General features: G+C 37.9%; 3 protein-coding genes across 4 annotated transcripts in view; 2 read left to right on the top strand and 1 right to left on the bottom strand.

Annotated features, from left to right (window-relative positions):
• Positions 1-4,595, top strand: part of MYOZ2 (myozenin 2) — a 17,980-nt gene extending 13,385 nt beyond the window's left edge. The window contains 1 exon segment of the mRNA XM_010225942.2: positions 4,335-4,595. Coding sequence (XP_010224244.1) covers positions 4,335-4,566 — 232 coding nt within the window. The 3' untranslated portion in view covers positions 4,567-4,595.
• A 22,917-nt stretch (positions 4,596-27,512) lies between these two features.
• USP53 (ubiquitin specific peptidase 53) lies at positions 27,513-51,804 on the top strand. 2 transcript variants are annotated; one of them, XM_088527685.1, is made up of 15 exons: positions 27,513-27,870; positions 29,827-29,919; positions 32,592-32,726; positions 33,917-34,030; positions 34,117-34,199; positions 34,531-34,636; positions 35,370-35,516; positions 35,969-36,118; positions 36,593-36,764; positions 37,545-37,694; positions 38,726-38,869; positions 39,129-39,861; positions 41,864-41,937; positions 48,922-49,027; positions 49,811-51,804. In XM_088527685.1, the coding sequence occupies exons 1-15, from the start codon at positions 27,727-27,729 to the stop codon at positions 50,793-50,795; spliced, it is 3,336 nt and encodes a 1,111-aa protein (XP_088383811.1). In that variant the 5' UTR covers positions 27,513-27,726; the 3' UTR covers positions 50,796-51,804. The 2 variants fall into 2 exon arrangements, with proteins under 2 accessions (XP_088383811.1, XP_088383810.1); XM_088527684.1 differs by having other exon boundaries at positions 37,530-37,694.
• An 8,165-nt stretch (positions 51,805-59,969) lies between these two features.
• On the bottom strand, positions 59,970-62,168 carry FABP2 (fatty acid binding protein 2). The gene is made up of 4 exons (XM_010225940.2): positions 62,013-62,168; positions 61,065-61,237; positions 60,412-60,519; positions 59,970-60,020 (listed from the first exon to the last, which is right to left on the bottom strand). Exons 1-4 carry the CDS (start codon positions 62,077-62,079, stop codon positions 59,970-59,972), a joined length of 399 nt encoding a protein of 132 aa, XP_010224242.1. The 5' UTR covers positions 62,080-62,168.
• Between the last annotated feature and the right edge of the window lie 2,858 nt (positions 62,169-65,026).

Raw genomic sequence — 65,026 nt, 5'->3', positions numbered from 1 at the left:
GCTCCAATAGCATACTGTGCATGCTCTCACATGCGCAAGGTTAGGCAAAAGATACATAATAACACCTAAGCTTTGGCATAAGATAGATGCCGATACTCTTATAGATAAGATAATGGCGAATTTGAGCTTTAGCACAAGGAAAACATTGTCATCTCAGGAATTCAGCAGCCTCTGGGCTTTATGTGAACGATAAGGTACCTCTGGAACTTATGTGCCTAGATGCCATTAAGTCATTCTGTGCATCTAGGTCACAGCATCATTGATTTCTTTAATTGTAGTCTTGAAGTGAGAGAAAATGATAGTGCAACCACTAAAGTATGATATAATTACAACGTTTTGTTATCAGAGCTCATATTAATCAAGGCTATCATCCTTTGTCATTCAGTAAAGCATCATTATGTTTATACTTTGCAAAACACTAGTGCAGTCACCATTAATTGGTGAAGGGGGAGTTAACAGTAAATGAGGCACACTGGACTCGCAAAGGAAACAGCTTGAAATTCTTTCAGTAGTACCTGTTAAGATGGAAGTCAAATTCAGGTTTCTTTCAGCTTCCCTTGCTCCTAGTCAAGCTGTAAATACACCAGGACTTCAGCAGCTGGGAAGCCTGATGTGTTGGAACACACTGACAAAAGGATGATTTGTAAGTGTATTCAAAACCAAAGAGAATGCAGATTTTTTCTTCTACTGCCAACAGTAAAGAGCTCACTCAAGACCATGTATCACCACAAGTTTCATCATTAACTTCAGTGGGAGCAGAATCAGATATAATGCATTCAGAGGCACTAGTCTGAGTGTGGTAGGGACCCAGACTAGTTGCAGGGATCTGGCAATGCTGGCAGGTTTATGGAAAAAGAAGTAGTGACAGCAAATATCAAGAGCACTTTCCTCCGGAGGCAGAGCTTTCTGTGAGAAAACCAGTAAGTAATGCTTAAACAGCAGAGAGCACTAAGCAGAGTGCACAATCAGAGAAACTGGGTTCTGAGGATCTCTGTAATAGGCTCTTCAGACAAAGCTATTATTTTCCTCCTCATCCATGAAAATGAGCTTGTGCTACAGGGGAAATGCTGCAAGACAGGGCCAAGCAATCTCATTTCCCTTGGAAGCTAATTTCCATTAAGATTGAAGAGCCTTTTACCAGCAGAAAATTTTCTTGTCTCCTTTCCAGCGTGGAAACATCTAGTCAATGTCTGTAAGAAACACCAGGAATCTGTATTTGTTGAGTAGTTTGTAATATAAATTATTTTAGGATCTTTATTCCATCTGATTTGCTGGAGCTGGAGAAAATGCCAAAGGTACAAGGGGTGACATACAAAGCACCACATCTTGCTCACCTAAGACAAACAAGTCTGACTGGTTCTACCTCTCTGGATAAATTCTTGCTCAGCTTTCTCACTTTGCAAAGACTACTGTCTCAACAACACTGAAGGAATCCAGTGCATCTGGACTGGGCTCTGCTTTACTGATTAATGAATTCTGAATCCTACTGTAAAAATCCTTAGACATCCAGACCCTCAAAGCAATTTTGGGTGCCTAATTTCAACTCATGGGATCCAGGTGCTTAGACAGTTCTTTAGCACCTAAATACCTTAGAGAAATTGGTAGTAGTTCTTGTATTAAGGGACCAATAAGCTCCGGCATTTTGCATATGGTTCCCTGCTCTTAAATTTTTGTTTTTACAGAGAACTAGCAATATGCAGGGTTTTGGGGGACTGACAGTCACATTTTGGGAAATGCATTTCTAGCATTTCTTCAAACATCACCAAACATTCAATCACAAGCATCCATCAAGTATCCACAAGTATCCATCCATCATCCATCTTGAGGCAATATAGTGCTCAATAAGAACGACCAAGAAATGCAAGAACCCCTATTAAAATAGCAACTAAAAAGAAACATAGTTGTGTTTATATCTACTTTTTAGGAATATGCAAAGTAAATACACTAAATAAATAAATAAATCTTACACCTCCTCTGGCTCTGAACCAGGATTTCCGCCCTTACTGTGAGCAATGTCTAGCGCAATTTTTGAGACATGAGTTTTAGGCTTCTATACAATGAATCAGCACTCAAGTGATCTGCCCACAATATAGGTCATTTCAACATCACGTCATCAGACAAATCATCGCTCTCAGAAACATACTGCTGTTCTGAAGGAAAATTAACATTTGTTACCCAATTATTGTACTCTCATTTGTGTTGATTATCATGCAGGAATGCATAATTTTCTGAGGCTAGACTTTGTAAAAGACCTACATAGTTTTGTTCACATAAAGGCTGTTTGAATCTTCATAAAACACCATCCTATTTGTTTTACTTGCAGAAAATTTCTGTGTTTAAATGCAAAAAAATACTCCAAACAAAGTTTTAAACTATAACATTGTTTTGTCTTTTTTTTTAAATACAGCTATTTTTATTCTATTCATACGGATCACCCCTTTAATTTACCTGTTGATGAGAACTAAATATGACAACAACGTGAGAATGCATACCTGAATTGGAGCAGCAATTAAAATGATCTTTATCATCCTGTAAGATGTAGATCACTACACTCACTCTCTACACCAATTACCAAGCAATTATTTTTAATCAGTATCAAATAGTATCCAATCTGACACCCTGACCTAGAAGACAGTTTCACAAGAATCATTTGATACTACAGGAACTTTGTATACAGAATTCCCTTTGACCACAACAGTTTAATGCATGGACTGACCGCTGCAGCAAAATCTAGTCTTATATTCCTTTGACAAAGAGTTATAGAGCTTATTCCAAATTCCTCTTTTCTGCTCATGTGCATGCCCAGAACTTCTAAGATTTTTTTCATCTTGCATAGATTGACCTATGAAGTTAACACTATCCCTTTTATCAAAAGCTGCTCGTTATTAAAATTCAGTGAATTGCCTGTGCAGAGTAGTGTAATTTATTTTTTTAAGACGACAGTTCCATTTTTCTGAAGTCATTTATCTATAGATTTTATCTATTTATCTGTTTTATCCAGGTGAAAAGCCTAGTCAAATCTTCAATTTTAGTTTATGTTGGTGTTCATTTTTCTGTTTTCTGCTAAAATACCTGGAACCACCAGAAATCTACTCCAGCAGATCTGTTCCATGTTAAGCTAATAAAGCCTACAAAGGCTGATGAAAATCATTTTCACTACATATGCAGATTTGCATAAATCAGACATTCTTGTGTGGTTTAAAAATCATACCATATTTACTGGCCAGAATATATTTTACCGAAGTTATGCAGCTGAGCAAAATGCAGAAAACAAGCAGTATTCAGTTTCGTCCAAACCAAAACTTTGCTTATACAAAGGATTCTGAGAACAAAGTGAGAGGAAAAAATGCACTTTGTTTTCTCTACTTAGAAGCCAACAAAAGAACCATGAAAAATACATGCAAATACTGTTGTTTTAAAGTATTTGCAGATGGATGTAACAGTCACTTCATGCTTAATATTTCATACCTTTTCATTTCTAAGGCTTATTATCTGAAGGAACATTTACATTTAAATAAATGAAAAACATTGGCTGCAGACAATGGGCCAATTTCAGCCTGTATTTCAAGGTTTAGTTACATAAACATTTTCTGCAGCAACAAAGCTGCGCAAGCCCTCACCAATTCTCTTCCTTTCCAAAGGCTGCTGTCTTTGGCCATTCCTTTCTGCTCCACATTACATGTTATTGCTTCCACACTTTTATTATTACAGTTTGAGGCTAACGATATAAACCAGATTGCTGAAATAATTTGGATTTAAAAATGCTCCTTTGACTTGTAAGACTTTTTTTTCTTTTTAATCCAGACCACTTAAGCAATCACGTTTATTATTGCATATCCCACATATATTTTTCCTGTGCAACAGTATGGTGCTGAAATATAGCATAGTGGGAGGAACAAGCAGCTGGAGGAGACAGCAGAAAATAGGGTGAGAAAATCTTAAACTAGTTACGTGCTACAGAGAATGTGTTGCTAAACTATGTTTTCCGCTTATCAGCTTAGCGCCTACGATTAAGTTCAGTGACTGTAAAACAGCAATGACAAGTTTTTTTTTTTTTTTTTGCAACACCTTTTTTTCTCCCTGGCTTCTCTATCATAGGTGATTTTGAAGATGGATGAAAATGAGCATGCATCTACAGGAAAATAAACAGGATCTTAAAGAGATTTTTTTCAGAAAAAAAGCTTGAAAAAGTCAACCATAAATTTTAGTAAATTTTCATAATTAAAGTACCTTCTATTCTTTTCAGGTCCTGAGAGAAAAACAAAATAGGTATTTTTAAGAAAACTGGTATTTTTTAAAATCACCTTTTACTTTTGTTTCTCCAATATCTGCAGAGTTGCTACTCCCTTTGGTGGTTTTGAGAGAGCATCAAAGCTGGTCAAATTCAAGGTACCAGATTTTAATCTACTGATGCTAAATGATCCCAGATTCATGATCCTCGCAAACCCTCTTGCTGCCAGGAGATCCTTCAATAGGACTCCTAAGGGATGGACATCCGAGAATATTCCTGTAGTGTTCATTCAGCCTATGGATTCCAACACTGTTCCAGAAACAGATGACCTGTGACAGGAGCTGCTCTCAGTATCACACGAATTGCTGAGCTGAACAACCATGTATCATTGTTTCAAATATTGCTAGAGGCTACTGACAACATCTTTCCTTGGTAGTTCAAGTGTAAGTAATAACTTCTGATTATCTCTTTTCTGGCATCTAATCTCATCCATTGACATAATAAAGTAATTTGGCAAGTACTGACGGAGGTTTTTTTACTTGTGCTTGTATGTTCTTCTTCTACTTCTGTAATATCTATAATTTGTTTAAAATACTTGCTTGTCATTTAAGAATAGGTGCAGTAAGAAGAATGACACTAACATCAAGGGATTTGATAGGTATGTTGATTCCGATAAAACAACTGAGCAATATGACAGTTACTCTGCACTCCAAGTACTGCCTGCTCAAGACAAGCTCTAAGAACTATTTTTTTTTCCCCCCTCAGCCCTGCTTTAGCCAAAGTTGAGTAGAGTTTTGTCATTACTGTAGTGACAGCAAGCTTTGGCTCTTCTTTTTTGACTCTTACTCAGCTTTAATTATGGACATCAATATTCATGTCACATGGATACGCTTACAGAAAATGCAGTAAATCAGGCTATGACAAAGGTAGTACACTGGTATGAAGAAGTACAAAGGTATTTCCTGGATGATCTCAGAACATTTCTGTTAATCACAACTAAAAATCCCACCAATGATTGGTTACATCAAACAAGTATCACTGAGTTTTATTACCACAAATATTTTTGTTACTAGGAAAAAAAAAAAAAATCATAGGCCATTTTTCCTATAACCATTACATAGATTTAGGACTTAAAGGATGCCCTCATTATACACTTGAATGCACTAATGTTTTAGCAATGAAAGCATCAGGCTCCTGTTATGCATCCATAACTACACAGGAAGAAAATTCTGTAAGAAGATACTATTTTTGGTGTCATTTTTCAAGTCACAACTGTTTGTTTCTAAACACATTTTTGTTTGAGAAGTATGCAATATCTGCATGTTAGATATTCTAGTATACAGTTTGGTTTGTATGTGTTTTGAAATAGAAAACAGTTTTACTCAATAAGTTGCTTTACTTTCATATATTCTAGATGCTTCTTCAGGTCACAGTTTTCTCTAAGTATGCATACAACATCCAAAGACTTTTTCATCTGAGATAACCTTTTTTATTAAATCAGAATATTTATAAAATTGTCCAAGCTTCATGGTGACAGATTAATCAAGTTTTAGCTCAGAACTAAATCCATAGAACATGATGCTAAAGACAAGTAAAACACTGTTCTCCTTATTAATAGTTTCAGTGGTGTTTAGCTACAAAAATATATGTTTTTGAAAGACTATGTCTGAGAAAAGTCACAAAATGGGATTTAAATTGGGGGAAAAAAAAAAAAAAACAGGAAATTTAGCCTGTATTTTTGCGGCTGATATTTGTGTCTGTAAAATCGGTTCCCATATTTCAAATCTGTTTTTAAGACAAGTGTTTGGCAAAGAAAATGCTAACATCTATTATTTTTAATTTACTTTGGAGAATAAATTGCAGAGATAAATGTACAATCCTAAACACATTTATTAAGGAGAAAGATCAGTCTTTATAAGATTAATGTCCTTGGCTGCACTTTCCTAGAGAAGAATTATACTAGTGTTTGGAGGACCTTACTTATTCACACTGTATAGCGATTATATGGACAATGATAAAAATACGATTGCTTCAAATCTTAAAGTGCAAAGGTCAAAGGAAAAAAAAATAGTGAGGAGCAGTCCAAACAAATTCAGCAGAAAGTTACTTTTTACCAGCCTGCATAACCTTCTGTGAGACTGTCTGAACAAAAATATGAGAGAATTGGTGCACAGCATATGCACAGTGTTCTGCGCAGAATGCACAGAAGGGATGCATCATATTTACTGTACATCCTTTAAGGATAACCTATACACACAGGGAATGATATATCTCTTCTTACTCAAACCATATGATGGTAACTTCATTTTCCTGTACAGACAAGGGCAGAAAGGGATCAGGAAGTTTAAGATATTTAAGAAGTTTGGAGCCTGTTGCATATGTGCTCAGTTGGTCTGAACAGCAGCATTAGATTTGGCTGAAAACTACCCACAGTCCTTAAATCCTTAAATTCCCTCTAAATGAGATTTCCGAATCCTCTGTATCTCAGTAGCCTTGGCAGCTCTAACCCAACACACAGTTACAGTTAACTGCAGCAGAAGAATAAGACCCCTGTTCCTCCTGCCTTCCTAGATCTTCTACTACAGAGCTATGTATATACTAGTAAATCAAGTGTGCCCAGAATGTTCTTTAAAGCTGAGACCAACTGTGAGCAAAGGCTTGCAACCTGACTGTTAGCTCTCTTGCCCTACAGGGCATGGCATCTTTAGCCAAGCTGCCTATGGAGAATAGCCCCTGGACCACACTAACTACTGAATGATGCTTAGGAATTGTTCAGAACAGTGTTAATTGGAAGAAGCCAATACTGTGCAATGTGTTAAATATTCAACAGCCCACAAGATCGAGTGCCAGTGTCCAGGAATGTTCCCCCGCCGCATTGGTCTAGATGGGGCCTTATTGTGCAAGCTCCACAGCAATAAACAAACTTCTCTGCCAAAATCCAGTTCCTTTGCCTTAGAAAATTGCAGACTGGGAATTCAGAGATTTTCTATCGACTCCAATAGGTTTTAGTATGGACATTTCTTCTGTAAGACAGTTGTATGATACTTGAAATGTATCATAATGAGCAGAAAGACTGCAATTGGGTAAAAAAAAAAAATCACAAGAATTCCAGATATTAATATTTGGATACATTTTTGTAGATGAAGAAACGATGCTGAAGTTAGAGAATAAAGGTTTCTATAGTTATAAAGCGGGAAAGATCAAATGCATATTTTAAAATAATATTCAATAGAATACACCTAAAGATGAATGAAATGGTATAATACATAAAGGATAACTTTACACAAAGCTGTGTTCTGTTGTACCTTTACACAAAGGTAAATAATCACAAGTATATAAATACTTAGCAAGTGATTAAAATAACACTGCATCATAAGACACCCATATTTGCTTCAAAAAGAGAAGGGGACAGAAAGGTATGATGACAAAGCAGGAATGTAGTGGGAATAAATATATTGTTTAAAAAGTCCAGAAGACTCTGATCCCAAAGACTCTTTTCTCCTCATTCTTATTTCCATTAGGGCTCCCCATGGACAGTATAAGAGGTACTTAAAAATCCATTTAAATGTGTTTAGTGACAACGTGGTAAACTGGGCCCACCTCCCACTTCAAGACAGAATAGAAAATAACCTAAAAAAAGTGTTGTTTTGTGTAGCGAAGGTTATAATAACTAGAACCAGGAAATGGAACAATTTAGGGTAAGTTACTTTATCACTGTCTGACTCCAGAAACAATCTTACACTTTTGATGTATAATTTCCTATTGCATATATATTTCTTAGATGTCTTAAACATATCAGCATGTCTTGGCTGCTTTTTTTCCCCATAATCCACATAACTGACAATCGCGGAAATAAATCAATATTCTTTTGGACTCAGAGTATCTCTGTGTTTTAATTCATTTAATAGGCTTCACATGGAGCAAAAACAAGAAAAATACACCAGAGGTGGAATTCCAGCCCCATGAAATCAGCGTTCTGTCACTGACTTCTAGGAAGGAGGGTATTAGCTGGGGCTAACCACATAGGCAGTTTGCTTTTGCATGGTACATAGGATAATCACCTTAGTACTACCTCAGAAATGCTCTGGGAAACTGCAGGAAACTGAAGACTAAATAATAATAATAATTCTACTACAAATTTTTAATTTTACTCTCAAATCAACCATGAAAGCTTGACACTCCTCTGCTTCAGTTTTTAGCTTTCCTTATTAACTAGAAAAAAATAATCTAGGGTATATCTAAGATAATTGGACAGAGTGCCCCTCAAATACAGTAAGAATGTGGAGCATAAAGCCTACATATGTTAGAGTTTCTCAATGTGTGGTCCATAAATTACTAGCAGTCTAGACAGAAACATCAGAAGATCCCCATAGGGTGGACAGTCATGTAACGCTCATATTTCCAGGGAATACATACTGTTGAAAAACAAATACTCTAAATTATTTACAAATAACATGTTTGCCATCGAGCTGTTATATAATTGGATATGAGAACACAGAAGATAAACTATACGAAAATGTTGGCTATATGAAAATGTTGACTATTTTATAACAATTTCTTTTTTTAAGAAACCAAAACCGAATATAAAATATTTACTAAAAGAAAATAAAGGAACTACTGAAAAGATAAAATGCTTTCAAGGAAATACAAACAATCTGCAGTCTAAGTGATCAGAAGAGTTATAAACTATTAGAGGACTCTACCACTTCTCCTTCAAAAAGGTCGCCACGTTTAAACAGCAGAATAGAGGCGCCTCAGAAAAGAAAAAGACAAGTTTCTCTGCAAGGAAATTGGAGTTAGACTATCCAAACACAACTAAAGGAAGGTATGACCAAGTTCTCCATAAATGTTCCCGAGAAGATGAGGAGGGAACAATAACACAGGAACAAACAGACTCTCAGTAAAATAATAAGGCACTGGCTGTAAAATCAGCAAATGAAATACTTTAAGAAATATCTAACTGGAACTTGGGACTCTGGGAAGATTGGATCAAAAAGCATTAACAAATTCAAAACAGGATTAAACAAATCCACAGTGCTAACTACAGCTATTATGAAGAATGGCTCTGATGTGACCTGCACCAGAGGTCATTCCTACACTGCTTACTACTGAAAACTGCAAAACTGTGTGAGAATAAAGCTCATCCCATGTTCAGCCAATTTCTTTCTACAAGGCTACTGCCAGAAATCAACAACAGACTAAGCTGGCAGTCCTATGAAATACAGTCTAGTGGTCTTATGAAAGCCATGTGTTAAAGCACTATGAGAATTCTAGCAAGGACTGTTAGCACAGATGATTTCTAACTTACATCACTATATCCATTATGTGTCCAGTTAGAGCAAAGCTAAATCTCACATGTGAACGAAGACACTTAGGACACAAGTGAGAAGCAGAGAGTGCCAGGGTTAATGTCAACATGCCCACACAGAGTGCAGGCGCCGCAGGGAACACAAGAGCTCAACCTCAGATATGCCTTGGGCAACACTCCCAAATCCATACAACAAGATCCTCGCTCACCACATATTTCATACATGTTAAGTATGGAGCAGCTCACAGTATATCAAAGGCATTTTTAGTAAGTTATGATCACTGCACAAAGTTTAAGGAAAAGTAATACAACAAACACAAAAGTTTCACCTCACTAATTAAAGCACAAGATGAGCCTCAGTCAAAAAAAATTCCAGGATTTATTCTTGGCTCCACCACAACCTATTTTGGACAAGACAGAAAATTTGTTTCACAGGTTGCCCATTAGCGAAACAGAAATACTAATGCATAAACTCCCTTCTCCCCCATTTCTGTAGTAAAAGATGAAGTTAAAGAAATTTGACTTGAAACAAAAGATTTATTTCTATAAAGGACAGATTGTAACTGATAAAAGTAAGTAAATTAGCATCTGGAATGTTTTAAACAGAAAGACCTAAGTTGAGATTTAAAACGCCCACATAACTTCCTATTTACCAGTATCTTTAGCCCAAACTATGAACTAAGTTAAGGACAAATTCACAAATACACTTTTTTCAGATGGAAAATGTATTTCCTGTAAACAGATTCTTCACCTAAAATACCTGGTCTGGCATTTACAATACTTCCCTACTTCACAGACATTGAAACAAAGTTCAATACTTGTAAAAGGCACAGGATATATAAGACATTGGAAGAGTAAAATTAAGCCCGCCGATTGTGAGCCAATTATTCTTTCAAAAGCAAATAGAGATTAAAATATTCGATGGCGCTTGTACAAAGAACAGCCTGAACTTTGTCACTTCAGAGCTGGCTGTACTCATTAATTCAAGAATGCCCTCAGGCTGCTTTGTGTGGAAGGTGAAATGTAGAACTGGATTTCACTGGAGTTTTGATGGACATTTAGACAGTTATCTTCAAAAGAAAGAAAGAAAAAAAAGCTACAAATCTTACTGCCTTTCTCATAAGACAACAGGCCTCTCACAGAAAAATAAATCCAGTTCCTCTGAGGTAGGAGTGGGCAAAGGAATAGAGAAAAAATTAAGGGGACAGCAGAAAGAGTAAGGAGATCTTACGTGGCATATAGAGCAGCAGGCTAAGAAATTCCAATAGTGGAAAGACAAGCAGCCACACAGTAGTCTAGAGTATCGTTTCACTTCCTTTTCCATTTCAAATTTCCTCTGCAGAGCCAAGTTACTCAAGCTAGGCAAAATATTAACTTTAAACAGTAGTTACTGTAGTCATTACACTCAAGATTACTGAAAGATGACTATGCAAGATAGCTACAAATGAATATAAACAAATGTTCAAGGCACATTAGGCTCTTCCTAGACTGGCCTGTTCTGGCAGCTGAATTCTACAAATATGTCATTCCTCAAGTTCTTAATGAGAGCATTATAAATATAGGCTGCAAGGGGAAAAAATAAAATAAAATAAAATAAAATAAATAAAATAAAATAAAATAAAATAAAATAAAATAAAATAAAATAAAATAAAATAAAATAAAATAAAATAGGCTCATCAGCTCCAGTAACCATTACTGAACTAAAATGCAATGCACTTATTTTCTGGTAGGGCTTTTGCAGGGATACAAACACATTTCAGTAACGCAAGGCGCCCCAGAGAACTGACGGTGAGGAATGAGAAATAACAGGGAGAAATCCCCAAAGGTGACCTGCAACACTACAGTTCCATGGCAGGAAAACATAGTGCATTTGCCCCAACACTGCGGTCCTGCCTACCATTAGGGAAAACAAGCCTAAAATACTCTCTCAGGGCCCTACAGCTCATATCCATCTCTTGCAGCATAGTGTAGAAATTCATCAATTCTTTCTATCTCTAACAGCATTTTGGGTTTAGACTATATCACTGTTTTGAGCTGGAGAGGAGTATGCTCCAACTACAGCTTAATGAAACCCTGGACAAAAATTCTCATGTTATCAAATGTATCGCAAATTCCAGATCATCATACCATATAATATTTTCTCTTAGTATTATTTTGAAAGGTTTGGATGGCAATTGCTAATTCGGTACCATGTTTCATTTTTGCCTACAAAGCTCCTCCCCTGTCACAGCACTTACTTCACCTAGTATATTCAAGGACATAACACCTTCTAGGCTTCACTTGGCTAAACTAAATAGATAAAGTTCTTTTCTCTCTGATCCATTCCTTTAGTTATTTTAGTTAGGCTTTCTTTACAACTGTTAAGTCCAATTTCTTGAATGTGTTTTCACAGATCTGCTCTCAAGATTTGAGACAAAGCTGCAGCAGTACAGGGGTGCTTATCTTTCTTTATTCCTATAAGTAAAACAAGGCTGAATTTACCTTTCCCACTGCAGCGTCAGATCAGTGGCTCCCAGACAGTCTTTCACTGGCTTACACATCTAGTTCTTTCAAATTCTTTCATCGTTCATCTGACAAGGCCCGAGTTTATATCAGAAAGTCTTTGCTGTCAGCCTCTACGTGACCTTGCGCTTTGTGTTATTATATTTCATCTTATCTTATTTCTTTACTCCTCAGCGTCATCAGTTATTCCTGTGGGACATCCACTGTGCAGGGAATGTTTTCCAAATTTCTGATATCAATATATTTCATCAGCAGTGTCTACTTTTGCACCAAGATTACTCATCAAATTATTAACAAAACAAAGTTCCAATATCATTCTTTTGACAAAGCCCTAATAATTCTACACCCTACCCAATTCCTCAAAACACATTACCACCTTTCCCCTTCAAGTATTTTTTTTAACTCACTTAGAGTTAATCTACTAATTCCTCTCTCTTCTAGTTCAGTAGTTTGACTTGTCTAGACAAAGCAGTTATCATATAACAAAAAGGAAGCAGCTGAGTCTGACAAAATCTACCTATGGAAAAAAAAAACAAAAAACAAACAAACAAAAAAACAACCACCCACTTTATCCTATTTGCTACTTCAATATTTTCCCCCATGGAATTTGTAGGAAAAAGGAGGAAAAAAAAAAAAAAAAGTATTAGCAAAACCTAAAAAATACCATCACATTTTAACTAAACAAGGTTCTGAAATGCAGTAAGCACTGAGAGCAATGAACAAATAAATCGCTATTTCTTTTTTAAATCAGCCTTTTCCATAGCACAATCCTTTTAAAGTTTGCCTCAGTATACACTGAGGTGTAGATTCATCTCATATTAAATCAAATAATGTTAGGTTTCTCATTTTCTCATGCAGTACAAAGACATGGCAAATTCATATTTTGAAATACTTCCTAATGGTCTTGTATTGCATCATCTGAAGTACTGCATGCGCTTTCAACTTTTAATGAGACAAGAGTATACGTAAAGTAACCTTTACCATTACATAATTCATAATTGATATTGACTAAATACTGACTTTTTGTCTTGTTTTTGCTTCATGCTGTTTTTCATGAAAACTGAATTAAGGTGATCCAAGTACAAATGAGGAATAGGCATTTTGAGAGAACGGTCACTCTCATCCTTTTCCTGCTGCAGGCATCCATTCCCATTGGCCTACATCCCAATAGGAAGCAACAAATCAGAATCGCAAATTTGAAAGGACTGTGCAAGACTGACGCAAAACAAAAATAAAAGAGACTACACTTTATGTTAGGTATAGTACCCAGATGAAGACAGTTGTTCAAAAAAGTACCTGATATACAACACATGCATAGAAGGTTCTCATACTTTTGTTGTTTCACGTTTCAAAAAACAATCTAAAATGAAAGGATTTTGGCTTCATTGTTCTTCCAGAGAAGTAGATTATTGGACTGAAAACTGGATTATTCAGGAGGAAAATTATTCACTTGCAAGATTTATGCAACCCCCACCTTTTCCTTCATGCCTAAATGACAAACACAGGCCTGCACACACAGATCTCATTCCAGGTCCATTATCATCAATAGGTTTGGACAAGAAAGAAAACCAATGTTTTTACTATCAGGGTGAAACTCTAGATGACTTCAGTGAAATTGCTTCTGGCACCCTGCTGAACATTTTAACATTAGAAAAAACACTGAGCAAGAATTTATAGCAGGGTAATGTACAATGAACAAGTAAGAGCAAAATATATTCTGTTTGCTCCTGTACCTAGAGAAGGCATAATTAAAAAAAAAAAAGTTTAATTTCTGTGAAAATGTATAATTCAGAGCAGGGAAAAGAAACTTGCCCAGAAATGCTTAGAAGTTTCCAGCCTTAGTCCACGAAAAAGGAGCACAGCAGGCTAACCCTGGGAAAGCCATCATATACCTTTATCTAAATTCCCTTGCAATCTCCCATGTTTTGCAAAGTTTTTTGCCTTTTTTTTTTCCCTCTGTCCCTAATTTAGCTAAAATAAATCAAGTGATCTTACCACTCTCATTGTTTCTGAGGCTTAACTCTGAGCTTTATGGACTAGAAGAAATAGACTTTTTCAGATGGCTTTAATTTTGTCGTTTTATTCATTACTTCCAGTGTCATCATTTTCCTTTTTCTTCCTTCTCATCTTAGCCGTGATACTAACACTTATGCCACTATGTTATTCTTCCTTTTCACCTTTACTTTTGTCACTGCTATTTCATATCCTCCTTCTCTAGTCTTTTCCTAAATTATTTTCTTCGTTTTTCCGTTCTTAGTGCGTTTTTTCTTTTCTTGCTTAGCATTTCCTCATAGCTCCAGTATTCAAAGTCAGATGCAGCACATCCATAAGAAGCAGCACAGCCAGAAAGGCTTCTAAGAGCAAAATACTCTTTAAATACAGAGCTCCAGATAGGATGCATGAAAGAGTGAAAAATTAGCTCACTGCACATCACGTGACTGCCTGAAAGAAGCTTTAGAAAAATGCTCCACTAGCCTATTTTGAAGAAGAAAATGGATAGGGATATGTGTATAAATTTTAGGCACTATACAGGATGTGGGAATAAGAACAATCAGATGACTAAGCGCCATGTGACTGTTTGCTAGAGGTTATATAAAGGAAAACATTGCTACAGTATTTTTTTTTTAAAGCCTAAGGGCATAGGCACTCATGGTACAGGAAGGTGGAGCAGTAGAACATAGCTAGGTAAGATTACCCATTAAAGAGCACATCCTTACTTAACCTACTGAAAGCTGAAGGGATTTTTCAGGATTTTTCCACTTTTCTTGTTTTGAATCCTTTTATAATAATATAGATGAGAGAGGAGGAGAAAGGAGAAAAAAAAAAAAGACTGGACTAAAATATTGCTAGGGCTTCACTGCAGTCTCCCTAGGAACACGTAGTTTTTATGTTGTAAATAAAAAAAAATATTTATCCTTTCTCTGGGTCTTTTACTCCATTATGGTCTTCCTTCTCACCACTCTATCTTTCTCATTAGCTAGAGAACATTTTCCTGTGTTCATTGAAAAATCACTGCTCCTGAAGACAAATGACTGCCTAAGAGCCTTCGATTTGTAGTTTTTTTTCTCCTTCCTTTCAGTGCAGAAAGATTCAAAAATATGTTTTGATAGTACACTAAAAAGCTAAGAATATGTCATATTCCTTGCTCCTTAAGTAGTTTAGAAAACAGCAACTTAGACAATCTTTTTCTTATTCAATCGAACTGGGTCCAGCTTCTGTCTGTACATAATAGTGCTCACGTCCCTAATCTCTTTCATATTGCTGGGTCTTCTAGAAGAATGACTTGCTGCCTTCTTTTTGTCGAGTTTTATGCCTGCCTCAGCATTTATATCATTAGCTAATTTATTTTTTCCCAAACCCTCCAGTGACTACAGGCATAGTTCCTGTTTGCCCAAAATAGAAAAAAAGTATGAAAAATATGTAAAATACAAAAAACAAGAATAGCAATATCAAAAACTAATTAGCTAATCAATATTATTTGGCTTATTTTATTAAATCAAGATTTAACTTTCTTCTGTTCTGAGGTTTACAATAGGTATAATTTCCTTATGAATCATTTGAACGTGTAATGAATGATAACTCTGCTAAAAAAAAAAAAATACTCAACACACTGTGAAGATACTGCAAGTGTTAGGGAACATCAAAGAGGTGTTCCAAGACAGGTGCAGGTATGGAAGTGTTCTTAGAAACTGAGTGTATATAAAAATACATGTCATTAAAAGCAATTTCTGAGTAACAAAATGGTATTTAATTAAAGAAAAGCCAGCTGCAGAACAGTACGAACAACGTTGGAACAAAAAAGAAAAAAGTTCTAATGTATTTTGCTTGCAGCTGCAAACAATTGAGCAGATTTCCAGCTCACTCATCCAAAAAAAATGCAGCTTTAAGAAAGATTATTTAATGCAGTTACTTTTCAATCTTCTATCTTTTTATTCTGGATTTGACACATGAAAAAAAAAAAAAGGATATACTGAAGGACACTGTTTTCCTCCCACTCCTTTCCAGATGTGTTTTAGCTGCCAGCTCCTCCACCCCTCTCCCCCACAAGCACTGTTACATCTTCTTTCCTTCTGAAAATATTAATACTGGCCTCTTAGCCTGCAGCCTAATTAACTGGTGGGCAGAAATGAAGTATCTTACTTTTCTCCAGACCCCCTGTCCCAAATTTAACACCTTTTCAATGTGAGCTCCAGGCTAGCCATGTTTTGTGTTATTAAGATTGCCAAATCTCACATACACTCCAGTTCTAAAACGATGTAAACAGTCTGTTGCACCCCTGCAGTCACACAAAATACCGACCATGTCCTGACAATAACTACCACAGGAAATCATTTACCCCTGTAGCATTGTTCTGAGCTTGCACCACTTATTCTAATTTTAAAATTCTGCTTTTCTCTCATTTAAGACTTCCTGTGCCACACCTGTGCCGATCCCTGTACAAACTGTGTGGAAGCCTCTTTGGTAGAGGATCTTAAAATATACCTTAAATAAGACTACACAGACTACACTTCCTCTGGAGTTAAAAAATAAAAATAAAACAAAAATTAAAAAAAAATAAAGTTGAAGAAACTGGTAAAAGTCCTAAGGGGCTTCTAAAAGATTAGTAGTGATAACATCTCTGTACTGAAGAAAGGGCAAAGGCAAGCAAGAAAGCAGAGTACATGCAGAAGGTAAGCAAAAATATCAAATTGAGGTCATGATCAGAATGAGGCCAGAATCCTGCTTCACGATTCACAAATGCTTTAACCTGCACCCAGCATTTTAAATGTTGAACCACAAAATAGAGAAAAAACTAGCATAAACTAGCAAAAAAGCTAGCATAAAGGCATAAACTAGCCTTCACTAGCGGACTTCTTAGCAATAACAGAAAAAAATATATTACCAAAAAGAATCTGATCCCATTGCAGTGACTTTTTTTTTATGAAAGCAGATAAAAAGAAGGAATGAACTTACTTGTCGTAGTGCCTTATTCTCTGCGCAGTACTTTCTAGAATGAAATTTTAGTTCCATCTTGATTATCTAAAGGAGATAAAGGAAGCAAGGGTTAAAGGAAATGAGTATTTTAACTCTTGTAGAAGATGTTATTGGTAATTGAAACAGCTTTCAGATGCACAAGCACTTCTCCACTATGAAAATGACTATTAGAAAAAAGACGATATAAAAAGTTGTGTTCAGACATTTATGCTAAGGACTGATTTTGGGTGCAGTATAGCATTACTAACATATAAGTGTAATGTGTTAATGAAATCTACAGGGTGATCCAGGAAGATGATGATAGAGAAAAAAAAAATCAAAGGTACTTGAGAAACTAGAAATATGAGAATACATTAACATAAAATTACATTTGGAAATTACAATACTCCTCTGTCTACAAAAAAATATGCCAGATAAAAGTTGTACAGAACAAGCCTACACTACAGTGACGCTAGAGCAGCTCTTTGGCTTACACAAAACATATTTCTGGGCAATAGGGCACTCAAATGCAAAGCCTTTTTGGAATACACATACTTATTTGGGGTTTAGCATAGAAAGGTGTCCCCATTCTAACAACACCTGCATGCCTTTGTTATTTCACGGGCACCTCAAGCAGAGCCAACGTGCTCTTACAGATATCCTGAAGCAAGAACTGGAAAACAATTGCTGGAAAAACAGCTGCTGCCCTGCTCATTTCAACAAGTTATTAACTCAAAAGTGCAGAGGCTTGGAAGAGCCCCAGCAGAAGTCTCCTGGGCTACAACCGGACGACTTTGTGATCTGCTTCCAAACCGCTGCCCAGGACGCAGGCCCTCAGGACAACACCGTCCTCAAGCCGTAGTCAAGGTGCTGAAAACCAGAGCTAAGGGGCAGGTGAAGGGGCAACAGCCGCTGCAGCCGCCATCCTGCCGGGGCTCACAACAGTCACGCACTAACGGTCCCTCGAGCGCGGACCGTTGGCCCCACCCCAACGGCCGCCTGGACCACGCGCGGCGCCGCCCTGCCGCCTCGTGCTCCCCGGCGAAGCGCGAGGGAAGCCAGAAGAGCCACGGCGCGCAGCGAGCCCGGCGACGCACCGCGCATGCGCGCCCCCACACCGTTCACCACCACCTACCGAGCGGGCTGTGCGGGCGGCGGCGCCGTCATTGGCCCAGCCAGGCCCTGCCCGTGGCCCCCCCGCCCCGCCCCGCCCCTCCCCGCTGCTCCCGGGCAGAGCCGGAGCCCGGGGCGCGTTCCCGGCGCCACCTCTCCCTGCCCTCGCCTCCCTCCCCCCCCCCCGCGCGCAGGCGCAATGCAGGGCCGGGGTGGGGGGGGAGAGGAGCGCGCGCGCGTTCGAGGCCGCCCTCCTTCGCCGTGTCCAGCGCGCGCACGCGCACAGGCGCGCGCGCACGCCCCGGAGCGCGAGACGCGGCGAGGGGAGGGGCGGGGAGGGAGGAGGGAGAGGCAAAAGTTGTTGTGAGGGCGGGGCCGCGCGCGGAGTCAGAGTCGCCACCGGGAGGGGCCGGGAGCGGAGCCGCGCGCGGGAGCGATCGGGACGGGACGGCGCGGGGTGAGGTGAGACGGGACGGGGGCACCTCTGTCTCCACGGGACGGCGCAAGGTGCCGGTGTGAGGGCGGCCGGGGGGGCAGCCGCCGCGAGGCAGCAGCCGCCGGTGGCGCCGCTCACCTGCTGCTGCCCCCGCCGCGGCCATTGGCGACGGAGGGGTGAGGGGGACTGCTGTCCCGCGCGCCATAACGACCGCCCCAGGGCTTGGGGACGGGGAGGCTGGGCCGTCGGGGCGCCCCCGCCGCTGCCGCCCCCGCCGCTGCCGCGGGAGCGCCGCGCGCCGCCGGGGCCGCCGCTGAGGCCAGGGCCCTGCGAGCGGCGGGGCCGGGCGGCCGCGGTGCTGCGGGGAGGCAGGAGCGCGAAGTTAATGCTTAACGCGGCAGTCACATGCGCAGCAGCGAGTGTTTTCCAAGGGTGCCGGACAGGAAATGCCGGCGCACGCAGGTAGGGGCGCGGGGCCGCCTCGAAGCCGAGCGGCACCCGGCTTCGGCTCCGTCCCTTGCTCGTGCAAGCTCTTTAAAACGGTGTTTTCGAGAGAAATAGGTCTTGTTCTCTCTGCAAGGCGTTTTCCCCCCTTCCCAAAAGGAGCGGTTTTTTTACATATCTTAATGCTCTATTTTGCGCATACAAAAAGTCCCCTTTTGCTCTACACTGACATTACTAGGATTATTTTTAAAAGCAAAAGAACTCATCATGTGAGTGGCATTTTCCGTAGTTGATGATGTGGTCTCTCCTTCCCCTGCCTCTGAACACATGTTGAAATTATCTTGACTCATATCTTTATTTTACTTTAATTTATTTTATTTTAATTAACATTCTGAGTGCTCATGTTATAATCTGAATATAAACTAGGCTAGTTAGCTAATAAATTATGCTTTTTTTTCCCTCTAACAAGTTGTTGCAACATAAGCTGTACTTGTTGTGTTTTACTATCAAATTACTTGTGCAAACAGTTATTATCCTAGACCGGGGAGATGCTGACAGCAAAAACATCTAAAATATGTACTTAATTTCCATGCCAAAAACTGATAGTGTAGAAACTTTTTCAGCTATAGAGTGTGCATGCTGTACTATGGGCAGATCCGTTTGGGTGTGCGGCCCGTGAAACTTCAGGGTATTAGCGCTGTCACATGTTTCAGTTACGCAGCTTTCCAAGAGCTCTGTAGCAATGTTCTTAGTCATTTTTCTCAGTTAATGGCTCTTGATCCAGTGAGAGAAATAGTGATGGGAAGTAAGGCCGTTCAGAGCCCTCATTTTTTTTCTTTTTTTTTTCTTTTTTTTTTTTAATAAAATCATCACCTTGGTTTAAGTGGAAACAAGTTGGAGCTTGTTGGGATGAGGATAAATTGTGATGTGTTGAGAATGCAAGTGATTAAGGTCTGGATCAGAATTTCTAGTTGTGTAGACTGTGAGGGAGGCTTGCAGATTTATAAATATGATGCATGTGAAGAAATATATAATGTTTAAAGATTTAGACAGTTCCTTTTCCAAATGGTCCATAAACCTGGGTGGAGTGAGAGATGATGCTCATACTGCTGTTCCTTTTCACTCAAATATCTATTTTTTCCATGGTGACTTAAATCAAAACACCTGTTGGAAAGCAACAAAACTTTGTGCTTTTGCTAATGTTTGAGCATCTGCAGAGATATCTGTAAGGCCCTTAAGGTTACAGTTTGGGCAGGCAGTTCATCTGGGGTAAAAAGGCAAGTGTCTAAATTATGGTGGTAAATATATGGCATGTCTTTTTTGAGGTGACAGAAAATACAGGGTAATCTTTGCACAAAAAAAAAAAAAGTTCATGAAGGAATAGGAAGGTGCAGAATAAAACGTCTTTTTGTCTGGGGTTTTATTTAATAATATCCTTTACGGTACTTGTGAGCCGACAGGGAGGAGGAAGGTCAGGAATAGTACTCTTGAGAGCTCATCCCATTTAGATTGTTTTGAGATCTTGTTGTCAAGGCCTTATACTAAATGTACACTGATACTTGAATTCAGCAGAAAGAAACTCTGGCATGACAAAATTCAAAGGTACCCCCTGCTTTGAGCATTGGGATTCCCAACTTTTTGTAGCTGAGACGTGTTGCTGACTTCCCTTTGCTGCTGCCTCTATCTCCCCTCTTCAGCAGAAGTTATTAGTCAAAACCTTTCTCGGCACAGTGACTCACCATGAATGTTGGCCCGTGTCATTGGCTGGGAATTTGTGCTCTTTAAAATCTTTGCTCAGAGTTCCCATTGTGGCTTTTCCAAAAGTCGACTCCCAGTTTTAACAGTCCAGGGACTACATGCTGAACTGTGAAGTTGTTGTTTTGCTTTTGAAGTAAACAGGGAAATTTAAACTTTTGAATAGCTTAAAGGTAAGAATGCATACTTCTGCAGAAGCTGCCACCTGGGATAACATCCACCTTTCTGGTTTGAAGGGTATTGGAAAGTTATAAAGTAGTATGACTTGCTGTGGTTTGGCTTATGAGGAACAGTTAAATGGATTGGGGCTGGAGAGGAGACAGCAGAGGTATTTAAACGAGCAGAAGACTGGTTTTAAGACTCCAGAAATGTGAAGAATTATTAGAAGAAATGGCCATCGGAGTCTGCTTTTTGTCTCTGGGGAACATCTCGAGTGAGTGAAACAAGGCAGTAAGAGCGTGTCAGAGCAGTGTCACTGGTTTGGTACATCAGGTGGCTCACGAGAGCAGGGTGAACGGTCATTCTGGGAGATGTGATTTTCTTGCTCTTGTACTACTCTTGTTGCATGCACTGCAAGTGCATGCTTAAGCATGGCTCTGGCTAGTGTTTCAGATGGTGAGAACTTGCATTCTTATAAACAAATTTCTTCGGGAGCTTTTGAAGTGAATAGTATTCTCAAAGACAAAGTAAGGCTGACATTTTAGTGCCTGTACTGAAAGCATGAGCTATATCTCACGGCAAATGAGATCTGTTGACATATACAATTCCATACAACAATAAAGGTGGAAGAGAATGGATTTGTGCAGTGACCAAAAAGTTATGGATCTGTCCATTTTCAATGGAAGCAAGAGTGTACTGACTTCAAATTCCAGTATTTTTCCACATTTTTAAGAAGCAGCATCACATTCTTCAAACGCAGGGAAAAAAGGTTGGGTCCTCCAGTGTTGTTGTGATGCAAACAAATATTTTTGTTCAGTTGACAAAATCTGGCAATTTTAAATGACAGCTAAAGTGCTGCAGGAAGCACCTTAATTCTTACAATTGTAAGTATTGGATTTTTGGTGATTTTTCTGGTGAAGAGGAAAAAGTGACTACAGCCCCACTGTTGTTGGTTCATCACAGAAAACTCTAGTGGTTGTTCACCATAGGCTTATTACCTTTCAGTGCATTTAGTCACCCTTCCTATATATATGCACTTCCTATTCTTTGTTGTCTTGTATTTAAATTCCTAAGTTAAGCTGTAAAACCATACGTCAATTTAGAAATTGCGTTCCCTGAGTTTTCAGACCATTGGGCAGGCTGCCAAGCTCAGTAACAGAGGTGTGAGCTGCCACCAGGAGCCCAAAACTGTGTTGCTTAAAAGCAAGCTTAGCGTGGGGCACCACAAAGTTTGCCATTACTCATCTGTGCAGCACAGGGAGCTTCCTTGGAGAGCGAGCCCGAGAGGAAGCAAATAATGATCCTTCAGCCGAATTTCAGCATACAGAGTCAACTAGTTTTGAACCCTTTGGCAGGTTTCCACCCAATTTGACAGAAGGAATAAAAATCTTAAAGATGATTATGTACTTACAAATTACATGAAAGTAGGCGGCTGGATAGAAGAGATTGACCTTGTCAGAAGCAGCAGAGCTGATGCACAGCTCAGCTAGGAAGAGAACTCAGCCAGGAGGCACAAATTCTATCAGGAGTCAGGCATTGCTCGTTCCAGTATTCACATAATTACTTGTCTTTCTCATCAGCTTAGCTACATTTGTGCAAAAGATGCCAAAACCGAAGTGTGCATGTGGATAGTAGTTGAGCTGAAATTGCAAGTGTACTGATTGTTAAGTCAATTTAGTAATAGTTTTCTATACATAAACAATTGTCCAAGCTGCAGTTACCTCCGTACTGGGGTGTTCCCAGTAAACAGGTGATAAGTTGGATCTGTATAGATTAATGCTTTTGTTGGTCTGGATGATATAAAAGCAAGTGTCAGAAATTTGTGACAGGGAGATGTTTTGTCCTGTGCGGCTGCACTACTAACGGTAGCCTGGTGCTTGATGAGATCTGTGATCACTGCAGAACACTTACTGAAGCTAAGTAAGGTATAACTGGGGCTGATAAATGTAAGCTGATTTGAAAGCTCATAGTTCCTGCTTAGTGACTTTGGTTGGGAGCAGCCTTTTGGCCTGAATGGCAGGGATCCTTTAATTCCCAGGTGCTAAAAATCTAATGTTACATGTCAGCACTGCTCAGTGGAATGGATCAAAGATTGTCCTTCTTCAAGAATCTGTATCATTCGCATGAGCTGTGATCCTCAGCCACCCGCACTTCCATCAAGACAGGGTTTACAAAGAACTGGCAAACCCCAGGGGCTGATGAACTCTACACTGCTCTTAGCAACACTGCCTTACTACAGAGATTTAGGAGTTGTCTTGAACTCCTCCTAATTATAGTCCTGCAAACTATTGAATTCAGATTAAGCAGCAGTTCAGCCAAACCTCGTGCGAGGTCAGAAGGATGAGAGGAGGTCTGTAGCATCACTTCTCTGGTGGGTGGAAGAGTGGAGCGGGCTCATCTGCAGAGAGGTAATGCTCCAGATGCAGCAATGTTCCCTGCAACTAAAAAGCACACATCCTTGCCAGCTTCTAAATCTTCAAGAGTTTTCTTTGATCCTACCTTTTTTTCAACAGACATTCTTGTATGATTCGAACTTCAAAACAAAACACTACTAGATTTTTTTTTTTTCCTCCCTTCAGAGAGATTGTGGCAACAGACGTGTGGCAGATTTGATTGTGTTGCTCATTACAACTGCTGGAAGTCTTCTACAATACACATCTTAATAGTAAATAAGAAACTAGGTAGCATGATGTTTGATATAGAGTATTAGTGGAGAAAGGGTAATAAAACTTGAGCTACTACAGCCTAGGAGGGATTGGTCACATTGGCCAGAGAACTGTGGAAACCTAAAGAAAAAAATATTTTTCAGGTACTTTCTATTTCTTAAGTGGTGGGTGTCACCATTTGGGGCATAGTGGATAAAAATCTGGTGCCAAACATGTGCATGTTTTGTGATTGGTGGACATATTCGAAGTGACTGCAGCGTCAGTTAGGTACAAAGTTTTGGTTGACTGGGTAGATTCATTTGTGCCCCCCACCCCGTATTCATGCATAAATCTGTTGTTCGGAAACATGGGGAAATTGTGCTTGAAGGTACAAAGAAGGAAACACTAAATGTGATAGCGACTTTTTTACCTTTATCTCTAAATATAAGCAAGTCCCAGAGCTGAATTTCATATTCAGAAAAAGAGAAATGTGGAAGAGCGGCTGGCTGATCGGGGACATCTTGGCATGCACAACCCATGCCTTGTGTACAGGGGGGCGGCAATGACCTGTCCTTGACCCGGGGACAAGAGGGAACTAGGCTGCCCAGAGGAGTAAACCGGGTGCCCAGGCAACCGCCGACTGGGAGGAGCCCTGTTGTAGTCCAGGGGGCGGAGACAGAACGCCAGCCAATGGTACGTGTGCACGAGGGTGGGCTGTAGCCAATAGGGAGCTGTGTGAGGCACGCGCGCACCACGTGGGCAAGGTTAGGCTGTGTAAAAGCGCTGTTGTTGCGTTAAATAAACGCAGCAAGATGGAAAACTCATGCTGAGTCTGTATCTTGTAATCCGGGTCGATCTCCTTCAGAGAAATACTCAAAAATATTTTTTTCCGTTGGTCTTAGTGGAGTGTTTAATGTTGGTCTTAAAGTGGACTTTAAGTGGACTGATGTGCTTTTAGGAGTATATCTCTTTTGCTTTAAAAATTGTTTCCCAAACTTAACATAATTCTGTGTTTATCATTATCTTAAGTTAAACTTCTGGAGCAAGTGTTTAACTTGTTTTGGCTGAAAATGAATCTTGTTGTTCTTCTCTGTCTTTAGTTTCCTTTAGGTAAACCAGTCTTACAGATCCTTCCTCAGCACATTTATAACTGAATATACATGAGCTGTTCCCAGATCAGGTTTAGAGACTGGAGTTGTTTTGCTGTAACTTATGCTTTTTAATGTTTTCATTCAATTTACCTTACTTTCCATCTATTTCCTTTCCCTATTTGGCTGCTGTAAGCTGAGCAATTCTTACATTGACAGACAGATAGTAGAGGGCAGGCTGGCTGAACCTCTAGGGCTGGAGAAGTACCACCGCAGTGTGAGCAGTTTGGGGAGATGGGAGGTATGGTAGTGTATTAAATAAAGAATTTAGATTTGGAGGCCTTGATGATTAGAATTGAATTGAGCCTGCATCACTATTCAGAGGTAGCATTACAAGCTATCTCCAACCCAGTATCTTCTATTTTTCCTTTTTTCTCCCTCCATTTCACTGAATACAGCTTGGTATGGTAGATTACCAAAATTCCTTATCCTAAATTTATTCTGCCTGCACCCATGGCCTCCACAGGACAGCAATGGGAGGGTGGGGAACATCATATAGAGGAACAGGAGAGTTATGTAAGGTGGAATTAAGGACACAGTGTTGCCAGGAGAATAGGTGTTCAGGAGGCTTGTCTGATGCATGAAGAAGCAAGTTCTTCTTGGGACAAAGAGATTTTGGGGCTTTTCTTGTGGTATGGATATAGAAGTATTAAGCTTGGAAATCAGGAGAAAGTATGTAATAGTCAATAGCTGAATGTGCACTATCCTTCTGGTAGTGTTTTTTAATTCATAGTTTTACAGAGCTATAAGATTTGTGGAGAGAGGAGATTGGAAGTGATGGTTCCCTTTGACAGCTGGAGACTTTAGTCCAAATGTCTCTAGTCCAAATTACTGGACTCTTGAGACTAGCTCCCTGTGTGTGTGTGTATATCAGATGTTTTTGTCTGGGTTCCTTTTCATTTGTCTTTACTGCAGTATGTCACTGTTTTCTATTCCTATGCTGTAATGAAACTTTGTTATGAAAACTTTTCTTAAAAGATATTTTCTTACCATTAGTTTCTTTGTGTATTTGTGTTATCAACTGTGCATGCCGATTACAGAGAAGCATTTTCAGGGTTAATCTTTGCGTACTGTTACCTTCACCTCTGTCCCCATTTTCTTAGCTCCTTTGGAATATAAGCTTTTATGTGTGGAACACTAGGTTTGTCTCTTTCGTAGACATAAAATTTAAATTTTGTACTTGCTTTTAATTGGCTTAAGGGTCTGATGTCCTGAGTTAATATGCCTTTACAGTTACGTTGCACATCTCCCTCCCACCCCGTGCCTTGGGTTTACTGATGAGAACATAAAGAAAATGAAATTACAAAATTAGCAGTTAATTTTCTGTTATTGAGATTGTCAAGGTCAGTTTTCAGTCAGATTTGAGATTCTTTGCTCAGTGCTGTCACAAATTGTACTTACTATTTCTAGTATTATTAGATCAAATCAGTTATGGGTGAGATACAGTAACATCAGTAAACAAACAAAAAATAATCTGATTATGCACTGGGCAAAAGGGACTTTTGGTTAGGTTCCAGTCATTGATTTTGTTAACACAAGTAAGTGTCAATGTTTCTTTTGATTAAAAGGGGATGATTTAGGGGTGCAAGACTTGCAGACAGCTTTGAAAGCCGTGTGCTCTGGTTCTGCGATGGCCCAGATCAGTGTCTGAGGGCTCTTGATTTGTTTGCCATGGATGTGGCATGGATTGTTCTGAGCTGGGCAAAGTTGTCTTTTGCTTTATACAGCAGTCCAGCTACAGAAAAGTAATAATTGTTTGTTCCTTTTTAATGCTGGGGGCAAATTTTAAAAGGCAGGCACAGCAGAAGGAATTGTAGTGAAGAAACTGCAAATTTTGAGGTGTATTTTTATATCTTTAGGATCTCATGTGCTGCTGAGGTTGAAGCCAATATCTTGTCTGTAAGATGAGGCCCACTTTTTCTTTTCCAGCCCTCAGATACTCAACTCTGATTATTTCGGTTTATTTAAGTTCGTTCTGTTTTGTGATTTAAATGTGTTTTTACTTTAAATGTTTTAAGTGAACACTTTGAACATTTATATGAATGGTAAGATAATGGCCAAATGATTGGATAATCCATTGCTTGGAGATTACAGTAAGGACTCTGTGGATGCCTATGATGGAATTCTGGGTGATGAGTCAACCTTAAATTGTACCTTACTCAATTAGAGAGTCAACTGTCATTGTTGGAATTGGAAGACATCTGTGTATTATGTGGTCTTTTTCCAAGCTGCTGAATATTTTGAATTACTTTAAAGTGATTTGTGGACTTCCATAGATGTATAATAAGTTGGAATATAATTACAATCCATTGTAGAAAGATTTTTTTTTTTTTTAAGTATTGTTACTTCTCCCCTTCTTGCTTAGTGCATTAGCCTTTTTGTGTGTGTGTGTGTGTGTGTTTTAACTAAGTTCTCTGATTTAGAAAGTCTTTAATTTTGGATAATGCCATATTTATTTTTTCTTTTTTTTTTTTTTATTACAGGTTCATTAGAAAAAAACATGAAATAAACCATGGAATCTTCTAAACTGGAATGTATTTCATGGGCCATAGTTAAAAGGAAAAAGAAGACAGAAGGAGATGAGAGAGCAGGAGTGTAATGCCCCTCAGGAATTTTCTATTTTTGTGCTCTATCTAAACTCATGACATAATACAACCCCTGATTTACAGTAATAACATACTGATATCCGTGGAAGAAGACAGTTACTACAGATCTTTCTTGGATTTTTTTTTTCTAATAACTTCAGCTCTAAAAATATATTAAGTTTAACTGGACTCCATATTTTATTCCCCCGCGGCCCACCCTTATTTATTCCCAGAATTATAAACTTTATGTGGCTTTGTTTTAACTGACAAGCTGTTTGTGATAGACGGCCATCAGCTGCATGTGGAATATTGATTTAACGCCCTGAAACGGTCACTGTGACAAGAGTTGAATGGAATGCCAAGAGCTCAGAGCAGTTCTTTGCCTTGCATCTGTCATATCCTTAAATATTTATGTGTAAATAGTGCAATTATAAATTCTAAAAAATAATGGCATGGGTGAAATTCTTAAGAAAACCTGGGGGTAACCTAGGAAAAGTTTATCAGCCTGGCAGTATATTGTCCCTGGCCCCCACAAAAGGCTTATTAAATGAACCAGGACAAAACAGCTGCTTTCTTAATAGTGCCGTTCAGGTAAGAACATATTTTTACGTGCCAGTTATTAAACAGCTCTAGTCCTGTAGCAGCTTAAGTGGTTGTAGTAAGAAAAGTGCTTGCTGAAAGCTGTTTTTTTTTCCATTTGTATTACAGTGTATGTATTCTACTGAAAAATACAGCATGATATTCAATAGTTTGAATTTGGTTCTCCATTCATTAAACTGTCGATTGATGCTAAATGAGCATCAATGCTGCAAATGGCTTTCCTGAAAAAAAAATTGTTTTACGTGCATGAATCAGCAGTAACAAGAAGACTTTAATATTTCGAAACCTGCTCTTAAGACTTTTAAAACTTACTGCAGTTTAAAGCTGATGTTTTTCTTAAGTATAGTAAACATTATTATTGTTTTGCAAAGTTCATAAAATGCTTTTTAAAGTGGGGCAGTTAGTGCCCCAGCTGATGGGGTGACTACTTATATTGAATAGCATATGTTTTTGGTTAAAATATATATTTTTTTAGAATTAGCACGCAGATCTGTGTTTTTGTGGTATATCAGAAGATGCAGATGTAGCTGAAAGCCTGTATTCCAATATTAGGAAAGTTTATGGAATGATTAGAATATGAAATACACTTGATACCAAAAGTAGTCTGAGTTAGGATTCTTTTTACTGTTTAAATGCATGTAAGTCCCAGAGTAACTTTTTGAACATATATCTGCTTATGCAGTTTTTTTTTACATGAACTGTAGATGAAAAAAATATTATCTCTTTAGTTCTGTAAAGTATATTTTAACAGTACGATGGTATTAGCACAAAAAAAGGAGCTTTTACAAGCCTTATTTATAACAGAGAATCTAAGCATTTCTGTGACAAAGAAATGTTAAATCACTTCAGTTTTGTCTGTCAGTCAGAATATCAGCTGCAGCTGAATTTATAGTATAGCTTTTTAATCTAAAAAGGTAAACGGTCAAATATTTTAAGATTTTTAATATGTGCAAAGAAGAGTGCAAAACAGTATATGGTTTGATAATGCTTTTTTGAATATGATTGAGAATTGTTCAGAATTATTTGTACAGAAGGCTTAATAGATGCATTGACTCTTTAAAAATTTAGAAATGGTATAGAGTTTTATATATATATATATATACACATATATACACACACCAGAGTGTATAACTATGCGTGTATATATATCATGTTTAAAGCAAAAATGAACAGTGGATTCTGTAGAGCGAATTTTCTGGTTTACATTGAATGGGAACAGCATGACCTATATTCTGTTTTGGTTTTACTGTTTTCCCTTAGGGTGCCCTAAAATTAACTGTAAGTCATTTTTAGTTATAGTTTTAGACAATCCTACTCCTTTGCAACCTACTGATTTTTATCAAATGATGGCTAATAGGTTTCCTCCTTACAAAAGGGCAGTCGCAATTTCTCCTTGTGTTCCTTTCTTTTCTGTCTTTTCCTCTGTCTAACCTTCAGAACTGAGGTTCTGACATTCATTTTCAAATGTATCCTAACTCATTTTAGCATTTATATTTATAGTAGGGTTTTTATTTTTCTGGATTTAACAGCTGCTGTACTACTGTGCCTTTTGAAAACTGATTTGGGGGTTAGTTATTTCTCTCCATCCCCTCTTTTACTCCATAAGAATATTAAAACCCTTGCACCTAATCACATAATTTACTTTGCTACTCGTTACATTAAGAATACTTCAAATTTCTCCACCCAAAACCCATTGTTTTGAGAAAATTAAAAATGAGATTCACATTTCAGTGGTAAATGCACAACTTACACTTCTGCCTCCACAGTTGGCCAGACTATTAGAAAAGGGCTGACATTTTTTTGTAGTAATCATGTTGCTAATGTTGCCCACTTTGTGTGAAAATATTTTTTTTTTAATCAAAATTCTACTGTAGAATTCTGCAGTGTTAGACTTGGAAGCCCTTCCAAACACAATCCTTATTTTTTTGTGCAACTTTACTTTTATAGGTGTTGTGGCAACTTGACATATTTCGGCGGAGTTTGAGAGGCTTAACTGGACATGTGTGTCAGGGAGACGCTTGCATATTTTGTGCTTTAAAGGTAAATATAATTTTCAGATAAGTCTTCGTGTATTTGTTCCTGTATACATCCTACAAAATAAAGAAAAAATAATTTTGCACTATTTGCAGAGTTTCACAGTTTTCAGTTTCAAAATTTTCAGAAAACTTTTTAGTAAGTGAGCATTTTGATTCAAGACCTATTTGCAGTGAAAATTACTTATTTTTTCAGGGTGTGAGTAATCTACACGTGCACTTTTTCAGCCATTCTTCTAGTGTGTCACAGTTGCAATATGGCAGAGCTGTTTTATTAGAGTGGGGAGGAAGATGCTGAAAGCTGAGTGCTGCAAATCAGTTGGTAATAATCATTCTTACAGATATGGAAGTATTTTCTACGAAGCATGTAGATAGCCTATGAGGAGAAGGGAGAGGGCAAAAGAAAGGTGTGAAATCAAAGGCAAGCAAGAACTCATATATACTCATGTATTCTTCCAAGCCAAGCATATCATGTGCTCTAACATCCTGTCCTCCTTCCTGTATTTACTGAAGATCTACTACAAAACTACAAAGTCAGATTGCATCATTTTGAGCCATCTCCTAAAGCAGCATGTGAACTTTAGCTGCTTCAAGGGCTGCTGTAATTGCTGCAATTTAGGAGTTGTAATTTTTTATATTCTTTCAAATACTTATTCTTGAGGGATGCAGTGTGTTTGAATGTCTCGCTGGTGTTTTGAATTGCCCTGGCTGTCAACTCTTTCTGTGCTGCTGCTGCTGCTGCTTGTCAGTATTCTTGCTAATGTGTTGCTGCCTGTTACACAATTGGCTGGATATAAACTGGCCCCTGAGTTAATAGTGTAGTTGTGAACGTTGTAACTGTGCTGGGTGGCAGTGTGTGCACCAAAACAGAGGAGAGCAGGTAACTTGCTTGGATCATCTGCCCTTAGCTGTTATGTGCACTACTGGTTTTGCTTTCTTGGCTTATTAGAGATGCTAGTGGCTCTGTGTTCAGAACCAGAGATATTTTGGTTTTCTTGCAGTGAAAATTCCAAATGAGGGTGCATTTCAGTAATTCGAGGGTGCTTTTGGACTACATTAACCCTTTGATTTTGTTTGCCAATAAAGGAGGAGGGCATTTTCTGTTGTATTTTTTTAACCTTTCCCAAGGTAGTTTGGCTTCTTTCGCTGTGTGAGTATCCTGGATTTTTCTTTGTCTCTACTATAAACTGAAATCACATCCAATGTGTTTTGTTTGACTTATGATCAATGCATTATCTTTCTTTTTTCTCTTTTCTCTCCCCCCTCCCCCATCTCTCTTCCCCCCTTCTTTCTTTCTCTCTCCCTCCCTCTCTCTCCCCCCTTCTTTCTTTCTCACCCTCTCTCTTTTCCCCTCCCTTCTTTCTTTCTTTCTCCTGGTGTGAGCTAAGTATTCTGTTCTCTGAATATCACTAGAGCAGGACTTTGAGAGGTGTAGATTGCTAAAATGAGTGTACATATCTGCATAACTCTGCTTATCTGTTTTTCTTTTTAGCTGAACATGTAATACTCTGTTGCATACAAAATAAAACAGCTAGCAGCCAGAGTAAGACTTGTTTAATATTTCAAAGCAGAGTTCACTTATATAAATAGATCTGTTAAAAACTTATTTTCTAATGTTTACATTGAGATATTTGCTTTACTTTTTATCAATAGTCCAAGCATGAGAAAAAAGTTCAAATATTTGACAAGTCACTTATACTGGCATGCCTCATGGTAAAACATTACCTTCTGTTAGCACTGAAATGTTGTATACCTTTTGTTTCTTTATTTCCTCTGTACAAAAGAATTTGTTACTCTAGTCCTATGTAAAGAATATCCTCATTTATATTTCATGTGATTTCTCTTGATGTGTTGTTTTTGTCTTTATTTCTCTTTATTTTTTTTTCTAGCATTTATGACTTCAGGAAATACTTGTCATTGGAACACATTCTTTAACCTCTTCAAATTTTCATCCATTTAATTGCTTTTAACTATTTGAGTTCTATTAAAACTGACTTCTACTTGCTAAATAATGTCACTTATGAACATGCCTGTCTGCCAAAATGAAGAGCAGTAGTATGTCTGTCTGTTCTAAGAAAGGAAGGAAAAATCAAATGCTGCAGATACTGACCTGTTCTCCTGTCTTTCTGCATATACTGATAAATTGAATAGCAGATACAATGACATTTTCAGCATTTTGTGTAGTTTATGGGAAGCTTATTTACATATCCATCATTTCAGTAAGGGTAACACTCTATTTGAAGTGGTAATGTAAGTGTCATATTATTTAATGAATGATAGATACAATACCTCTCAGATTAGCTTAACATGCCCTATGGAGCAGATACTATCTGTAAGGAGAAAACACTTATGCATGAGTGGCTATTCCAGTGGCTACATTTTAAAAGCTACATAATTACAAACTTGTATCGCTCTGTGAGCTTAAATCAATCATTTGCATGTTTATATACTTATGTGGTTTTTCCTGCTGGATTGAAGTTCAGTTTGGTAATATTTTAATAATGTAGAGAGTGACAATGACAGCAGAGACATTGAGTAGCTTTGGGAGAAACCGATGTATTTCTGCATGTTTTATGTGTTTGCTGTTAGGACATGCTACATAAGAACTGATGTATTTGAACATAACGGTGGTGTCTAGCAAAGTGGCTAATGAAACTAAGTAACCCTCTTTCTTCCTAGGCGATTTTTTCACAATTTCAGCACAGCCGAGAGAAAGCGCTGCCATCAGATAACATGAGACATGCTCTGGCAGAAAGTTTCAAGGATGAACAGCGCTTCCAGCTTGGATTCATGGATGATGCAGCAGAGTGCTTTGTGAGTGATCCTTGTGACAGCCCAGGAGAGCCATGTTAGCTTTGTGCTAACTGCTGTATAAGTTTGGGTATTTAGTATACCGCTCCTAAGTGTCCTCTCCTCATATACTGAAAGATGTTTTATTGCACGTAGTCACTTTGCTTCACTCTCTAGTAAGCCTCTAGCAAGAATTCCATTTTCTTATCTGAGAATGAACGAGCACTGGATTTTGAGGCTCTTGAGTCTAGCTACAATGGCTTTCTGCTTTTCCAGGAATCTTACTGAAAAACGTGAACTGTCAATATGAACATAAAAATATTCAAGGTAAAATAGAACTCAGTTAACCCTCTAGATTTAGACAACAAAATCTCTCCCTCCAGAGACAGTTCTGAGGGCCAAAACGTGGTGGTTACTTTGATTACTTTCAGCTTTGGACATCCTCTGGAAAGACCCACAAATGAATAGTTGCCTGAGACATTTTTGAGTAGGTGGGTAAATCAGAAATGGCTTCCTGCAATCTCACAGGCAGATTAATGAACTGCAGTCACCAAAGAGCATCAGGGGATCAGTGTTCCATCTTAGCAGAATATATTTGGACCTCTGAAGAAATAAGCTTCCTAAATTACCTACCTTAGTAGACCACTTTGTCCAACTCCCTCTGATATTTTTGATAAAAGATAAAAATCGGCCATGCTGATTAAGGTAGACAGACTGATCACAATCATAGTGCTATTTAGGGGAAAAAAAAAGTTTAAATGAGACTTGGGATGGGATTAAGTACATGCTATTTCTGAACTCTTTCCAGTCCTCTGTCAGCTGTACTCATTTTGCTGCAGATAGCCTAACTCTAAGGATTTGATCCAAATATTTTTTCAGGAACTGTGTGAAATGTGATAAATATCCTGTCTTACTAAAACAACTCTATTTCTTTTTTCTTTGAAAACTCACTTTCTTTGAAGGATAACAAACTCAGGAAGAAAACTTGGATAACTTTGTTTAGTGCTATTTTGCTAATGTTTGGAAACCTTTAGGTGAAGAGAATTCACACTTCATTGTGAACAGGGACAGAGTTAAATAGGATTTTAGCTTATAAGTGGTCATTTGGAGCAAAGGTAAACAGTTGCACAGTTGCTACAATGAATGATACAGTTTAATACTGTAGATTTTGTCTTAATCAGTTCTCTCAAATTTGCATTATTGTTTCCATCTAGGAAAATATTCTTGAGAGAATTCATTTTCACCTAGTGCCAAATAGTGAAACAGATATGTGCACTTCAAAGTCCTGTATTGCTCATCAGAAGTTTGCTATGACACTTTATGAACAGGTCAGACCTTTTTTTCATTGCTTTAATAGATAAATCATTTTCATTGTCACAAGTAAATAAAAACTAACGGAGTTTTACTTCCACAGTGTGTATGTCGCAGCTGCGGAGCATCGTCAGACCCGTTGCCTTTTACGGAGTTTGTGCGTTACATTTCTACCACAGCCCTATGGTAATTAGCCCTTTTAATCTCCCTTCTACCTCATTTTTGTGCTCATACCCTCCCGGTAGTAATCAAGATAGGCCAGGTAAATCCTGCAAGTATTAAAATGAATCACTTAAAAAACACTTCTAAACAAGCAAAAATTGAGATTCTGTGCAAAAGTAACATTTCAATTTCAAAAGCAAGTTAGAGTTTGACAAAAAGAATGTGCATTTCTGCTGTTTCATATTGTCTCTGAATCTTTTAGTCATAAGATATAGTTGAGAGTTAACTGAAGTCTGTTTACTCTTAAAAATGATCGACAGTGGAATGAACTTACTTTTTTTATTATTATTTTTAGTAATGAAGTAGATAGAATGATGGAAAGGCATGAACGTCTCAAGCCAGAAATGTTTGCCGAATTGCTGCAAGCAGCAAATACTTCTGATGACTACAGAAAGTGTCCTGTAAGTAAACAAAGATTAAAGATTTTGCATTCCTTTGGTTAAGATGCAAGGAAGAATCTTTCAGGATAATAAATCAGGCTTAAACTATTCCCCTAAAAGAAGGATTGCCTGTGGATACTTCAGTGCCGTCAAGCTCTAGGGTAAAAAAAGCCTTTAAACTCCTATCTCCTTGCTCCCAGTAGGGATAAACTCTGTATTGTAGATGCATGGGACCTGTTAGAGAAGCAGGGTGTTAGATCCTTGCTTTATTCTTCATGCCATGTCAAACATATAGCGAGGTGTCTTTGATTAATCTGAATGGGTATATTGTCTGAGTGAAGCTGCTTTCGTTCATATATACACTGTAGGAGAGACAGCTGCACAAAATAGTCTTTCATTGGTTTAATATTGTACTTATATTCACAAAAACAGTTTCTTTCAAATAGCTGTTACGCTTCATCCCCTTTTTCCTTTAACGATTCCTCTTTGTTTTAAAAGTACCCGAGAAAGTACAGAAATAATGATTAGACATAGAAGTCTAGTTGTCATATTCAACAGTGATTTTCTGATATTTATGTTTAAAAAAAAAGTGATGAGGAATATTATCTTCAAATTGTTAGCAGCTAACAAATTTCAGAACTGTAAGAAGTTGTGGAGTTATTTTATTACTGTATTTTTTTCTAGTAACTCCACTTTGATTTTCTTGGGGCTTTTTTTTTTTTTTAAACCCTCTACCTTTTTTTCTTTCTTCTAGAGTAATTGTGGTCAAAAAATAAAAATTCGTCGTGTTCTTATGAATTGCCCTGAGATTGTCACAATTGGTTTAGTCTGGGATTCAGAACACTCTGACCTGACAGAGGAGGTTATGCGGAACCTGGCAACGCAACTTTATCTTCCTGGGGTATTTGACCTGAAACTAAAAGAACTGCTTATTCTAGAATTTCACTCAACTTATTTTATATATAGCTGTATATGTATATTATTATTATTTAACTCCAAAGATTGTTTGCTTCTGGTTTCCTTTATGTGTAATTCCTGATGTAGTTTTTGTGAGAGAGAAAAAAAAATAATGCTGATCTGAGACCTAAGTACAAAGATGAATGTTGGTACATTTCTGATCGATTTGTTGTTCAATTTTAAATTTGCAGAATTGCTTTTGAGAAATACCGATTTGGCCTATTAACTGTTTGAATATAAATGCTTTAGCAGATCTAGTAAGTGTAAGAACCATTATTTAATTAATTAAAAACAATATAATCCAAGAGGATATTTAATACAGCCTTGGTAAATTGCAGCGGAAGTTTTAGATGTTAATGCTAGGTATTTTACATATATTTAAAATTATTTTTACAGCTGTTTTATAGGGTTACAGATGAAAATGCCAAAAATAGTGAACTTTTTCTTGTGGGAATGATTTGCTACACAAGCCGACATTACTGTGCCTTTGCCTTTCACACCAAGAGCTGCAAGTGGGTGCTGTTCGATGATGCTAATGTAAAAGAGGTAAATTTTGCTTTTACTGCTACCAGATCATTACTTTCTAGAATGGATTCTTCTGACACCAGGCTTGAATCAATAAATGTCATTATTTTCGTAAGTCTTTATTATCATTAATCAGTTTTTACAAATCAATTTTAGAATTGATTGCACCACTTTACAGTCTGTTCTCCAATTTTGTGCATTTGAAAATGTTTGTATAGTTCCTGTTTATTTTCAAATTCCTCTTTAGGAAAAAGAATGAAAAAAAAAAAAAAAGATTTGCGATGACTATATTCATAGTGTTGGTGTTTGGATTGCTAACCCGTGTAAATGCTGATGTTGGCTTCTTGCTACAAGTTATAAGAACGTGAATGCTAGAGTGTTGAATTTTAATGTAGCTTTTTGAATTAGGCATTCAGTAGCTGTAGATTATTTAATTATCTTTTCCTTAATTGTGTTCAATGACTTTGATGCAAATAGAATATTTTTTTTTCTTAGCTTGGAACAAAATGGAAAGATGTGGTCTCCAAGTGTATTCGATGTCACTTTCAGCCGTTGTTGCTATTTTATGCTAACCCAGATGGCACAGCTGTATCTCCAGAAGATGCTCCAAAGCGAATTATTCACTGTTCTCAATACAAAGCAGCAGGAGGAAATGGGGATGACCTGGGTAATTTTTTTCTTTATTAACAAAGCACTCTCAATTGTATTTATAAAATGGGAATTATTCAGGAGGAGTAACACCTTAGCTGCTTAACTCTCAGATGTCCTTTTTGAATAATTGTCTAAAATGTCTCAAAAGATTAGTGTGTCCATTTTTAATCTGAGAGTTGTCTATTTTGCATCTGATAGGGCAATACTTGAGTCACATGGGAAATGAGGGGGGAAATTATATTCTGTTGTACAGTGTTTAATCATTGTTAAAGCTCTGTGTAAAATAGTTTAACTGGTATGTATGTACTTGTGTATTTAGAGCATACACATACTATGAAATAAGTATTTTAAGTAAATAACTTTACTAAATAAGTATTTTAATGTAAAATACATTTGTATTTTATATAAAAAATATTGACATGTGAGTAGGTATATGCATATCTCTGTACAGATGCAGACACTGAATGCCAATTCAGAACTTCAAGAAGAAATGGAAGCTGTGGGAAACTTAGGTTATATTAGTTTCTTATATTAGAAGCCTCAGCATGTAACAATTCAATTCTTTGGTATTATGGTTCCTACCTCTCTCTTTAACATTAACATAGAAATAAATAAATAAATAAAACAAATTAGATTTGACATACTCTTCGCATAATGAGCTGCAAAGGAGTAGAAGTTATCCCCTTGCAGTATGCCATTAAAAATATTGACAATCTTTTCATATTTTTGAACTTAAATGTTGAGAAAGTTAAATTAGGAAGCATTTCATTTCTGCATATAGATATTCCTTTGATAGGATTTGAAAAGCAATCTGCTCCTAAACCAGACCACATGAAAGAAAATGGAGTTGGAGACCCTGCTAATCAAAAGAGTAATAAAAAACTTCAACCAGATAATACAGCATTCAGCAGGAGCCATATTCAGGCTAGTGGTGGTAGAGGTCCGGGTATGTACTTATTTTGCTTTTATGTTTTTCCTCCAGATTCATGGCTTACTATGAAGTTATTTCAGTGAATAGCTTTTTAGATGTGTCTTAACCTTCAGAACAGAATTATTTCTAAAAGACAATTCCAACACTCGTTTTAGTGCATCTATGAATAGCAACTAATGGTTAGGTAATGTCTGTCATGGAGTATTAACTTTTCTGTTATATGTCTATCTATATCTGTATTTATTAAAAGACTGTCACATCTTACTCCTATTCTAAAGCATTTTTTGAGATTTTGGTCTATTTCACAAACATTACCATGCCTTCTAAGTGTATTGTCAATTAAAATGTATATTAAAAAAGTTGATTTGGTCCTGTGGTAGAAGTGGTTTGACTCTGTGATCATTAGCTATTTGAGGAATGCTGTTTCACTCCAATATTGTCATAGACACCGTTATTTTTACTCCCATAATTTAACTGACTTTTATGTTTAGAAAGAATAGTAAAGAAGTTAGGCTTTATTCCTATTTAAAAACCCATTCTATCTATAAATTAAATTTCCAAACAAAGCAAGCTATAAAAAGTCCTATTGGGGTGATTTTTGTGTTACTTGCCTTGGGCGTCTGCTCCGAACTCCTTATATTGTTTAAGAAGAGAGATGATGGTAATTCTTTAGAAATCTTCTCTTGTGTTTTTAGTGCAGAATTCCTAGACTTTTTCAGGCTGAGAATGCTCAGCTTGACAGCTCTCCCTTTTGATGAGGTGAGGACCCAGAAATGGTATTGGGAAATGTTAATGATAAGTTTGCAAGATGTGCCTTTGTAAGACAGGCTTGACTAAATGCTGGTTTGTTTGCTTTTAACGGGTATGTTTTTTGGACTGCTTGTATGTGTAACATAAACTTTCCATTGGGTTAGGAATCTGTGGTATATACCTTTGTAATCTTTTTAGGAAATATTAAAATTTTATGATACATAATTATGATTGTGTTTAATCATCTTTGATCTTTTTAATAATTAATTTTCACAAGTGAAATACTCTCTTTGCAGCTAAGTTAAATTACAGTGATCAAAAGGACAGGCTAAAGGACCTATCCAGAGAGTGTGCTCAGAAAGCTGCCGATATGAAAAGCTTCTCATCTTTCCGTAAAGATGCAGACAGAGGACTGAGAAAAGAATCTGGGAGACAAAGAGGTATGCTTTGAAAATATGAATGGAGCATAAATGTGTTCAATAGGTTTATAGCATCAATACCAACTGTATTATTTTATTTTCCTTTTAAGAGAAGTTCATAACATTAGAGGGTTTTCTTTAAGTTTGAGATAAAGAAAAATATGTAGTATAATGATATTCAAGTTAATAATTAACACAAACATTAATGGAGCTTTTTTGTTTGTTTGTTTTTGGTTTTTTTGTTTGTTTGTTTGTTTGTTTTTGGTTTTTCCCTTGTAAGATTTGATTGTGGAAGATCGTTCCAGTTTTAAGTCAGGGTCTCCTCCGGCTGGAAATGGACTTAGACAATATCCTGATCAGCGGATATACAGCAGCCAGGGAAGAGGACCATATAAGCATGACAGTGCAGCTCATCAAGCCAAGCTTTCTGAACAGGTGCTAGGATCAAACAAAACAGAAGCTTTTCCTGCTGGAGGGAAGGGGATGGTAAGGATCCGGACTGATGGTGTCACTGGCTATGACACAGACAGCAGCCAAGACTCGAGGGACAAAGGAAGTATCAGCAGCAGCAGAAGCCGAAGTAAAGGCTGGAAGCCCATGCGGGAGACACTCAATGTAGACAGTATTTTCAGCGAGGCTGAGAAGAGACAGCATAGCCCAAAACATAAAGCAAATCTAAACAGTAAATCTAAGCATGAAAAAGAGCGGAGCTTTAACCACTGGCCAAAAGAGAACCAAGTCCAGAAAGGTTTAATGACTATATACGAAGATGAAGCAAAACAGGATACAGGAAGTCGAAGTTCTTTGGATTCAGAGGGAAAAGGAAATGCTGAAAAAAACAAAGGATTTACAGAGAGAAAAATCCATGGTGATAACTGGCAAATGCAGAGGACAGAATCGGGGTATGAAAGCAGTGATCATATCAGCAATGGATCTGCAAATCTGGACTCTCCTGTTATTGAGGGGATCAGCCCAGCGGATGTCAAGAACATTAAAGAAAGTGTTTCCTGCAGGTAATGCTAATGCTCTTCATAGATTGTCTTAACAGAAAAGTGAGTGTTCTAATCTTCATCTGGTGTTCCAATTGCAGTTGAGAACACATGCTTCTGGAACTTTGTGTTCTTTCTACACAGAAAACTAGCAATATATCTGCAGCTGTACTTCTAGATAACTTTGTTTTGATTCTACTTACACTCTGAGGCTGCAGGACTATTTAGTCCTGTCTGGAAAGCATTGACCAACATTGTTATGGCACTGAGCCAGAACTACTAAATCCTGCTGAGGGGGCCCAGTATGCTAATTTGGAGTAATTGCTACTTTTTTTTTCCTTTTTTTTTTTTTTTTTTTTTTTTGAAGACAGTAGACTTGTCATCTTGTCATCTGTAATTTTTTTTTAATGCCCCATGGGATGCCCAAGTGTTGATTGCATGCCATTGTATAAGAGAGAACATGGTAGGTTTTAGTAACTGAGTTCATTATGAATCTGCTTTCGCCATGGGTTAAATATTATTCAATGTAGGGGGAAAAAAAGCATCTTTTATCAAAATACAAGTGGACCATTCACTTTCAGAAAGATGTTGCATGATCAAGTATGCATAAGTTAACTGGCAATAATACCTGTTGGTTTCCTTCTAACCACATAAATGAAATGCTTGCAATTTCTTTTAGAAAGTCGAAAAAAAAAAAGACATATTTTTGTTTTCTATTAGGTTATTTCTCCTTTCTTCCTGGTTCTCTCAGTATTTTTTCTTATTTTTCTGTCCTTTCAATGAGAGACATTCTTCAATGTAAAATTGGCACTGTGTATCTTCGTAAGGGCAAAGATCTTCCCCTTGGAGAAGGCAGGAACTAGCTGGGTGTTTGTCAGCTCCTTATCTGGGTTGATATCGATAATGCCCATTTCTTGCTTGACTAAAACAGAAAAATTTAGGAGACTAGAAAGATTTACTAAGTCTGAGTCTGGTACTCTAGCTTTCCAGAATGAATTTGAGAAAAAAAAAATCCTCAGAAGACAAAGGGTCAGTCACAACTTAAAGGAATGATGTGTGCTGCAACATGTGGTGATAATGAGTAGCTAAATGTCCAGCTAGGAGGATGGCAAGCTAAAATGTTAGCTAACAATTTTCAGGTACTTAAGATATTGATGAGACTTTTGCATTTTTAGAAAACTTAGGCTTGTCCTAGTCAGATACTGACATATGCTTAATCTGGAGATAATCAGGGTGTAAACTATTAGCACTGAAATGTGGGTTCGTTTTGGACATGGGCGGTACTGATGGTAAGATGGAGGCCATGTGTACTGTTTAGGTAGTATTCTTTTGTGGAGTTTTAGCAGGGGGAAATGTAAGGGACATTTTTCAAACAAATGAATTTGGATGCCCAGTGCTAACTGTGCCTTTAAAAATCTTCAAAAAAATGTATATATATAAAAAAAAAAACCCACCCTGTACACGCTGTCAAGCTTTTGATTTTTCTGTCAGTGAGCACTTCTTGAAATTCTTAAGCTTTCATTTTGTATCAAACGAAAAAGTGCAGTTGGCAGTTCTTTCTCATGTGGAGTACATTATTTTTGTGTTAACTTTGGTCTTTATTAAGGAGAGTGATATGCTACTAAAAGATGAATTTTGTTGGCCCTTATGTGCTGTTTATTAGGCATTTAGCTGTTACACTGGATAGGGCTGCCAGTCCATAGAGCAAAAGGAAAGCACAGGCTTCATAAGGTCTTTTATTTTCTTGGCCACATTAGGGAATTCAGCTGATCTGAAATTTGGGTATTTTAGCACAGCCTGCCACATGTGCAAACTGCATTAAAAATATTTAAGGATTACCCTACCAACTTATCTCACATACAGGCCATTTTTAGCAAAGTGTCATGGAATGATGAAAAGCCAGGTCAATTTTTCACATAGAAAGGCAAAATTGGTATTTTTAAAGCTTGGAGTATTGCATGCATAATGTTTGCGGTCATGTGTCATTAGTTCAAGCTTTCAGATAGCACGTGTGCTTATTTTACAGTGACCAGAACTTGTCAACTAAGAAAACTGAAAACATCTTACATTCTGCATCCCAGCAGAGCAGAAACTACTATGGTAAGAACTTAAATCCCTATAAAGAACAACAAGTTTTCTTAAACTTTCTTTTTTTTTTTTTTTTTTTTTTTTTTAGGAGGTACCAAAACTTTAATACTAGTATATTAATATCACACGAGAGACGGGAATGTTCCTGACTGGCCTTTTATTATATAATCCTGTTTTTTAAACTTACCATGATAACATTTCATAAAATCTTGTCATTATGGTGCATGTGTATTTTTTTAATATAGCCAAATATTTTTGGAGTTAATCTTTATTTACATGAATCAAGAGTGGAATCTGTGTAGAATTGGTCACTCTTTAGGTTTTACAGTGTTAGATTTCTGGTAGAGAAATGTCTGTCTGCTAGAGAGATGTCTTTCTCGCAGACAATGTAGCCTGCACGCTTTGCCCTTTAAGAAGGGCAAAGAAAACCTTTTTTCCCTTTCTTCATAGTAAATTATTAATTTTGTTGTTGTTCGCATCTTTTTAACCTTTGTGCTGAATTTAAACCCGACTGATGAATAAGGATGGAAATAAAACTGGTGCTCATGTCCCGGCTTGGTGTACTTTGATGGAGGGAGCAGCAGTTCAATAACCACGTCATTCTGTTCAGGGTGCTGCTCAGCACGCTGTTCCACAAGCACCATCATTTATTTGGCTTCTTCCTTTTTCTTTAGGTCAATGGATTCCTAGCTATCTAACCTATTATAGATAGATAGATTCCAAAAGAGGAGGGTTTTTTTTTTTTTTATGTGCTCCACCATCATGGAAATAAAATAGTGTTAAACCAGTGGCAGCAACGTAGCTGCTGCTTCTGCCCCGAGCAGCGAACCTCGCAGCGGAGATTTATCTGCTCGTGGCACCTCCTTTCCCGCCCTGGGTTGCCGCGCGTAACCGCGCGCTCCTCAGCACCTGCGTCTGCCTCTAGCAGAGACCTGACCCGCTGGGGATCTTTGCAACACTTCGATATATGGGATTTCAGCGTAGCCTGGAGAAGTCCCAGGTGGGGTTCGTGTGTCTTTAAGAATTAATGCCTAGCTAGTCAGGTACAATGTTTCTTCCCGAGACAGAATAAAAGCCCTGGTGTGCTTTGTTACAAAGTATTTGCTTTTACAGCTGATAGAGCAGTTTATCCTTTCTCAGGCACTTTACATACAGCTGCCTCCTTGTTGCGGGGGGGGCGATGTTTACCTACTGTAGCTGCTGGAAGTTCTCTGTGTAAGAACTGGGAACGGTGCTCTTCATCCTGCCAGGGATTTTGGCTGGCCCTATCCTGACACAAAGCATTGAGTGAAATTCATTTTCCTTGCCCTATCAGGGCCTTCTCCTTAATCCAGCACAAGTGATTAAGTGCACATCTTCATTTTTGTTGCATGTGTTCTGCTTTTCAGAATGCATTCCTCATTTTCTAATGATGATTTTTAGCAAGAGGATGTTTTTGAAACAAATACCCCACACCCACGGAACGTAATCCCAGGCACTCATTTGCTGTGCTTCCCCACAGAAACTATTCGGTGAGGGTTTTTTTGGTACGTACAAAGAGAGATTATTAAAGTACTTGTGTAGAGTGTGGTACCATTTATTTTCTTTTAAGAGATGAAGCGATATCAGGAAGAGACACTTGTAATAAGGAAATCTATTTCCTTTTACATATTAATATGTCTGCTAGATTTTTATAAATTTGACAAATGCTTCAGCATATAAATATTGCAGGTCAGCAAAAGGCCAGCCAAAATCACTATCTAGTGTTGCTGAAACAATACAATGGTGCTTGTACAAAGAGTCGTAATAAATATTGGACCACTTCCCCAGGAAGTGTTTGATTTTTATAGATACCATACTTCTTTTCAAATAGTGTACAGTATAGCTTTTCCTTAGACTTAAATTCCGTGTTTTCTTTTTCCATATCACTGTTATCATTTCTGCTATTTTTTGTTGCTGTTGTAAAGACAGCTAACTTGTTTTTTATTTATTTTTGTAACAAATCCCTCACCCGAGACCTTTTGATGTCTGGCCTTTTTTTGAGTGCAAATATTTGAATGTTTTTCTTGATATTTAATCTGCTATACTTCTATCCTTACAGTTTTTAGCGTATCAATGAAAAAATGGATGGAAAAAAGAAAAAGGTTAAGGACTGTCAGAACAAAAAAATATGTAGTTTCAAGCAATATTTGGCCTTTTAATGAGTATTCTGTGGCGTTTACCGTGCAATGGACTAACATACTTTTAACACATACTTTGAACACTTTTACTGTGTATTGTAGATGCTTCTTCAAAAAAACATTGATTCCAAGTGATCCTTAGATTTATCATAAAATGTTACTATAATGAATGTCTCAAACAGTGATAAATCCCATCTATTCAGTAATACCAATTCAGTACTAAATTTTTAAAAGGTCATAACAAAAACATGTATCATAAGTGGAATATGGATTTTTCAAGTTTTTGCATAATTTTGGAAGATAATACTTTTAGCATAAATGGGCTGAGTGGGTACTGTCACTTGGCTGAAAAGATAGTACAGAATTTGATCAGCTCACATGCTCGTAGGGTTGAGGACTTCTGTAGACTCAGTTACTTGGCTGTCTAAAAGCTGTGCCGAGGCATTACCCACATAGTCATTTAGGAGCAGCAACTCAATTGCTCTGTGCCATATCTCTGAGTGCTATGAACGAGGCATGAACTGTTAGTTTAAATACCATATAAATTCCTAGAAATTTCTAAAGATTCCTCTCTTTTTCATAGGGAAGCAAAGCTGAACTTTTAGCAGTGCCCATGATTTCCATCTCCGTGCTTTACCGGTGTCTTAATTTTAATAGGAGCTGAATAAGCTGCTGCGCAGGAGCTGGAGCTGCCCTTGCCTCGTGCAAGGGGGCTCCTTGTCGCGTTGCAGACAGCAGCGCTGACTCACGCCGCGGCTATGCGGGGCGCGTGAGCGCTGCTCCGAGCCAGCGGCACTAAGCAGTAGGCTCCTGGAATTCCGCATCAGGTGACCGGGATGGCCATTTCGTAATTTGCGTGATCAATTTTGACATGAAAATGTAAGCATTAACCAAGCAAACATGGTTTTCTTAATCTATATTAATAGCCAGCTGTTAATGAAGCTTGAGCTTGGAGGTTAACCACTGTTTGTAATGAGCTCGTGGCGTGAACAGTGAGAGGGCGAGGCTTTCCTCCTGGTTTAAAACAAACCAAGAAAACAACAACATTAAAAAAAAAAAACCCACACAATCTAACAAACCTGTCTGTTCAAATTTCTCCCGTGTAGAAAGAAACAAATGTCTTGAATTTGCAAAGCAGTGTTCGTAACATCGGAAATCCAGAGGTTTCTCCATTAATACTTGTGGAGTCCAATCATAGAATGCTTAAGGTTGGAAGGGACCTCTAGAGTCCATTAACATGAGACAATTCCAATCAAATTCTGGAATCTTCGTGAGACTCTAGTTAATATGATAAAAAAAAAAGGCTAAATCCTTCTAAATCCTTTACTTCTTGGTCTCTTCAAACAAATAACCAAACTCTCCAAGTCCATAAAACATAATTCTGGAAAAGAGATAACTCATTGTTTTTTTCTTCAGGGAGACCATACTTAATAAATTAAAATCATGTGCAAGCATATTATTTCTCCAACAAAAGCCAGTTATTAACCTTTGTGGTGCAGCAAATGTGTATGACTGTCTTGTGTGAAGAAGAGAGCAGTTCTTGAAATTTAATTTACTTGACATATAAAACAGGAACAAAAAATGCCCTTCTAGAGTGTCTTTAAATGATAGATTTACTGTTATTCTGGACAAGCATAGCTAATGGATAAAGCAAGCAGGCCGGGGTACCTGATCAGCTAAAAGTCTTCTCAAAAAATAGCATAAAGGCTAAGAAGGGAGAAATGGTTTAGTGATGTTTAATCCTGACAAACCAGAGAGCAGCACAAATCTATCCATGCCCCTGTGACCCCTCAAAATAATTCTGGCAGTACATGTGATCTATTTTAATAAAATGTCTAGTTGTGTCAAGAAAATAATGGGGAGAGCATAGCCTCCCCAAACACACCTCTGCTGGTAATGCCCAGAAAGACAAGCATAGAGATTTAAATAAACTGTAGGAACAAAACTTATGGTCTTGCCATGTATGAGGGTGCCGAGGAAAGCTGCACTGGATTTGAAGAAAAAAGGGAAGCAAAATATTCTCTGGGTGTTGTTAAGCTTTGTGAAATGAGTTTCACCTGATAAGCTTTCTATGGGTGATACAGAGATCAGCCCGAAGGGAGGCTCGAAGCTGATGTTTGGTAAAGTGTTCTTTGCTTTACTTAAGCTAACGCCTATGCAAGCACCCAGAAAAAAACAGTGGAGCTTTGACTTTTATTTTTTTTGTCCAGATGCTTAAAGCAAAAGGAGAACCAGGTATTAAGTTACAAGAATTGTTTGGCCTGTGCTCCAGAAGGTGTGGGGGGTTTGTTTTTTCCCCTGAATATTCCAGTTTGGGCAAGCTGTAACGTGTTTACCTTCTAGGCTAGGACTGCTCTTTTTTTATACCACATTCCCAAAGCTTTCCTCTTAATAAGTTCCTCTGCCCCTTCAATTGAATGCAGAAAAATATCTGTGGTCAGGAAGAGAAATTTATTATAGCACCTGTTGCCCAAGTGTTACTTCTTGTTTTCTTATTGGCATTAAAAAACATCAGGCAAGTAAAACTGCAGGAAATGAGCAGCTAAAACACAGTGAAAAGGTAATTGACCTTCTTTGTTATGTACAGAAGTTTGGCTTTGTAGGATTTTGCAAGTATTTTGCAGGCATTAGAGGATAACTTGTCTCTCTTACCTGTTGGCTATAAAACGGCTCTTCATCTTATAAAAATCTTGATTGTCTACTCATATGTGAAATTGTATGGCTATAAACCTTGAGAGCAGCGTGGTTTGTATCTGAGAAAACGAAGTTACCTGTAACCCATTGGTAAGCTTTTAATGATCAGTTTATAGGAATGTCAAGTGTCCAGCTGAACTCACCACGAGGCCCCTATTCCACATTTGCAAAGAACCTAGAGCCAAAATTCCCCGCAGAGTCTGTCTCTGGTTTTAACCATGCATGGCTTTCATGTCAGCAGAGAGAAAATAACACGTCTATTTTTAAGTTAGCTGGAATTCTGAAGGCACAAACGGCCCCGTGTCACCGAGCGGCGCCGCTTGAGCGGCCGCCAAGCTCCCGCTGCGGGAGCGGCCGCCTGGCCTTTGCTGCCGCCTCCTGCCCGCTCAGCGCTGCTGCCTCCTGGAAGCACCTGGTTCAGGCTCAATTCTGACGGGTTTGGCTCGGGCTGTTGGTCAGATCAATCACTTTGTGGAATTAAAGGCAGTTGTAGGGGCAATTTTTCTTTTTTTCTTTTTTTTTTTTTTTTTTGTAGAAATGCTCTGTGTAAAGATTCTTGTACTCCCAAGTTTTCAAGTTAAAAATCTCATCTCCAGCCACTGCTGAGAAAATAATTTAGCTAATTCCATTCCTTTCAGTTTGCTATGTGATTCTCCTCAGTGTCGTGAGGCCTCTTTCAGTAACCACGTTGTCATACTCATTCTAAAGCTGTGGTAATGTTTACCAATGCTGGAATGTCAAAATTTTCTAGGTTTTAGTTGAAGGAAAGCCTTATCAAAGGCTTTCTCTCTTGACCTGCAGGCCCTTCTAGCCCTTATAATCTCTTTCAGTGTCAGAGATGTAGTTGCTTTGGGCCTTGCTCTAGTAAAGGGTAGGGCAGACATTGTTTCTTAAGGCAAGTCTTTAGTTTCACCCAAGATGTCTTTTTTGTTTGTTTTCTGCTTTTTTTCCCCCCAAGTTCTATGTTGGCAAAGCCCCCCGCCCCCCGCATTACTTTATGCAAGCTTGGAAAATCAAACAAACAAACAAAGTAATTTGCATTGTTAAGGGGACATCTTTCAAAACAGATCTGAACCATTTGTAGCTTTTGTTGATGAAAGTTTGAGGGCAGCATGTAATCTCGTTGGAAAGTGGCGAAGTTATTACTGTCTACTGAACCAGAAATCATTCCAAGGCGGATTAAGGCAAATATAGGCCTCTCTGTGATGCTAATTTTTATTAATCTCAAGTAAGCAAAGTAGTTATATAAAGCTAGTGCATGCGTTTACAAAATCAGTTTTCCTTCGAAAGACCTCAAGGCATTGGTTACTGATTATAATGGTCCAGGCCCTGCATCAGGAGGAGTTCTAGTAATGTCTCTCTAAAAAACATAGATGATTCCTTCTTGCTTGCCATGAGAGAGTTTCAGTCTCATGTTGTCCACGTAGATTGCATTACGATTCCCTTATGTTTGCTGTTAGTAATAAGCTTTGTAGTTCAGGAATTCTGTACTTTTGAAGAAAGATTCTTTGGTTTTGTCCTTGAATAGACAGGGCTTTTGGAGTGCGAGCGCAGCAGGGCGGCCTCAGGCACTCGTGCCCTGTGCGCAGCGCGCGGGCTCGCTGACCCTGTGCTGCTGGCTCCACGTCTTCAGAGCAGCTCAGGTCCTGTAAGACATGCAAGGGTTCTGCGCTCTTTTATTTTCACTATGTTTCAAGGACTGCTTAATGCATTCCTTAAAAATAAGGAAGTCCTTGCAGGATTCATGCTGTTTCATTAGAATTAAATCATGTGAAATTGGAACAGTTAATATATTTATTTTGTAGTCTAGAATATTTATTTTGTGAATTTAAATAATTAAATGCACTTGTCAAAAAGTGTGCTTTTAATTAGATGAAATGTTAAAAAGATCTTAAACTCATTTACAGGACATCAAAACTGTTTTCAGGTCACACTTACGAAATATTGAACATTTCTTCTGAATTATTTTCAGAGGATCTGATTTAATGTGAAAGATTTTCTTCAAAATGTTCCTTTTAACTACATCAGATATTAGCAAAAATCTGTATCCTATGTTATGGTGCTTTGTTTGTGTAATTTAGGGTATTTCCCAGAGAAGATTTTTCTTTTTTTGTCATTTTTTAAAAATTTATTTTTTCCGCAGCCCCAGACTTGAGGAAAGACCAGATAAATGCAGAAGTTAGCTACAGACCTCATGTTAACTTCCCAACAGAATTACATTTTCAGATGCCTAGTCCTCCAGTAAAGAGGTAACTAATAATGGTATTACTTTACTATGTAATATTTTAAAGAATGTCTCTAGTATGTGATAGTAATCATTACTAAGTACATTAAAGTAAAGGAATTAAATACTTTGACAGATAAAGCCTTCTATACTTTACATAACTGATGTTTTCTTTTTGGAAAAATGTTGGAGGCCTAATTTGGATGTTTAGTCAGTGGAACTAAAAAACTTTATGTTGTTTTAAAGCATCTCATTCTGAGCAAAGGACCCTATTATTTTTCTGTTTTGCATTTATGTGATATAAGAGGTAGTGGTTAGACAAGTTAGTTATTGAAATGTTTTGCTAAAAGGGAGGAAAACAAGTTCTGTTCAGGAGGTTGCTGTTATAAGTGCCTACTACTTGCTAAAAATTAAGAACTTAAAAGCTAGCTGAACATTGAAAAGTAATATTTAATACTTTTTAAAAAAGGATGCATCAGACGGAGTCCCAGGGATCCTTAGACAAGAACGGGGTTTGTATTTGATGTAGTCCTTAATTTTGATTGCATTTATCTTTCCTTGGAGAAACTGAATCTCTTGAATTGCTCTTCTTTGGGCACTCTAAATTTCAAATGAAAGAAAACTTGAAGGGATTTGATACAACTTATAGCCAAAGGGATCTATGTTACGCACCTCTTTAGTCAACTACAGAATATTTAGACGGTGTTACTACAGCTATCACTATATATACTCGAGCTATTTGTGCTTTTTTATAATTTAATAGTTTTACAGCTGCTTACCTCAATAACTATATGCTTTTATATTTTAGAGCTGACAGGCCTGAGACCAATAGGAAACTTTTCCCATCATCAGCTCTACTACCAGTTTTTAAAGACCACATTAGGACAGAAAGTAGGAACAAAGCAAACGAACAAAACACTTCAGAGTGGCTTAATCCAGACAAGTTTGAGAAGACAAATGTGCCAGTATATTGCACCGACGGCGTAGCCCGCCCTTATGCAGAAAACATCTGTGGAAGGAGGCTGACCACCAATGACTTTCACTCCTCTTCTCAGCCGCAGCCTCATCCTGCAAGAACTTTTGGCCCCAAGTTGGGCTTGTCGCCTTTGGTGCCCCAGCACCTGTCGGACCTGCCTGCCGAGCTCCCTGCTCCCAGCGAGCACGCCGGGCACCCGCTCCGAAGGGGGGATGCACACTGGGTGCCTGAAGCTGTTTACCAGAATCTCCCTCCCCCTTTACCTCCAAAGAAATATGCTCTGAATATTTTGCCAGGATCAGAAAATAGTTCAGCAGCAGATGTAAAATTGACAGATGTCTTGCAAAATAATCTCGGAATGCAAGCAGCTACACCTTTAAAACCTACATCAGAAGCAAATGTATTTACAAGCGAACAAAGGTTTAAAGAGCCATTCCAAGGGAATGAGCTGCTTGTTCATAAACCAGATTCACCACCTAGCTTATCAGTTAATGACTTTTGGACTGTGTCTGAAAACTTTCTAAAGAAAGGATCCTGTCATGCAGGACCAAGTGCTAACTATGCAGATGCAAACGACAATGTATCTCTAACGACTTACTTCTCAGTGGATAGTTGTATGACTGACACGTATAGGATGAAATATCATCAGCGACCCAAGCTGTATTTTACAGACACTGGAGGCTTTCACAAAGAAAAGCACCCTCCCTCAACTGGACCAGAACTGAGTGCTACCTACCACACCACTCTTGGGCCCGGTCATCCCACATCTGAGCAGAGATACAAGGCAAATGTAGAAGGCATACACTGCAGTAGATAGAAAAGAAATTATCTGGATCTGACTGTTGCATTTCATATAGTTTATATATGGATGGGGACCTTGAGTCTGCTTGTGTCATAAGCAAGATATCAGCAACTGGGGACCTGCTTTGGAGTTAGGACTGTTTCAGTGAATATGCAAGTAGAGGTGAAGAGAGGAGAAGAGGTGCTAAGCTCACGGTTCTTTGATATGTTACTCTTGTTGCCTTAATGTTTACCTCCATTATTTGGCTTTGTTTTTTACAGTTTATATGGTAAATGGGTCCCTTCAGGTTGTATGTATCCTATAGCATTGGGATCAGCTAGATGTTACTAATTTTTACAGAGGACTTAAATAGTTGCAGCCTAAGGAGTGGTTCCGCCAGACTGCAAACACTAAACAGAACTCACAAATGCTTAGAGTAACAAAAGGATAAGCATACTACCATATAATGCAGTAAATCTAGAGACTAGTATTTTTCCTGGTAGGTAACAGGAGCTCTTACTCGTTTTTCATCTGACTTCTGTGAGAGTCTGTGCTTTCACAAACTTTTAAGTGTCTTTAATACTAGTTTACCCAGAGAATTTATAACTTTGAATTTAAAAAGCCTTAATAATTATTCTTCTAGAACTGTTCTGGTTTGCAAGTGTTAGGAAAGATTTTTTTAAAGGGAATTCAAATAAACTACAATAGTAGAATATCGCATTAATACACCTGTATACATTTTTAAACTAATACACTTATCAGATTTGTTCCCCTATAAGGTATCTACTTTAACTTACTAAAATTCAATTTAACCACAAATTGATGCAGCAGAATAGTATTCAACTGTCAAAGATACATTCTGTAAGGTCCTAGGTATATCGCTACTATTCATGTTCAGTTCAGACTGATTCTCTACTTGCGTGCACAGGCAGCGTTGCTAGTGAACCTCATACCGTTCTCCTGATTAACATTGTGAACTATGCTTAAGGCATCAGACATTCTGATTTTACTGACATAAACCTTTTCCTTCTTCAGAGCAGTTCTACAAATGGTAAGTAGCATCTTGGTAAATCAGGCTGAACCTGCAGCCAATGAGACCGTGGGGTCCAAGACAGTATGAGGAGGAGAGGTTCCTCTCTCTCTGCTCTGCAGAGAAACTCACTCTGCCTCACAATTTTCGCAGCTTGGACATTTATCATGCCTTTTGCAAACCTCATTTATTTCACTAATAAGGAAGATTATCTGGCTTTTATATGGTTAGTGAATTACATCAGTTCACAGAAAGATTGCCCAGTGAGAGGAAGAAGAAAGGAAGGGCAACAGGATTTAACCCTTGTGGCAGCTGTTGAATGTTTTGAAATGACCCACCACACCTTGTGGTATCGGAGACTTAGACAGGCTCAGAATTACCTTTCAGTCTACCTTCATGGTGAGCCATGTACTCTGTAGAAGTAGTGTTAGCAAATCCTGAATAACACTGTCTGTAAAGACTGAATCTTGCAATTATTTGTATTTCACTTAAAATTCAGGTGGTGCTGATTACATCTACATGTAAATGCCTTTTAGTTATAAAACTAATACCAGAAGGTTAAATATGCACGATAAGCACTCTTGCTTATGCTTGCACTGTTGGTCATAAAGGCTTTCATATGTTTATGTATCTTATGAGAGTCCTAGTACTTCAACAAAGTGTTGACAATTGTTTTAATGTGATTATCCAAGGTATACATCTGAACATTAGTTTTGGTTACTCTGTTAAGATCAATTTTTATAACTACTTGTAATGTATAGCAAAACTGGAACATGATATATGCAAAAATCAGGTATCTTAATGAACCTTATTTCTACCTTCTTGCTCAAAACTACTTCTAGCACTTAAAAAATGAATTCTGGAATTTGTAGTGCTAATAATCAAGTAGTTCTGCATGTTTCAATATGTTTGCTAGTAAATGGCAACCTAAGAAAACTATCCTTTCATAAGAAACTCAGTTAAACAGAGAAAAAATATTGAATGTGTAAGAATTTGGAAGATTCCTATATATTTTTGGAACGGATTTGAAAACTTGTTTTAAAAAACCTTTTTTTTCTAGTTTACCCCCAGTAATGTTACACAATATGCATAGTCAGTTAAGTAAAGCTATCTTCTAATACTTATGTAAAAATGAAGATTAGTATTGGAATTTGTATATAATGTATAATTTGTAAAATGTTTGCAAAAATCCTGTATTTGAAATGACAGTATTTTTATGTATAAACAGCACAGCCACTACTGTGAATTATGATGTTAAAAGTTATTTTTAAACATGCATAGTAATGTTAATACTTCTGTACAATGAGCAATATGAATGCCTATTACTGATACCAATGATTCTGGTTTCCAGTAAGCACAACTGGTAAACTTAGTGATTTTTAAAGTAGCTGCAGTAATTCAGATGTACTTCAGTCTCTTTGCTTTGCCTGAAAGAAATCTTGCTAGACAACTTTTTGTGACCTGTGTTTACCAGGTATTTAATAGTATATAGACAGCTATTTGAGACACCTTTGTTTTTATATTTGAATCTGCACTCCATATATGTATGTAATATTTGCTAACCAATATGTGATAACCTGTTTTGACTTAACTAGGGTGCCTATTTATTTTTTTATAAATGTGTCCCCTTCTGGCTATAGATTTGTATAAGAGCCTAGATAATTTTTGTAACGGTAAATACATTTAACAAGTCTTGTAATTAATATATTTTTCAGTCTTTAGAATTATTTTCTTGCAAAGTTCTGCTTGTTCAAACTATCAGATAAAGTTTAAAATATGTTCTCTTGTGCTTTCTTTGTACTCTTATTTTCTAAACAATTCTGATTTCTAGGATTATGTTTTGACCCACTGACAGATGATACTGCTAGTAATGATTGAAAGTTTTGAAGAGATGGTGGCTCAAGCTATTTTATTGGAATAGCTAGTCAAATTATTCTAAAGAGCTATGAAATGCATAAAGCAATCACACTACCCTAATCCCCCCATTGCTTGATTAGTTATCCTGGGCGTCTTTCTGACTTACCAGTTTTGTTCAAAGAGTGAAATTTACCTGGGTATACACCTTCAAGTGCTCCAGGAGTGTATGAAATAGAATCATAGAATCACAGAATGCTTAAGGTTGGAAGGGAATAGCTCAATGCATCTGTGTCTGCTTTTGTTACCTTTATTTTTTTCTAACACTCCTTAAAACTTCTGTCATACCTGACTAAATGAGCCAGAATCTTTTCTGGAAAAAAAAAAATCTAGCTTTCCAAAAGCTATTCCATCAAGCTGCATTCTTAGCTGTCTGTCAGATTCACAAAGGAGAAGTGGAGCAATGTTACAGTGCCTTCCTGATACATTGTTCCTTTGAGATTACAGTATGAAAACTTTGGTTTGCAAGGGGGGAAAAGACAGAAATATGTATGAGTAACAGCAGTCAGAAATATGAGCAATCTTGTACTTTTTTAATGACTTCATTTGAAAAAACATTGCTATATATGAAAATATGATCAACCACAGCTCAGCTTTTTTTTAAGCATTGTGCAGCAGTGGTTTCATCAGTGTTTCCAATCCAAAGTACTAGCAGATCAAGGCGTTTCAGTCCTTAGAAAAGGGTTGAATTTCTCATCCTACAGGTGTGACAACATGAAAATAATGTTCTATTTTGACATGATCTATTTCAAAAGGTACCTGCCAAAGTGCTCTGCACTCATGCACTCTGCCATAAAAGACAACGGTAGAATAGAAAACCACAGTGGTGGCATCCACGTCACAATTAACTTCTTGAAGGTAGAGCAGTAAGTAATAACAATTTGCCTATAGAGAAAAGGGTTCAAGTTGCAACTTCAGTCTATACAAGAGCTGTATTTTACTCTCAACCTCTCTACTGTCTGTTATTTTTTTTTTAAATAGTACATATTTCCATTTAGACTTAACATAGAATCGTAGAATGAATCATAGAATCGTTAATGTTGGAAGGGACCTCTAGAGCTCATCTAGTCCAGCCCCCCTGCACAGGCAGGGTCACTTAGAGCACGTGGCACAGGACTGCGTCCAAGCAGACTTTGAAGATCTCCAGGGAAGCAGACTCTACAACCTCTCTGGGCAGCTTGTTCCAGTGCTCTGTCACCCTCACTGTTAAGAAATTTTTTCCTTAAGTTCCTGTGGAGCTTTTGGTGCTTCAGTTTGTGGCCATTACCTCTAGTTCTGTCAGTGGCCAGCACCCTCCTCACTCGCTCCCTGGACACTCAGGGATCCCCTCTCAGGTCCCCTCTCAGCCTTCTCTTCTCCAGGCTGAACAGGCCCAGCTCCCTCAGTCTCTCCTCATAGGGCAGATGTTCCAGGCCCCTGATCATCCTTGTGGCCCTGCGCTGGACTCTCTCCAGCAGCTCCACATCCCTCTTGTACTGTGGAGCCCAGAACTGGACACAGTACTCCAGATGTGGCCTCACCAGGGCTGAGTAGAGGGTACATTTAGGTACTAATTGCAAAAACACAGTTAAACTGTTTTATAGTACATTAAGGCACAGTTTAGAGTAAGGAGGAAAAAAAAAAAAAAAAAAAAAAAAACAGGATATGGATGGCCCTAAAACCCAAAACAATGTTGCTTGTGCTACACCCAGGGTTATGATGTGATTAGCACACGTATAAATATGTATATACAGTCTTTTGAATTCAGGTGCAAGTTGAGTCCCGGTCCTCGTTGCTTGTGCTGCACACAGTGCTCATCTTCCCCTCCTCCTTCCCATAAGGAGCAGTGTGGCGAGGAGGCGAGGCTCTAAAAGAACAAAACATCTCTATTTTTGCACTCTGCAAGATATAAAAGCATAAAAAACACAAAGCATGGGTTCAGATCTAAGAATAGTTACTATTTTCTTAAACAAACAAGTTGCTAGATACCTGGAAGTATCGTTACGTTTCCCCAGCAGCCCCTGGCAGCCCCAGGGCTGCCCGAGGTGCCTCAGGCACTCCCGAGAGCGAAGGCCGCGTTCCCGCCGCGCCCGGAGCGGAGCGGAGCCCGCGCACGCGCAGCGCTCCGCGGTCCCACAAGGCCCGGCGCCTCGCGCAGGATCGCGCAACTTCTTGCCGCGGGGGCGCGCGGCCTTCCCTGGCCGGACTGCCGGGACGCGCCCGCCGGGAGCGGCTCCCCGCCTCCCTGCCCGCCCGGCGCTGACCTGCGCCCGCGCCCTCAGGGCAGCAGGTAGACGAACACCAGCAGCGCCAGGTCGAAGAGGATGAAGAGCCACAGGTCCAGCCAGTAGGACTGTCCCGACAGCGACCGCCGGCTGCCCCCCGCCGCTGCCTCCTCCGCCTTAAGCAGCTCCGACCGCTGCACCGCCGCCGCCTCCATATTGCTGCCGGGCGCGGAGCGCCGAAGTGAACCGCCCCTCCCACTGCGCAAGCGTCAACCGCCGCTCCGCGCCGGCGGCCAATCAGATCGGGGCGCACGTACACCCTGCCCACGCACACAACCCGGGGCGGCCGGCGCGGCGCACGCGCACTCGTGGCTCACGTTCCTCGCGCGGTGCTTCGCGCTTCTTGGCTTCGCGGAGGCCCGTTGGCGACAGTTAACGCTAGTTAACGCTAATTAATCCTTGCGTGCGGCGGGGTTGCCGTTGTTGTTAGTCTGCTGGTTGGCAGCTGTTGCGGTGACCCCGCGCCTGTTGTGGCAGTTGGTTTGGTCGTGAACCCGTCACAAAAGCCTGTGCAGGCTGAGTGGCCTCAGTGTCTGTGACAGAGGGTAGTTGTTCCATGTAGAAAAGCGCCTGCATCGTCTAGCAGGGCTGAGCGCTGAAGAACTGGCAGTAGGGACAGACCCCCCCATAGCTGTGTAGCAGAGCTGCACCATGGTGTGCTGAAGATGTGCCCTATGGATGCTCCACTTCCACTGCTGGTGTTGAGAGAAAGCTGGGATTTCTGAAGACTCCGTGAGCCTACCTGAGCTGGTGGCTGGCGTTAGCCAGTGTGGAAGCACTTGGGCAGCAGTGTTTGCTGGTCCTTGGGCACTTGGCCAGGTGATACAGGGGTGCAGGGAAAGGCAGCTGGTGAGTCCTTTTAAATCATGTTGGCCTGTTAAACTGTATTAAGACTTTTAAGGAAATAAACATCTACAAAGATTTTTTTTTCCTGATGCAGCATCCTGGAGAAAGATCATCCCTTTGAGAAAACCGAAGTAACCCATAGGAAATGTTTGTGCAAATATATTTAAGGATTTTAAAATAGTCTTAAGCTATATTTCTCTGCTTGAAAGGTTAATGGAGCTTTTACTCTTTAAGAAGTGACAGTAACTCACCTAACCTATGAGCTTTGTTTTTATAACTGTATGGGATTGGTTGATTAGCTAAAAGAAATAGCATAGGTTGATGTTATGGTTGAGACATACTGCCCTTGTCTGGGTAGGTGTGGTGTGCTTAGTCCAACTGGTTCGGTCAGTATTTAAAGGAGTGTAACTATTTATGTCCTTATAGCTACTAATACTGTGTCATCATAACAGGAGACAAAGCAGTACTTAATGCAGGTAGCAGGTGAGAAGTATCTGATCAAAGTTTAGTATCTCATAGACATGCATTTACGGATAATTACTTTCCTTCAGTTAATATTAACACTAAAAATAAGTATGAACTTTAATTTACGTTACAGAGTTTTTTGAGGAACAATAATAATACCAGTATTTCCCCCCTTACTCCCAAATATATTTAATAATCTCATTTGAGCAAAGGGAGCGTGGTTTGCAGTTTTCTCAAGGTAAACTATTTCCTCTTAGGTTGTAGATTATTGTAGTTATGTAAACAATAGAAAACAGAAGTCTCTTAGTGAAATTTACTAGACTATCATCCACCTTTTAATATAATGACCATACTGTTTATTTGCCAAACTCTTCCACTGCCAGAGTTTTCCCCTTCCCCACATTTATTGCTAATTCTAGTTCAAATATTACAGACTGAATCTTTAAAGATATTTTTTCAGTTTTCTGTCTGCAGTATTTGCAGTTGTTAAACATTTTCCAGGTCATACATTTTGATTTTTTTTTTTAATATCACATTAGTTTTCAGTTCATGGTCTTGTATGTAATCCTCCCCAAAACTACTAGAATAATTTCTGTAGTATTTCACAGAAAGAAAATCCTGTAAATTGTGCCTTCCTATCAGACAGTAGAAGAGATTCAGTAATCAAGATGAAAATAACCATGAGCATATAAATATGTTATGCTGCAGGTGTGGTAGTGATAAGTGTGTTGATACCAGGTGGGGGATAGAGTTTGACTTTCTGAACCAGAAGGGTGTGAGATTGTTGCAGAGTCAGCATATTCAGGAAAGAAAACAGAGAACACTTTCAGAAACTTAATAAAGTTTTCCTTTCAGCCAATGAGATTTTTAAGGAAATAAAACAGCTTCCTCCAGCTCCTGCACATAGGAAGTCATAGAGACATATCATTAATGTATTTTTATACAGTTTGGAAGCAATAATGACATACAACTGATAATGAAGGTCAAACTCTGTAATGGAAATTTAACGATTACAGCCTGTCCTTTACAGTTTAGTTCTCGTGTTGTATGCACATAGCCTTCTTAGCTGTCATGAGGTTTGTTACAAGGTGTTATTCTTCCTATTCCCCTTTAAAGACTTGAGTACTTAAAACAACCTAGAATTGCAGAGAATTTTATAGTAGTTTCAGATTTAGATTTTTTTTTTCTTTCATAGTTTGATTTCCCGTTTTACATCCCTTTACAGAAGAACTGCATAAGGTTTTCTTCTTTGTGATCTGGTATATCTGTCCCCTAAAATAAGACTGTGTAAAATATCTATGCAGGAAATTGTATGCAACTAATATTTGGAGGGGAGAAATAACAATTTATAATGAAGGATGCTATGTGCTAATCCTAGTTAAAACTTTTTTTTTTTTTGATTCATGAGAATATTTTACCGATAGAGGGAGCTATGAGACTCTAAAGATAACAAAAGCGTAGGCTAGAGAAGTAAAGAAACAACAGAAGAAAAAAATGTTTTTCTTTTTTCCTTTATTTATGACCTGGAAAAGGACAATCAAAGAGAGTCAAGAAAATAGAAAGTTTTGTGAGATACTTAAAAAGTCATTAAAGGCATAGTTGTGCCTGCTGAGAAAAGATATTTTAAATTGAGTTCTATGATAGCATATAAATAAGCACATGACAGAAAGTCATCTAGCCACATGCTGTCATTGGGGAATACTGTCATGAAGTGGTAGGAGATGTTATGGATAAGGCTGCATTCCTATTTGGGATTAAAGCTCAAGGCTGTTTTCAGATCCGCACAGTATTTTTGACCTTTCATCAAAAGGGTTACAGGATTTTTTCTTATTCCCCCCCAACTATGACAGTAGAAATATGACTGCAAAATCCTCAGAAACTAAGAAAATAGCACCAGGAAATATTTACTGGCAAACAAGAACTCTTGTAGCATGCAAGTATGCTCCATGCGTGTATCAGAAAGGATGCAATCGTGAGGAGCAGGCTGCCCCACAAACAGAGGGACAGGACTTGGTTACCACCATGAGTCATGAGTGGACACAACAGGTCTAAACTAATTCTGACCCACAAAAGGTGAATTCCTCAACCCTTAGGAAATGATGTGCCTCAAAGGAGGTGAGTTTGAATTAAAATCAGCATATACTGACTGGACAACATGAGCAGAACCTTATGCATATTTGTCACTTGTGACTTAAAGTCAACTTAGTGTAAAATCATTCTTTATCTTTTAAAGAAGCTTTCAGTGTTTTTATTCATGTTCTCTACACATAGTAATATTAGAAGCTTGTCTATTTTCAGGATTCTTTTATATTTTGCAATCTTTAATATACAATATTGAATACACAGTGAAATCCCTTATCAACGTGAATATTATATTAAGGAAACCAAGTTGTCAATTTAGAATCAGTCTAAAAATACTTTATTTCCATCTGTAGAAAATATTCTCAGCAGACTTTAACATTAGAGGAGTCAGGTAGGGGTTGGTACTAAAAACATTTCAGTACTTGTAGCAAACCGTAGTTGATGTAATCAAGGCAAAAGATGCAATGAACTAGCTTCTGTTTTCATCAGGGCAAGTAATCTCAAGTTGGTGCTGTGGAAGGGTCAAGAATGGGGGAAGAGGATATGTAGAAAAATGTAGGGTTTTTTTTTGGTTAATGTTTGTTTCTGGTCCTGTTCTGGATGAAGTATTTAGCCTCTTTTGAAGATTCTCTTGGCTTCAACTCCTTCATATGTATAGGTCTGTTAGGAAATTAAGGGGAAAAGTCAGTAACTGTGATCGAAATTTATTTCAGATTTTATTGAGAAATTTTCTATACATATGTAGTACATGGATGCTGGCATTGTAAGACTTTGGTAGCATAGACACTGATACTTGATTCATAAAGTGCATGAGTATAGTATGATAGCTTTTGTACATAGAGTTCAGAAAGCATTGGTAAGATGCAGTTCATGTTACTAGGAAACATATCTTACCAATTTCATTCTAAAGTCTTACATTTTGGTAATTACTATAAGAATTTTAACTAAAGGTAGATAATTTGAAGAAAGAATTTAACTTTTTGGCAACAGCTTTGAAAATGTTTCAGTTTGTTGTAGTTTTAAGTTGCATGCAAGTTATTGCTTGACTCACCTGGACAAGTTCATCATTTATGATTTCTCTGAATGCCATGAGCTCTTTGCCATTGTCTTTTCTAGTAAATTTTCCTACAAGTTTATTTCCTTCTGTGTTCCAAGAGCCCTGTGATGGGGGGGAAAAACAAGCAAGTAAAAAAACAAAAAACCCTTTTTCAATAACAGTGGCACTGATTTTGCATAAAGACTGTGTCAGTGCTTAAAAGTTGAAGGGTTTTGTTAAAAAGAAAAAAAAAAGTGCTGTAAAAATTGAGTATTTAGTAAAACTACTTTAATTGCATGTTAGTCAAGCTAGTAGGGGTTTATTATTATTATATTTTTTTGTATGCCTTATTTTAATGAATTCTGTAAGTACCAAGAAAGTTGTTCCTTAGAAACACCCACTGTTTGCTCTAGGTACAAGCAGTGCAATTGCAATGAGTTTCAACATGTGAAAGTTGTTGGATAATCTCATTTTTGAGCATTATATCTAGCTCTGAGGTTCACGTTACGATGCAGTTCCATTAACAGTTGAGACTAACTTGTGTTTTTCTGTATAAGATGCAAACATATCTGCATAGTCACACCATAAAGACCTTAAAAGTTAAAACTAGAATCATTCATCTTAAATCTGTTCTTCATAAAGTTGTTATCATATGAAAAGTCTCTTACATTAAGTTCAGTCCCATCAGCCAGACTGTAGTCAAAATTAACTCCCAGAGTGAATTCAATTTCTAGGGATCGGAAATTACTTGATTCTTTCACAGTAAATTTGTTTCCGTCTTGTTGAATAACAATCTTCAGATTATCGTGGGCTCCTAACTTCCTTTTCATTACGTTGAGACCTATAAAAATCATTATCAAATAGAAAAATATGTTACAACATTCTATCTTCTTCAGTTGCTTCTGTATGATGAACATTTTTTTCATCCCATACTGTTATTTTTCTTCACTTTTTCATGAAGCCATTTTCAGCAGTACAGATTTGACATAAGACAGATTCCAACTGTTATGTTTATATGCTTATTATATGTTTATTATGCTCAGTTTGTACACATTTAAATTGTTAAGATGCTTATTTATGCTTATATATGCTATGTTATGTTTATATGCTTATTATATACTTATGCTCAATTTGTACAAGTTAGTAAGCACTAAGATGCTAAAATGTGTCCTGTGTTCTATGACAATTAGTTAGTGGCTTTCTTTGTAATTTTTAAAGCAGTTTTTATGATGTTATCAAAAATAATATTCCTGCCATAATTTTATTTAAAATTTATCATTCAAATTCTTGGAGCCTTTTTCAGACAAATGTAGACTTAGAGATACCTTCCCCTGCCTTATACCAAATGTAAGTGTGAAAAAAACTTTCTGGCATTAGTTAAGTTACATTTAGATAAGCATAATGTAGATTTCAGAACCTTTTCCAGTAGCTTATTTTTTTTTCCTGAGGGTGGAAAATCAGCATATTTTGAAAATAAATGCAAGACACTACACAAGAGCACAATGCCGGTTAGCAAATTGACAGGATAGTCAGAAGGTAATGCACAAGCAGATAGAGTTTGTGGTCCATAACAGTGGTCTTACCATTTTAGAAGAGATTGGAAAAGTAAGGCTTACCCATTGCTTCCATGAGCTTTTCATAGTTTTCATTTCTGTCTACTTTCCAAGTACCGTTAAATGCCATGTTTCAGTCTGGAGGAGGACTTTCCCGCAGTAGCAGGGCTTTGGTGAGAGAATTTATGAACGGGCTTATCTTGAAAGCAATTTACAGCATGATGTGGCTGGCTAAAGCTCAAGTGGTGTGTTGATCTTTTCAAGTTAAAGTTTACTGTAGTTTAATCAAATATCCAATTATATCCACCCTGCCTGCTGAAACTCCCTCCTTGCTAGCAAATCACGACAATATCTTTTTTTTTTTTTTTTTTTTTTTTTTTTTTAAGTATGGATAATACATTCATCTTATCGTATGTGAACTGTAATAAAATCAGCTGCCCAGTGAAGGCAGTAATTACTCTTAAAAAATGTATTGATTTTTTTTTCTCTTTATTGTGTTGAACTTCTTGCTCTTTAATCTTTATACTACTGGAGAATATATATTTACTCAGTAAACCAAACACAAACCTCTTCTTTGCTGCAGTTTGTTATAGAAGCATGTTTTGCTCTAACAAGTATAGAGGGAAGGATTTTCTGAGTGCCTGCAGATTGTTGCAGAGAACTGTTCACTTGTTTCTTTTTTAGTGCTGAGCTGGGAAAATTGTGATGCTCTTCTATGTTCATCCCTGCTCTTTAAATTCTAAATTTAAGTTTCAGCAGTTTCTTCAAATTTTCTGTATTCAATTTTTTTTTCCAGACCCCTTGGTCCCCCAAAACGTGGAACTTGTAAACTAGTAAACTTGTAAACTAGTCTGACCGTTGTGAACACCTCATTTTCCAACCCAGGTCATACCAGTTCTTCCTGGAATAGCTTGTCTCTCTACCAGAGGTTATCTCAAATCTGCCAATTACTCTTTCGATGGTGACGGAAGAACCTCAAAGCATTCAAGTCTCATTTTATAATTTTTACTTGCAGTTTCTTCCCATGTTTTTATGCAGTTTTTATTGCCTAGTCTTTATATAAAGGTTTCAAAATGATCTTTGTAAAGAAAAGGCATAATTTGTGATAGGAAAAAAATACCTTGTCTTTATAGTTAAAATACTAGAATTCTGTACTAGAATCATGGTCTTGTATGCAGGACGAAAGCGAAGTATTTATCTCACTTTGATATGCACCAGCTTATTATGCAAGCAGGGCATTTGACTTAGGGAAATATATCCCCGCTAGTATATTTGCTCTGGATCCAAACTGGATAAAAAACAGCCAAATCTAAATTGGGAGATGTGTGATTGTATTAGAGTGGTGCTGAATCTGAACGCAATGTCTCAGAGGGCATCATAGCTTATGTCTAGTACTGTGCTCATCATGCATACCTCTTTTACTGTCAAGACGAGTTAGAAAATGGGCAAATTTTATTTAATCTGTTTCATTGCGTTGGAACATCCTTTGACCCTTTGTAGTTATCATTGCCTGTGTATATTTTATATGTATGCAATATCCATAAGTTAAAGTAACTGGTATCTGGTTATAGTTCATGCAACTTATTGTTGATTAGCAGTTAATTATCAACTCTGTTTTCTCCCTAGTCTGTACAGAAATGTTTCTTCTGTCAATAGTGTAGTACAGCTTTTGAACCATTTTTGTTGATACAGTAGAAAAGTCAGGCTGTATAACAGTTCGGGTATTATATAAGTAGAAGAATATGCATATGTAATGTATTTATATGTGTAATGTACAGTATTTTCATATGCAAAAAGTGCCAGGCCTTTTTTTTTGTGTGTGTGTGTGTGTATATATATATATATATATATATATATATATATATATAGAGAGAGAGAGAGAGAGAGAGAGAGAGGATATGTGTATTTACTGACAGCTACTTTAAATATACTCTTGAATAATGGAAATAGCCCTTTATTTCACATTATTTTGAAAGTATATGCAATCTATACAAATAAGCAGAAATTAAGTTTGTTTTGAACATTTCAAGAGTTTTCTACTTTTTAGGTGGGCTCTGGGTTATTTCTAAGAACCTACTGATTCATTTGATTTAAGAAATGTTATTTTTTCTGATATGTGTTTAAACAATTAATTTTTTTGATTATTCTCCTTGATTTAAATTTATTTCATCTTCAACTCTGAAAAAATAGCTCGGAGTAGTGGCACCCCACAGCTTAGGCATGACTTTCTACCTCTACCTGTAATTTTTCTGAGCATTAAAAAATGGGAAAGTGCTTTTGTAAAGGGTCATAAATTACCTGATAAGCACAGGATTTCCAGTTCACTTTTATGCTCACAACTTGCCTCTTCCCCCATTTTGGTCCTTTCATGTCTCTTGAAAGTATAGCTAACTAGGCAACTCCAAACTCTTTTGCCATGGGAACAAAAAGTAGCTACATCCTGAATTTTGCGTTTCAGCTTGTTGCTCCATTTCTATCCTATTTTCCTTTCCTGCGTCCTTCTTTTCACTGCGTAGGAACCCTCAGGATGCTGTTCAGATCATCCCCATAGACCAGTTAAGTAAGAATCTCTATAATGGTCAATATTTATGAATGACATTCCTGATTATGAATTATAATCTACAATCTATATTTATAATCTAATTATAAAGTTACGTTACATTCTCTACATTAGTGTAGCACTAACAGCATAAAGAACTGTTCTTTCTTTGAGGCCTGGTGAAACATCAGTCATAGAACAAGCAGCTGTATTTTTTCCTCTGTCCTATTTTATATGAATTGTTTAGGAATTTTAGCATAGTAAAATGTGACTGCAGTTTTCTTCCGTGGTAAAAATCTTACCATCTACACCTTATTCAGAGTTCTTCGTGTTCCATATAAAATCTCTTTTCTGGTTGCCTCTGCTTTAAAGTTGTGATTGAAATTGTTTATATAGTTGTTTTGAATATTCCACAAGGTGTCTCGTTTTTCTAACATAGCCTTTCCTTGCACAATTTTCACAAGCATATTTTTTGCTTAGATAATACATTAAGAAAACTTCTTCCTAGTGTTGCTGGTTGCAAGCAAATCATGAAAGT

Source organism: Tinamus guttatus, unplaced genomic scaffold (assembly GCF_059628265.1).
Source record: "Tinamus guttatus ecotype Peru unplaced genomic scaffold, ASM5962826v1 Tinamus_guttatus_pri_ptg000288l, whole genome shotgun sequence".
Taxonomy (NCBI): domain Eukaryota; kingdom Metazoa; phylum Chordata; class Aves; order Tinamiformes; family Tinamidae; genus Tinamus; species Tinamus guttatus.
The sequence above is the reverse complement of the archived record's forward strand: the minus strand, read 5'-3'. Positions and strand labels throughout refer to the sequence as shown.

Bases quoted from the DNA above. Each gene is read 5' to 3' on its own strand.
- USP53 (XM_088527684.1), top strand. From the start codon at position 27,727: ATGGCATGGGTGAAATTCTTAAGAAAACCTGGGGGTAACCTAGGAAAA. The intron at 34,200-34,530 runs GTAATTAGCCCT...TATTATTTTTAG, and splicing joins ATTTCTACCACAGCCCTATG to TAATGAAGTAGATAGAATGA. The intron at 36,119-36,592 runs GTAAATTTTGCT...TTTTTTTCTTAG, and splicing joins ATGATGCTAATGTAAAAGAG to CTTGGAACAAAATGGAAAGA.
- FABP2 (XM_010225940.2), bottom strand. From the start codon at position 62,079: ATGGCATTTAACGGTACTTGGAAAGTAGACAGAAATGAAAACTATGAA. The intron at 61,238-62,012 runs GTAAGCCTTACT...TGATTTTTATAG, and splicing joins AAAGCTCATGGAAGCAATGG to GTCTCAACGTAATGAAAAGG. The intron at 60,520-61,064 runs GTAAGAGACTTT...CCCCCATCACAG, and splicing joins CTGATGGGACTGAACTTAAT to GGCTCTTGGAACACAGAAGG.